The sequence below is a fragment of the Macaca thibetana genome, chromosome 5 (genome assembly GCF_024542745.1).
Source record: "Macaca thibetana thibetana isolate TM-01 chromosome 5, ASM2454274v1, whole genome shotgun sequence".
Classification (NCBI taxonomy): Eukaryota; Metazoa; Chordata; class Mammalia; order Primates; family Cercopithecidae; genus Macaca; species Macaca thibetana.
The window spans coordinates 154,612,129-154,684,217 of NC_065582.1; the positions used below are offsets into that span (position 1 = coordinate 154,612,129).

At 35.9% G+C, this 72,089-nt stretch overlaps 1 long non-coding RNA gene across 4 annotated transcripts; it reads right to left on the reverse strand.

Moving 5' to 3' along the window:
• Positions 1–5,639: 5,639 nt before the first annotated feature.
• Positions 5,640–48,953, reverse strand: LOC126955666 (uncharacterized). Of its 4 annotated transcripts, XR_007726030.1 has the most exons (5): positions 48,362–48,953; positions 43,354–43,495; positions 40,022–40,131; positions 20,857–20,918; positions 5,640–6,337 (listed from the first exon to the last, which is right to left on the reverse strand). It is a non-coding gene; the product is annotated as an uncharacterized LOC126955666 (long non-coding RNA). The 4 variants fall into 4 exon arrangements; XR_007726032.1 differs by lacking the exon at positions 20,857–20,918; XR_007726031.1 differs by lacking the exons at positions 5,640–6,337; positions 20,857–20,918 and adding an exon at positions 35,037–35,473 and having other exon boundaries at positions 48,801–48,953.
• Between the last annotated feature and the right edge of the window lie 23,136 nt (positions 48,954–72,089).

Sequence of the window (72,089 nt, forward strand, 5' to 3'; positions counted from 1 at the left end):
GGGTCTCCTGAATACAGCAGACTGATGGGTCTTGACTCTTTATCCAGTTTGCCAGTCTGTGTCTTTTAATTGGAGCATTTAGTCCATTTACATTTAAGGTTAATATTGTTATGTGTGAACTTGATCCTGCCATTATGATATTAACTGGCTATTTTGCTCGTTAGTTGATGCAGTTTCTTCCTAGCCTCAATGGTCTTTACATTTTGGCATGTTTTTGCAATGGCTGGTACCGGTTGTTCCTTTCCATGTTTAGTGCTTCCTTCAGGGTCTCTTGTAAGGCAGGCCTAGTGGTGACAAAATCTCTAAGCATTTGCTTATCTGTAAAGGATTTTATTTCTCCTTCACTTATGAAACTTAGTTTGGCTGGATATGAAATTCTGGGTTTAAAATTCTTTTCTTTAAGAATGTTGAATATTGGCCCCCACTCTCTTCTGGCTTGGAGAGTTTCTGCTGAGAGATCTGCTGTTAGTCTGATGGGCTTCCCTTTGTGGGTAACCCGACCTTTCTCTCTGGCTGCCCTTAAGATTTTTTCCTTCATTTCAACTTTGGTGAATCTGGCAATTATGTGTCTTGGAGTTGCTCTTCTCGAGGAGTATCTTTGTGGCGTTCTCTGTATTTTCTGGATTTGAATGTTGGCCTGCCCTACTAGGTTGGGGAAGTTCTCCTGGATGATATCCTGAAGAGTGTTTTCCAACTTGGTTCCATTTTCCCCCTCACTTTCAGGCACCCCAATCAGACGTAGATTTGGTCTTTTTACATAATCCCATACTTCTTGCAGGCTTTGTTCATTTCTTTTTCTTCTTTTTTCTTTTGGTTTCTCTTCTCGCTTCATTTCATTCATTTGATCCTCAATCGCTGATACTCTTTCTTCCAGTTGATCGAGTCAGTTACTGAAGCTTGTGCATTTGTCACGTATTTCTCGTGTCATGGTTTTCATCTCTTTCATTTCGTTTATGACCTTCTCTGCATTAATTACTCTAGCCATCAATTCTTCCACTTTTTTTTCAAGATTTTTAGTTTCTTTGCGCTGGGTACGTAATTCCTCCTTTAGCTCTGAGAAATTTGATGGACTGAAGCCTTCTTCTCTCATCTCGTCAAAGTCATTCTCCATCCAGCTTTGATCTGTTGCTGGCGATGAGCTGCGCTCCTTTGCCGGTGGAGATGCGCTCTTATTTTTTGAATTTCCAGCTTTTCTGCCCTGCTTTTTCCCCATCTTTGTGGTTTTATCTGCCTCTGGTCTTTGATGATGGTGATGTACTGATGGGGTTTTGGTGTAGGTGTCCTTCCTGTTTGATAGTTTTCCTTGTAACAGTCAGGACCCTCAGCTGTAGGTCTGTTGGAGATTGCTTGAGGTCCACTCCAGACCCTGTTTGCCTGGGTATCAGCAGCAGAGGCTGCAGAAGATAGAATATTTCTGAACAGCGAGTGTACCTGTCTGATTCTTGCTTTGGAAGCTTCCTCTCAGGGGTGTACTCCTCCCTGTGAGGTGTGGGGTGTCAGACTGCCCCTAGTGGGGGATGTCTCCCAGTTAGGCTACTCAGGGGTCAGGGACCCACTTGAGCAGGGAGTCTGTCCCTTCTCAGATCTCAACCTCCGTGTTGGGAGATCCACTGCTCTCTTCAAAGCTGTCAGACAGAGTCGTTTGCGTCTGCAGAGGTGTCTGCTGCGTTTGTTTAGTTTACTGTGCCCTGTCCCCAGAGGTGGAGTCTACAGAGACAGGCAGGTTTCCTTGAGCTGCTGTGAGTTCCACCCAGTTCGAGCTTCCCAGCAGCTTTGTTTACCTACTTAAGCCTCAGCAATGGCGGGCGCCCCTCCCCCAGCCTCGCTGCTGCCTTGCCGGTAGATCACAGACTGCTGCGCTAGCAATGAGGGAGGCTCCGTGGGTGTGGGACCCTCCCGGCCAGGTGTGGGATATGATCTCCTGGTGTGCCTGTTTGCTTAAAGCACAGTATTGGGGTGGGAGTTACCCGATTTTCCAGGTGTTGTGTGTCTCAGTTCCCCTGGCTAGGAAAAGGGACTCCCTTCCCCCTTGTGCTTCCCAGGTGAGGCAATGCCTCGCCCTGCTTCAGCTCTCGCTGGTCGGGCTGCAGCAGCTGACCAGCACCGATCGTCCAGCACTCCCCAGTGAGATGAACCCAGTACCTCAGTTGAAAATGCAGAAATCACCGGTCTTCTGTGTCGCTCACGCTGGGAGTTGGAGACTGGAGCTGCTCCTATTCGGCCATCTTGCTCCGCCCCCCAGATTACATTCTTAAGAAGAATCCAAGGAGCTTAAATTCTACTTAGAACATGAGAACTTAGGTAAGAGCCCATGAAAAATTTTAGTTCCTCATTTTTCCGTCCTGGGACTCTTCAGATGGTTCTGCATGTGATCCAAAAATCCTATAAAATCACAGACTCTTCATAGTGATATCTTGAAAATCAAGTAAAATATTAAAATAGATCCATCTTATTATTGTCCAAAAAGAGAATTGGAGAGGGGAACTCATAGACACCAAAGTTTTTGGTAGTGTAACTTTATGCCTTCTGATTCCACTAATCTTTAAAAGGATAATAAGATGACATATAAATACATTCCAGGCTGGAATGCAGTGGCGCAATCTCAGCTCACTGCAAGCTCTGCCTCCTGGGTTCAGGCCATTCTCCTGCCTCAGCCTCCCGAGTAGCTGGGACTACAGGCACCTGCCACCACACCTTAGCTAATGTTTTTGTATATTTAGTAGAGACGGGGTTTCACCATGTTAGCCAGGATGGTCTCGATCTCCTGACCTCGTGATCCTCGTGATCACGTGCCTTGGCCTCACGAGGTGGTATGAGCCACCTCGCCGGGCCAATATATTTGAATATTATTGGTATGAAAATTTAAAAGTATTTGTTTATTATTTCATAAACACTCTAACCTTCATTTGTTATTCGACATATTCTATAGAAAAGTCTCTCTATATATGGATAGGTAGATTTTATATATATATATATAAAATATATATGTGTGTGTAAACAGAAAGAAATTTCTTTACACAGCTATATCTCTATCTATCTATCTATCTGTCTGTCTGTCTATCTATCTATCTATCTATCTATCTATCTATCTATCTATCTTAGCCCAGGAGTCCAAGACCAGTCTGGGCAAAGTAGGGAGAGCCAAAAAAAAAAGAAAAAGAAAAAGAAAAGAAAAGAAGAGAAAAGAGAAGAGAAGAGAGAAAAGAAAAGAAAAGAAAAGAAAAGAGAAAAAAGAGAAGAGGCCAGGAGCGGTGGCTCACGCCTGTAATCCCAGCACTTTGGGAGGGCAAGGCGGGCGAATCACGAGGTCAGGAGAGCCAGAGCATGCTGGCTAACACAGTGAAACACCATCTCTACTAAAGATATATATAAAAAAAAAATACTAGCCAGGCATGGTGGCGGGCACCTGCAGTCCCAGCTACGTGGGAGGCTGAGGCAGGAGAATGGCGTGAACCCCGGAGGCAGAGCTTGCAGTGAGCCGAGATTGCGCCACTGCACTCCAGCCTGGGCGACAGAGCAAGACTCCAAGAAAGAGGGAAAGGAAAGGAGAGGAAAGGAGAGGGGAGGGGAGGGAAGGGGAAGGAGTGGGGGGAGGGGAAGGGAGGGGAAGGGAGGGGAAGGGAGGGGAAGGGAGGGGAAGGGAGGGGAAGGGAGGGGAAGGGAGGGGAAGGGAGGGGAAGGGAGGGGAAGGGAGGGGAAGGGAAGGGAAAGGCTATCTGTCTATAGGTATAGATACGTATTTTATATACATACACACACACATAATAAGCCATAGTAAGTTACTTACATACAGTTTAGAATATATAATAAAGCGATAATAATACAGTTTTCTAAAAGAGTTTGCTAGAAATAGAATGTAACTATTTTCCTGAAACTCTCTAAAAGAAAAACAATTTGTGCCCGCTTTTCTTACATAATTTTTTCTCAGAAAATTAGTTTTAATTTGTGAATATGTAGAATTATGACTGATTATCGGGGTTATTTTACAGGAGCAATTTCTTACTGTAAAAAGGAATCATAGTAATAATCTGAAAATCAAATTAAATATTTAAAAATGACACAGTGATAGTTTACAAGCCTGCTTTCTAAATTACAACATTTCTATCTTGATTTTATGCTCTCACAATCATTGAAATGAGCTTTGAAAATTGCATAACAAGATTCCAGTTTTGTGGAAATATCTGTGTTGAGCACAGGGAGTGATACATACTTTATTCTCATAAAAATTTCTTCAAACTCTGATTTGATTGGCTTATGATCCTTTTGGTTGCCTTGTTCCAAATGTGAATTAAAAATATTAATGTATTTTTTATTCATAATACATTGTATTCATCTATAACTCAGCTAACGTATCTATAACTTGTTATTCTGAAATTTATTTGTTTCAATATAGACTAAATAAATATCCTGGAATTCAATGCATTTTAGAATGATCTACTTATTAGTTTAGTACTTAAAACCCATTTATTGTCAGATCATACAATTCATGAACTTTAGAGCTAGATTTTACTTTGAAACCATCTGCTTGATCTAAACTCTTTTAGATGTTTGACTAATCATCTGAATGATTAGTCAATGATCATTAGTCATTAGAGCAAATGATCTGAATGACTAATTCAGATTAGATATTATATTAGTTTTAATTTACTGTGTGACAATTACCACAAACTTAGTAACTTAAAACAGCAGACATTTATTATCACCCAGTTTCCTTGGGTCCATAAATTGGACACCGTTTTGCTAGGGCTACAATCTCATCTAAGGCTCAAGGTTCTCTTACCAGTTCCCAAGGTTGCTGGAAATAGCTGAGAGGCTGCCCATAGTTCTCTATTGTGATCTTTAATTCTGTGTGTCAACTTGCTTGGCCAAGGTGCCCAGATATTTGGTCAAACATTATCCAGAATGTTTCTGTGAAAATATTTTTGGATGAAATTAACGTATCAGTGGTCTTTGAATAAAGCAGATTGCGCTCCATAATGTGATGGGCCTCATCCTTTTAGCTGAAGACCTAAATAGAACAAAATAATGACCTCTCCTGAGCAAGATAGAATTCTACCCTCCTGATGGCCTTTGGATTTCAGCAGAAGCATTAGTTCTTCACTGGGCCTCAAGCCTGCTGGCTTTCCATAAAGATTTTGGATTTGCCAGCCTCCACCATTGTGTGAGCCAATTATTTAAAATAATCTCTCTCTCTCTCTCTGTATTTGTTCTGTGTCTCTGGAGAAGCCTGACTGATATACCTGCCATGTAGCCCTTTCCACATCATTGCAATTTGTTTCTCCAAAGACAGCAGAAGAGTAAGCCTTACCCAGTGGGCTAAATTTGAGTTTTATACTGTTTGACATAGTCCTGGCAAATTCATCCCATTACCATTGTCATATTTGACTGGCTAGAAGCAAGTCATAGTTCTACTAATACTCAAGTGGAGAGGATCACCAGCTCTGAACTGATACTAATTCTCTAAAACTCAAAATATCACTGTGGTTCACCATTGAGTAGGGGCTTGCAGTGGTCATCCTCAGAATTGAAGACAGGCTCACATTCCATACCTAACTTGATTTTCCCATTAGTTAAGCAGAAAATCCGAAAGAATGAAAATTTATGGAACGCTGAATGAACTGTTTCTGCTTTAGTAGTGAGGCCTAACATGTGATGTGGGGAAAGTCTCTTCGGGCTCACTTAAGTTGGATTGCTAAATGGGCCATGTAACCCTAGGTATAGTCTCAGATTGCCCATCAGCTTGATGTGAAAACTAACATTCAAGACTATGAGGCTAGACCTCTTTTCTTGTGTCTTTATATTTAATAAATCCATACCACCAAAGGATAAGTACATAGCCAGGTTAAATTCAGCTTCTTGCCAATCAATTACATATTCCTCCTCATTTCTAGAGAATCAATTTAAGAGGCTGCAGTGAGACCGTAGAGTACAGGAAAAATTCACATTCCTTATGGATACACGAGGAGGCAGTACATTTTCTCTATCTCTAATCTTAAATAAAAATATTAAAAATAGTATATTCCTTTTTCTGTTTTTCATAGGTTACATCATTGTTTTCACATCTTTCTTCTTCTCTCTTCTTCGAAGTTTGGTGGACAAATAAAGTATGCATACATTTGTCTACTCAAGGCATTTACTATAACTGAGAATTTCTTCAGCTTCCTGGTGAACCCTTCAGATCAGCCTGCTCCAGTGCTTCAAACTGAGATCTTCAGTGTTGGTTTCACTGCGTATGATAGGTATTTGTTGATTTCTGAAGTTCTTCAGATAAAGAGGATACAAATCTAAGAAGAAAGTCTTTCAAACACAGAGCAGGCTTCTGGATAGTTTCACTATACTGAAGAGACAAAAATCATAGTTAAAGATCTGTTAATGAAGAGAAGTAAAATTAAACACCTGATGTTTTCAATTGAAATCCTGGGTAGATACATTCTAGTAGGAAGAATAAAAAAAAAGGTAAATAGAATCTTACAAAAACTGCAAAGCACAATCTAGGTAGCTCAATCCCTAACTAGATTGTAATGATCTTTCTGCCTTATATGCTTGTTGAACATACTCTGAAGGAAAATAATGTGATTCAAACCATCTACATTTTTTTTTCTGCAAAAATCTCTTACATCTTTATCAACAATTGCCAAGTATTTAAAGAAACAACATATAAATATAAAATATGGAAAATAAAAATAAATGAAAACATGCTTTAAAAATTAATGTAGCTCCACAGATAAATTCAATTTTGGAAGTATAAAACACAGAGTTTTAAATAATGGTGATTAATAGGTTCAAGAAAATACATGATCAGATAACAAATTAACAAATGTTATCAGAGTACCCGAATTGAAAAATAAAATAATTTTGAAAATTCTAGAACTAAACACCAACCAAAGACATGACTAACATGCCTGTGGTAGGGAGGAAATAAAAAAGATTCTTTTTGCTGCAGCAAAGGACAACATAATAAAAAAAGAAGTCTAAAGCTTCTCAATAGAAGAAGGTTCTTAGTTTATAGGATTTTTAGTTTTAGCAAGTATTAGGCAGAATTTATATACTAACAAATTTGTTGGTGAAGTCAGTGGACTTATCTTTAAAATAGTTGAGTGAATGCTGAATTACTGTTAATTCAAGTTTTCTGTAGTCTATTTTTACAAATATGGTTCTGAACAACGTGGTGTAAAAGGAGCTGGTACTCAGTCTATGATGTATGTCATAATTTGGTTTGGTATAGTTAATCTATTTTGAGACTCTTACTAAAGTCCATTTTGCCAATTATAATTTCTGGTTTAATTTCCAGTGTAGACCAAAAGTGAAAAAAATGCCAGAAGAGCAGGAAAAATAATTAAAATGAAATGATGATGTTATGAAATGATAACACTAAAGGTCTTCATGACTTACAGGTTTATGGCTCCACCACCAGGATAGCAAAGTCAAGAGTAAAATCAGAAAGATCACCATTAGTTTTTAGTATGCTAATTTGGATGTTATGAATTATATAATATTCAAGTGTTAATCTTAAGTAAGCATCGTATTCCTTTTATATAATGTAAAATTTGAAATACATAAAATATAAAAATTAATTAAATGTGAATTTCTTATTTTAGAGAACTGGCAGTTTTCTGTACTTAGTTTTTCAATAAATAATTTTTTGGCATATTATACAATGATTCTCAGTAGATCAATGTGAATTTGAATGCTTAAAAATTGATTTTCAACTTGTTTTATACCTACCTCTTTATCAATAAAACATGAAATAACAATGTTTATGTAAACACTGGCAAAAATAAAATGATCTAGATATGACAGATTTTTCAGTCTTCTTAGATGTTTTAAATAATTTCTAAATTTTGTTTACTCGATTATAAAGTGTCCTATGGGGTTTTGATAATGATGTAAATCTGTAAGACTAAGGGGCATGCTGAGTTATTAAATTAGCCTCTAAATTAAACTTTGAGTATATCTTAGTTTGACTTTGGCACAACATAAGTTTATTAAGCTCAGAAGTACCTTCAAGTACTTTAAAATGTTATAAAATGTATTTTAGAATAGCCAAAAACTTTCTACATAGAATGCTTACTGCCCACCCGCCCGCCATTTTTTAAGAAGGTGGAAATCAGTATCCACTTATGAAGTTAGCCTGACTTGTTATCTACATAAATAAGAAGCAGTTTCTCTATAATTTGTGTGATTAATAATTTTGCAGGGTTCATAATTCATGTATAATCCTATTTAACTAAGGCTATGAACAGTATACATGTCATGACTGTACAATCCACTCTCTTCTATATGATCTTCTTTACTGTTTTAAGTATCTATTCTTCTTTCACCTCTTGAATTTCTGCTTTATTTTCCTGCATCATTTATTACACATATTGAAAAACTTACTCTATTTTAATATCCTTTTAAGAGATAGTGAACTACTCTTTACCGATTGTGCAATATATGGAACCATGTGCAGGGGTCATGGATAGAAGATACGGGACAAGTTATTTGTTTTGAGGACCATGGGAAGTAGTTGTACATAAAGACTAGGGCTCTCAAGCTTTTGCCACATGCTCAGAAAGCAGAATACAAACAAGTGCAAATATACAAGGTGAAAACCACACTCATGATTGCCTGAAGCATCCAGAAGGAGTGTGTGAAGAGTTAGCAACATTTGATTTAAAAAAATATATATTGAAGAAATTTGAAGGGAAACTGGATTTTAAAAGAGACAGAAGAATATCAAGTGTGCAAAATTCACATGCACAATGGTGTCTAGCACTGTCTCACAAATGCCATCTGTTTGTTGAATTAGTTGCAGGTGGGAATGAGCAAGTGATACATAGTCAAAATCAGTCAAGTGAGTCTGCTGGGAGCAGGGAGTCTATAAGGGGAAGGACAAAAATTGAGAGATAAGGTTAAAATAATTTTGGAAAAATTCCAAAATGTTAGAGCTGCGTGCCTTCTGTGTTATAAAGAGTCGGATTTGGAATATGATGAAAAGAGTGTATGAAGTAGATGATTCAAAAGCAATAAACATTCCTGTGATGATCTGTATTGAAAATGTTGTCATTATGATGGAGAAATTCTATGAAACTAGATAGTTGCAACTTGATTTTATAGTTGCATTAAAAATATTTGCATAAGTAGTAGGTTGGCTTGAAGGAAAAAAGGGTTGTATTAAAAATATTTCCAATTGTAAGCTGTCATTATTAAGAATAAGCACAAAGTTATCTTTAAAACAAAGCATGACTACCAATAGTAATACGAATCCAACAATAGTAATATGTGTGCACCCACAATGTATATGGTAATACTAAAGATTCTAATATTATAGGAGGATAATATTTATGTAGCTTTACTAATGCTTCTGTATTGTATTTAAGTGCTAAAATAATTATACAAGGACTTCATGAACTGTAGTGATTAAACTCAGGCCCATACACAGGTTGTCCATTCATAGCTTGCTATGCCTGTGAAAGATAAAGGTTTGGAATAAAATGGTAGTTGTGGAAACAAATAGACAGAGTTCAGAGAACATAAATAGTTTTATTGGACAAAAACTAACACATGATAGGGTGCTGATGTAGGGTGGAGTATGTAATGAAACAATGAAGGGTGGGCGACCAGTTTATGTTTGGGATTCTGGATGGATTCTGGTGCAGTCACTGAGGTAGAATGTATATGCAGTTATGTTTGTAGAGGAAGTATTGAAAAGAATATTGAGTTTTGACTTTCCTTTGGGCTACTTTCTATCGTAAAGTAAGAAGCAATGTTGTTTTTATAGTACAGTTAACAATGATGAGACCTTGTGCACAAAGATCTAAATCAGGAAGAAGAATTGTGGGTTTGGGAAGTCACTGCAAATTGATTGTACACGAGATCATTCAAAGAGAGAACGCAGTGAGAGTAGATAAAATGACTCAACGACTAAAAATATAAATGTAGAGGTTTACAGATAAATCGAAGATTTAACGAGATATCTGACAGAAGGCATATCTAATGATTCTGCTGTTGTTTTCCAGCTTGCAGAATAATATCATACTATCTAATCAATATTTCACCATATTGACTCTTTGGATTTTAAGGTGAATGTGATACAGAATGCTTCATCCAGATTATAGTTTCATAAGCCAACCTTGACTTATTACATATTTATTGAACACCATTATATTTTTAGGACTTTTTCTGGGATTTGTGGATACATTGCTACATACAATAAATGCAGTTTTTGCTCTTATGGAGTTCAGTAAGTAAATAATAAACAAACATATAAAATAATGTTAGGGAGTGATAAGCACTCTAAAGGAAAATAAAGCAGGATGAGTAGGAGCAGAATAAGGGTGAAAAAGGTATTATTTCATGGTAATGATGTGAAAGGCACCTTTGAATGTGTGCTGTTTGAACAAAATCCTGAATATTTGGAGAGAGAAAATATGCCAGTATTGGAGAGAGAACTGTGTAGAAAACAGGAAGAGCATGTGAAAATTTCTTGAGATGGAAATGTGCTCAGCATGCTTGAGAAGCCGGAAAAATGGTGTTGTGTTTGGATTACCTTGTTCATTGGTGGAAAATGTAAGCTTTTACAGATGAAGAAGAGAATTTTAGATTCACATAAGAACTATGACGAAAACCAGTGGAGAAGCTGGGATAGGAGAATGACAGCGTTGGATTCGTATTTTTAAGGAAATATCCAGCCTACCAGATGGAAAAGTGCTTTCACTCCGTGGCAGTGCAAGAGCAAGGTGAACAGTGACTGTTACACAGGGAAATGATGGGGTCAAAGTTTAGTCTCAGAATGTATTATGAAGTTGAATGTATTAGTTTTCTATTATTGTCCTACAAATTACAAGTTTAGGGACTTAATGCAAATCTATAATATCACAGTATTTTTTTTTTAAATTTAAGTCAGAAGTTGGATATGAGTCTCACTGGACTACAGTCATAATGTCAGAAGAAGTGAGTTCTTGATTGGAGTCTCTAGGAAAGAATTCTCTTCCAGGCTCAAGCAGGTTATTGACAGAATTCGGTTCCATATGGTTGCAGAACTGAGGTCCTGGTTTTCTTGCTGTCTGTGTGCCAGGGGTTGTTCTCAGCTTCTCAAGTCCACCTGCATTCCTTGGCTTCTAGCCCCTTTGTTTGCAAAGCCAGCAAAGACAAATCAAGTCCTTCACATGACTTCTGGCTTATGCCTCTCTTTTGCCACCTCTCTTTCTCTGATGGTTTTGTCTTCTTCCTCTGAATTTAAGGGCCCACGTGTTTACATTGGACCTACATGGATAATCTGGGATAACCTCCCTATTTTAAGGTCAGCTGACTACCAACTTTAATCCTGTTTACCACACCTGTTTTGCTATATAAATGTTACATTTACAGTGGTAAAAAGAAAGGGCAAAATTCATAGGAACCAAAATATCCTGTCTGCTACATTTGATCAACTTGACAAGTGATTGCTGATATTTCAATACTTTTACATATGTAAAACATTTGTTTATATTAATAAGAAAAAAATAGAATCATAGCTCACATATGTAAAATTCCTTCATAAACATTTAACAGCCATATGAAATTTGTTTTCCCTCATAAATACTTTTTGTCTGTATGGAAGAAATACAAAGTTTTCTCATTCAAAGTGTATCTATTTTTTTCCAAATAGCATATGTAATATTCTCTCAATTCTTCCCTGACCAACATAAAATAAACTTCCCTCCCACCTGCTGCATCACTTATCTCCTCAGAAAATTTACATATTTACTAACATTTTGCTTCTCTATCCATAAATAAGCATCTTACTGCCAAGTAATTGATGAGTCACTTTCTGTATTTCTCAGCCCCTTGCATATGGATGGGTCATGTGATGAGTTATTACCAATGAGATGTGAGATGTGTGAAATGGGACACGTTAATGTTAAGGCATTTAAGATGTGAATGTGTTTTCATCTTATTCTCTTTTCTCCTTCTCTGAAAATTGCATGACATTGGTAAAAGTGCCAGCAAATGTAAGCATTCTGATTCCCCAAATCATCTTATGGAGGAAAAGTAACCACTGGCTAGAAATATTAGAAATAAATAAAATTCCACCGATATTTTCTTTATTGTAGTTGCTAGTGCTACACTAACCAATATATAAATTTTTAATTTGAAAAAAATTATATGAATAAAAGTAATATCTAAATCAATTGGCAGTGGCTAGGTAATTAGCTGGGTAGTAGGCAACAGGGAAATAACTGGTCCAGGCTGGGAAGATGTAAACCTTTTGACTCCATTACTTTGGAAGGCAAAACCCATCCTTACTGAGTCTATATTTCTAAGGAAAGTGATTGGAAAGAACCAGCATGTTACTGTGCATTGTTAGCTCTTCACTATGTCTAGCAAGTTATTACATGGAATAGATTGACTCAGACAACAATGTTCCACTTTGCTAGATAAAACTGAAAGGAAATAGAGTGCAGATTTTGAGGTCTCAGGTGGACCACTTTGTATAAAATTGCAGGAAATAATACTGGAATCGTTTTAAGTCATAAGATCCAATAAAATGTACCACTTAAGAAAAGAAATCCAGTAGTGAGGCAAAGATCACATTAAGGTGTAATCTTTCTATGTGAAGCCCTACTGTTTAATACACCTGCCGTTTGAGAAAGAGAGGATTATGAAGAAAAGAAGGTAAATAAGTAAGTATATAAATTAATAAGATGTGAATATTTTGTCTGGGAAAGAATTACAGGTAGTTGCTGACACATGAAATAGACTTTCTCTTTTGCCAGTCTTTTGTCATGATTTTTGAATACAGTGTTTTGTAAGATTTATGCAAATCATGAAAGCATCTTTTATAGTAAATTCCTCTAGAATTAAAGTATAGTTTCCTACTTAAATATCACATGCTGGCTGGTGCTGTGGCTCATGCCTATAATCCCAGCACTTTGAGAGGCCAAGGTGGGTGGATCACCTGAAGTCAGGAGTTCGAGACCAGTCTGACCAACATGGAGAAACTCCGTCTCTAATAAAAATGCAAAATTAGTCAGACATGGTGGCGCATGCCTGTAATCCCAGCCTGAACAACATGGCAAAACCTTGTCTGTACTTAGAAAAATACAAAAATTAGCCAGATGTGGTGGTGGACACCTGTCATATCAGCTACTCAGGAGGTTGAGGCAGGAGAATTGCTTGAATCTGGGAGGCGGAGGTTGCAGTGAGCCAAGATCACGCCATTGCACTCCAGCCTGGGCAACAAGAGCGAAACTCCATTTCAAAAAAAAAAAAAAAAAAAAATTCACATGCTATGACAAAAATATAAAATTATTTCCATTTTATTCACAGTCACTTCCCAATCAACTGAAAATTATTTGCCTTTTAGGAGCTCTTGACTGAGAGGCCCTGAAAACTTCCCACTACGTTTTGACGAAATTCTAAGAACTACAGTATTTGGAGTGTTTAATATTATTATCAGTAGGATGGAATGACAAATTCAGTAATCTGTCCTCTTATAGCTGACCCAATTTTATTGTACTCTATGACAATACTTAAAACAAGTCTACCAAAAGGTAACTTGTGTGATACAAAAATGAATTGAAGAAATACGTTTATAAAACCTAACAATAACTTACTGAAAATAGCATGCATAAATTTGTAACACCTCAAATACACACATTAGACAATTTTGTGTCATTTTGAACTATGTGACAGAACTTCTAATCATAAGAAAATCGTGTACCAAAAAGGGCAGTATTCTTTTCTATTTTATTTTACCTGCCCCCAAACTCAGATTCATGGTTAAAATTAATGTGAAACTGAAACTGTCACTGGGAAAAGCACTCTCAGTAATATAATCAGCAGAAAATGATGAAAACACAATCACAAAATATATAGCCAGAGGAAAAAGATGCGACGAAGCTGACAAGCTAATGGAATCCAACATAACTCTTCTCTGTGAGCTGCTTACTTCCAGACAGATAAAAACCACGGAGCAACAATGTTACCACCTCCCTTGAGCAATATCATTGTCTTGTGAGTAACAAGAATGACAGACATTGACTATGTTTCTAGATATGTGAGGCTGTAAAGTCCTTTATGTATTTTGAAAGACACAGAGGTAAAACTGACAGTATAAGAGACCTATATATTTCAAGTGTAGGGCAAAGGTAGACAAGCTTGAGAATATATTTGCCCACACACTTTCAAGGATAAAAGTGAGTAAAATCAAATGAAACAAATAACATGATAAATTACTGGAGAATAAATTATTTAAAAATCTCTTTTTCCTTGGCTTTGTGCTCAAGCTTCCAGGATCATAAACATGATCTAAAACATAGACAATGCTAGATGATTAAAGAATAATTTGCCTGTGGTGACATAAGGATATATAATTAATTGTACTTATGAAGAATTAGTAAACCACATTCCATATATTCACTATTTTCTCGAGTAAAATTGCTATTTTAATGTGCTAATACAGGACAACTACAAAAATAGAGGTACCAAGAATCAGAATATAAATTTTAAAAACTAGAAAACGATAAATATTTCTTGAATTTTATACTTATGTTTCACTAGAAATAAAATTCAAAAACATGTTTGAATGTTTTGTAAAAGCTTTTAAAATTAGATTTAATTGCAACTACTTATCGATAAATTTGCATCACCATCTTAAAAATAATAAAATTTATTTTATAAAATAAAAGCTTACAGTAACAATATCAGGGGGTTGTGTGCTTGTGTGTGTGTTATTTTAATCAGGATGAACCTACATGTAACATTATGAAGTGTATTGACATATTAAAAAATTAATTGAACTGTTGATTTTATAGTTGAATTAATTAAAGGTGTTTTCATTATGTATAAAAGAGATTAAGATTCATCTGCCAAGGAAGGTAGGATTTTATCTCCTTGGCCTTCACCTCATGTTACATATGTGAATATGTTACCTGCCATGCAAAAAAGACTTTGAAGATGGAATTAAGTATGCTACTGTACTTCTTGCCTATAAAACTGTAAAATTATAAAGGTATGTTTTTGAAAACCTTTAAATTTGTAGTAGTTTTTTATAGCAGCAATATAAAACTAAAACATCCATACTCATATGCATGCATATGTGTATACATACATATGATCCTATAAATATGATCTTAATTCAGGAACATAGTAAATGGTGTCTTGGAGGACTAAAGGAGATAATTCCTCTTCAGTCATTTCTCTCAGGGAGTACACTGCATATTAGTACGTGATTTAATTTAAATATTTTAGCGTACCTGCAGTTTCATTGTTCCTTAGAGGTAACTGTCTTCAAATCTTTTGATGCTCATTTTGCTCTGGAGATGGTATCTCTGCATTATTCATGTCTGCCTGCATCTATTTGCCCTATGAGAATTTCAAAAGCTCTAATTTTATGTGTGTGTTTGAGTGTGTGTATTTTAATTCTTTTTTTTTAACTCTGGAGATTTTTTTCGTAACAAAATGAATTAAACCATTTTATAGGCCTTTCCACTTAGAGTGACTACCAACTAAATTTATGAAGTATGAATTCAAGTTGAATTGTAAGTGTGTTCTTAGTAACATTGAGAATGTTCACTGACATCATATTATACACATAGAAGTAGTGAAGCAATGGTCAGAATAAGAAAATGACAATTTTAAAATAAGGGGTCATGGCTGAACTACCAAAATACTCGGCAGCTATAGCAAATGGGGACTGCTTAGCAGAGGATTCACATAGGTAGAGTTTCAGAAAGTTTGCCAAAATATAATTATTAGTAAAATTTTAAAAATATTATTTGAAAATATTAGGTTGGTGCAGAAGTAATTATAGCTTTAGCCATTACCTTTAATGGCAAAAGTTAATAAGTGGCTTTATTAACTCCATAATACATTTGAAAGTGCTATTATAGTTTCTTTTTCTCTGTTTTTGAGTGCATATATGAGGAGAATAACGTAAGTGTATTGATGAATTGTATTGAGAAGTTATATGATTTAATACTTTGAATGAATTATATTATTTAATTTTACAACATTTTGTGAGGTGTTTCCCCTATCCCCTATTTTCCACATAAGACTTGAGAAACAGGGATATTAACAATTCACTCAATCCTAGCTAAAAGGCTGAGAAGTAACGATGTTAAGAACTCAAAATGAAATAGTTAATAATTGACAGATTCAAGTTCTGAATTCAGCGCTTATAAATGTCAAACAAGTTGTTAAAAACAGCATACAATGTAAGACTTTTTGAAAAAAGAGGGTCAAGTTTGTGGAGTATGATGTTTTTAACATAATTATGCAACATTACTAAAGTGAAAAATATACCATATCTCAGGATGAATATGACAGAAATATATAAGTACAAGTAGTCTCCAAATAATCTTTCATAAACTATAAATATGATAAATTCACAATTTAGAAAAAAGTATGAAGACAATTAAAAATTATAATGAAATTATATGAGCAATAATATAAAAATGTATATTCAATATATTTAAATATATTTTCTGAATGATTACTATGTACCAGATATTTTACTAAGAATTTACACAAACTCATTGAATTTTAATAGGTTCATTCCAGGTGTATCAAACAGCTTTTCTTTCTCCAGAGAACTAAGGGATGGGGAAAACGAAACAGACAGGTTGATACAGAGAGAATATTCAATAAAGGCAATGCTGCCGTGACAATGGAAGTCACATAATAATCAATTCATATGAAGCCAGTTATAATCATTTTATATATATATATTTCATATATATCATATATATAATATAATATATATATATTTCATATATATCATATATATGTCATATATATAACATATATCATATACATCTAGTGTAATTCTTATTTAAAATAACTTTCCTACTCATACAGTTTTGGCTTCTTTTGGTAACTGTGATTTCCAGCATCACTAAAAAATGTTTGGTTTCCCAGAGAAGTTCTCTCATTTTAAATTTGTGCTAACATATGATCCAAAGCTTGAGTCTTTACTCTCTCTTAATTTAATACTTTATATTCTCCTATGTAGGCAGTCAGGTGTAGTGGTGGCTCACTCTTCCTTTTTTTCCTTTTTATTTGTATATGTGTGTTTGGGATGGGTTGAGATAAGAGGAATACAGGGATACATTTGGATACAATATGAAAAACTTGTAAAATTGCTGACATCTTAAAGAAAATTTAAATTGTGCTACTGTAGATTGCTGAGACAGCTCAGTCGGAGAGACATTAACCCAGTGGTGCTAGAGGAATTAAAGACACACATACAAAAATATTGAGTGTGGAGTAGGAAATCAGGGGACTCATAGCCTTGAGAGCTAAGAGCCCCCAAAAGAGATTTACCTACATATTTATTGACAGCAAGCCAGTGTTAAGCATTGTTTCTATAGATTATAGATTAACTCAAAGTATTCCTTATGGGAAACAAAGGGATGGGCTGAAACAAAGGGATGGGCTCTGACTAGTTTTCCGCAGCAGGAGCATGTCCTTAAGGCACAGATTGTTCATGTTATTGTTTGTGGTTCAGAAACTCCTTTAAGTGATTTTCCGCCCTGGGTGCACCAGGTGTTCCTTGCCCTCATTCCAGTAAACCCACAACCTTCAGCCTGGGCATCATGGCCATCACAAACATATCACACTGCTGCAGAGATTTTGTTTATGGCCAGTTTTAGGGTCAGTTTATAGCAAGATTTGGAGGCCTGTTCCCAACAGTAGGTGGTGCATTATAAATACTTCATTGGTATGTGGACGGTTCTGGGTTGAAAATTCTTTTCTTTAAGAATGTTGAATATTGGCCCCCACTCTCTTCTGACTTGGAGAGTTTCTGCCCAGAGATCTGCTGTTAGTCTGATGGGCTTCCCTTTGTGTGTAACCCAACCTTTCTCTCTGGCTGCCCTTAACATTTTTTCCTTTATTTCAACTTTGGCGAATCTGACAATTATGTGTCTTGGAGTTGCTCTTCTCGAGGAGTATCTTTGTGGCGTTCTCTGTATTTCCTGAATTTGAAAGTTGGCCTGCCTTACTAGGTTGGGGAAGTTCTCCTGGATGATATCCTGCAGAGTGTTTTCAAACTTGGTTCCATTTTCCCTGACACTTTCAGGCACACCAATCAGATGTAGATTTGGTCTTTTCATATAATCCCATATTTCTTGGAGGCTTTGTTCATTTCTTTTTACTCTTTTTTCTCTACACTTCTCACTTCATTTCATTCATTTGATCTTCAATCACTGATACTCTGTCTTCCAGTTGATCGAGTCAGTTACTGAAATTTGTGCATTTGTCACATAGTTCTCGTGTTATGGTTTTAATCTCTATCAGTTCTTTTAAGGTCTTTTCTGCATTGATTATTCTAGTTATCCATTCATCCATTCTTTTTTCAAGGATTTTAGTTTCTTTGTACCGGTTACGTAGTTCCTCCTTTAGCTCTGAGAAGTTTGATAGACTGAAGCATTCTTCTGTCAGCTCGTCAAAGTCATTCTCCATCCAGCTTTGTTCTGTTGCTGGCGATGAGCTGCGTTCCTTTGGAGGAGGAGATGCGCTCTGATTTTTTGAATTTCCAGCTTTTCTGTATTGCTTTTTCCCCATGTTTGTGGTTTTATCTGCCTTTGGTCTTTGATGATGCTGACGTATTGATGGAGTTTTGGTGCGGGTGTCCTTTCTGTTTGTTAGTTTTCCTTCTAACAGTCAGGACCCTCAGCTGTAGGTCTGTTGGAGTTTGCTTGAGGTCCACTCCAGACCCTGTTTGCCTGGGTATCAGCAGCGGAGGCTGCAGAAGATAGAATATTGCTGAACAGTGAGTGTTGTTGTCTGATTCTTGCTCTGGAAGCTTCAGCTCAGGTGTGTACCCCACAGTGTGAAGTGTGAGGTGTCAGTCTGCACTTAGTGGGGGATGTTTCCCAGTTAGGCTACTCAGGGGTCAGGAACCCACTTGAGCAGGCAGTCTGTCCATTCTTAGATCTCAACCTCAGTGCTGGGAGATCCACTGCTCTCTTCAAAGCTGTCAGACAGGGGCATTTATCTCTACCGAGGTTTCTACTGCTTTTTGTTTAGCTATGCCCTGTCCCCAGAGGAGTAGTCTACAGAGGCAGGCCAGCCTCCTTGAACTGTGGTGGGCTCCACCCAATTTGAGCTTCCTGGCAGCTTTATCTACTTAAGCCTCAGCAATGGTGGGCGCCCCTCCCCCAGCCTCACTGCCACCTTGCATATTTTCAAACATTATCTTTCTGGTCAAGAGTTCCCTAAAATAGGAAAGTCACACAAAAAAGACCACGGAATAGAAAATTCTTGATAGTGGAGATTACTAATGATAAAATGATCAAATAATGTAAACAGTAAGGGATGTGTGTGTGTATGTGTACTTTTGATTCTCAATGTGAATAGCTAATTCCAAATTTCAAATTAACTTGTCACTGCAATTCAGTTTAAGCCAAATAAAATTAAAATGAAATAATTTAGGATAATAATTTTAAAAATTGATTTGGAAGCTAAAAATCTTTTTATGCTAATGCATATGTATAAGCTCAGAAAAGTCAGAATTTATTGCACTTTAAACTGATATCTTACAATTTTGTGACTAATTCTAGGAAACTTATCTACAGTGTTTCCCACTAAAGTTAGAAAAGATAAGAACTGCTTAAAATGCTGAAAGGATTACTTTTCCAAGTATATACCAATCTTTTAACAGCAGACTAGTGAACATTGAAAAGATATCCCTCACAGATTCCAAGACATACATGTATATGCTGGAATACACACACACACACACACACACACACACACACACACACACACACACACACGTATATATAAAAATATCACAGACACATGTATTTATTCCAAAAAGAGTAGTAAACCAGAAGAAATATGCTTACAATTAATGTTGCCTAGAAAATACAACTCTGAATACAAAATGTTATGTCCGTTATCTTGGCTCTGTTATTTTGTTTTTTTCTTAACTCATCTCCTTTGCCACTACTGTGATAGAGTATGTTCATACTCAGAACTAGAGCTTTTCACATTTTGCTGTTCAGAGGCTATTTAATTTTAATTGCTCCCTGAGCATAGGCCAATTCAGGATGGCAAGAGCTGAGCAAGAATCCGTCACAGATTCTTTGAAGTTCGGAGAGCTGCTATTCACATTGCCTCAGGCTTCCATTCCCACATTTGTGTGAAAATGTAAGCAGAGGAGCACCTCTGTCTACATGCCCAATGTTACTATAGCTGAAAATATCTTGTGCAGATTGAAGATTTTCGTGTCTCTCTCCATAAAGTTTCAAAGAAGGATATTAAACAAATGCTGTTTTGCTATATGCATTTAAAATTGCCTTAAAATACATGATCGTGATTGACTATCAGTGCTTGAATTAATTAAGCTAAAACAAAGACACACATTTAATCTTTTATATTAATGTTTGAGTTTGAGAGGTGGGGCTTTGTAGAACAATAAGTCATTACCATACTGGAGAATGAAATCATTAACTCTACTTTGTAATTTAACACATTTAGTATATGCAAAATATACTGAATAGCACTGATCTTTATAAAAGGCATAATAATTTCTTAAAGCATTTAATTTCTTGTTTTCTTGTCTAAATCAACGAGAAAATCATAAGTACATTTTCCACTTGCTTAAATGTATATATGTCTACTGTTTTTATCATGTATTTGTGGAAGATGGAAGTTGAAAATAAATAAATCCCACCTAGTCCAAATTAGCATTATAAATAATAACAAAAAATTATTTTCAAAATTAATTTTTAAATAATTCAAAAGGCCAGGAGACATGTAAAAGGAAAATTATTTGAGAGACACTGTTCATTGAGTATTTAATTTTAAGTGATCATTATCAGATGAGAGAAGCACATTCAAAATTTGAAAACAAATATTCTTAAAGGATGACAAGAAGCTTACCAGAGTTTCACTGGAGACTTGCCTTTCTAACATCAAAATGGATTCTGTGCATTCATTTCCATCTAAAAGAAAAACTGGTAAAAATAAACCACTAATATGTATATAAATTAATAAAAAAGTATGGTTCACTGAAATTGGAAGTTCATTTTATTTCTAAATTTATATATTTGAAAAATTTTGTTTGACCCTATATTAGTATCTTCCAAGAGCCCTATTTATTACATTTTAGCAGAAGGGCATCAGTGCGTTATTATTTTTTTTTTTTTATCATTTTTCTTAAGTAGCATTTTCCCAGGTTATTGTTGAAATATTTTATTTAGGTCCATCTAGGACATGTTATTCCTCTTCCAGATTGTATTTCAATTGGGTATTCCATTCAGCTGCTATTTTTAATAAATCAACAGAGAATCTACTTGTACAATGTACCTTGTAATGGTTTGTGTTTATCTTCCTGGTTACTCATCTCTGTTCCTAGGTACATCATTGAAATGAACCACCTCAGTTCACATCCTTGCATCGTGGTGTTTTTGGGCACATGTGAACTAAGAAAGAAGAATCTTCCTCTCTAAACTGAGCAATTCAATTTTAAAAATGCTATGTTTATCTGTTTTGATTTTGAAGGTGTTTGGGGTTTTGATTTTTGTAATGTGTTGTTGTAAGTTATGGCATAACTAGAAATAAAATCACAATTTGTCTGATTCTACCTGGTAGCTTTCTGATAATATAGGAAAGATTTCTTCTTTCCATATTCTTTTCTTATCTGCTGATGGTGTTTATATTCAATCCTTGATTATGTGACCCATCTCTTACACCACTAAATTGAAGAAAGAGTATTGTCACTCTTCCCTTATTACTCATTCTTTACTTTGTTTGTCTATTAAAAGCAGCAGCGGATTCAACATAGATATAAGAGAAACAATAAAATTGCTAGGTAACATATAGAAGAAAAAAAAAGGCCCTAAAGAAACAACCAGACTCCATCTCTGCATACAGTAATGGGAGAATCATGTTTCATTGGTTTTATTTCTGAGAGGTGGACAGGCATGTAAAATAAGTTAAAAGAAAGAATTGTATATTCAAACAACATTATGGTGTGACAGAATGAATTAGGCTTTGAAGCATACTTTTGCTCCCTTTTCTTTCCTTCTAATCAATCTTCCGTCTCTGACTTCTGGTAGTCATGCATGAGAAGAAGGGGTAGCCCAAGATTGCATTAATAAGAGGGAGTCTTTTTTTTTTTTTTAAGAAAACAAAGGAGGTGGAGGACAATGTTGATCAGAGAATAAAATGATAATAGACATACCAAAAAGATAATAGAAGCACAACTTGTCTATATAAGAGGTAACTATCAGAATGGATATAGCCTGGTACCCAAGCCAAGCAGTCACAAATGAAATTGTAGAAAGAAAATAGAATAATATCCATGATGTAGTTTTAGCAAGACATTTGACAGTGATACTCAGCTGATATCTAGGTTAAAATTGGTAACATTGTCCAAGATTATTTATATTCTGGTACTATTCCAAACTGCATTTCAGATTAAATCCATACCGTGTACCAAGACAGATTTGGGTCCAGACAAATACCTTATTTACAAATCAAATAAGGTACAATTCAAGGGACTAGACTGTTTCTACCATGAGCAGGTCAGTTCTGTCTTTGGGATATTACCACAAAGGTAATATCAAAGGTAATAGTTCTGGGATACCAAACTTAAGGTTCTGGGATACGTGTGCAGAACGTGCAGGTTTGTTTCATAGGTATATATGCACCATGGTGGTTTGCCGCACCTATCAACCCATCATTTAGGTTTTAAGTCCTACATACATTAGGTATTTGTCCTAATGCTCTCCTTCCCCTTTCCCCCTACCCACTGACAGTCCCTGGGGTGTGATATTCCCTTCCCTGTGTCCATATGTTCCCATTGTTCAACTCCCCACTCACAAGTGAGAACATGCATTGTTTTTTTTGTTGTTGTTGTGGTTCCTGTGTTAGTTTGCTGAAATTATGACTTTCAGCTGTATCCATGTTCCTGCAAAGCACATGAACTCATTCCTTTTTATGGCTGCATAGTATTCCATGGTATATATGTGCCACATTTTCTTTATCCATTCTATCATTGATGGTCATAAAAGAATATTTGGATACATTATGAGACATCACATGTAATACATGGAAATACTATTTTCAAAGTTTAATGAAATTCTATTCAGAATCACAATAAATTGTCAAGGAATATTAAAATTTAAATGGAAGAATGAATGCAAAAACTAGTCATGACACTTTTGAAAAATAAATGGAAAAGAATAATTTTTTTACTGGTATCAAAATGTACAGGATTATGGAGTTACAATAATGCAAGCACTGGATGTGAGCTAATGTAACACTTTTGGAAAGTATTAGCATTGTCTTGTGAAACTGAAGATACGTAGATTCTGGAAATTTCATTCCTGGGTATATTATCTACAAAACTGTTGTGAATTTTGCCGAAGAGACATGCATGCCATTAATTGAATAGTTTTTTAATAAATAGTTTTAGTTTTAAAAACAGTTTTAAAACAATTTTGAATAGTTTTAACATAGTTTTGAATTGTTTTAAAAAAGAGACACAAATCAATTGTTAATCGAGTGGAGAGGGAGTAAATAAATTGTGACCTGTTTACACAGTGAAGTTTTATTGAGTCTCATAAAAAGGTGAATACAAAGACATACATGAATCTGGGAAACAAAAAGCTGAATGAAAAATAATTTTAGCAGACTACATACGTTTGACACTATTTTTTAAAAGTCTTAGACAATATATTTAAAATCGTACACATAGAAGGTAATCCAGTTAAAAAAATTCAAAGGGATAAATAACTTAAAATTCAAAGTATATATAGAGGGATATAAAGTTTGGAAAAGGATCCAGGTAAATTTCACAATGTTTGATTACGTTTTTGCTCATTTTATTATTGTGATTCATGGCTTATTTCCGTGTAATATATATTATTTTATATGTATCAAATGTTATAATGAAAAAATGCAATTGTAAATAAGGCTGCATTGCAAAAAAAGCAAATCTAAATATGCGCAAATTAAAAATATCAAAGTCTCCTCACAGGAGGAAATGATGATGAACAAAGCCAATGAGCATGTTGTGTGCTAAAAATCTGCTCTATGGTATTACTAAAAGAGGGATACAAAAGTCCAAACAGATGCGGTGAGAAAAAGGTTATGACAAAGAGAATAGACAAGATTTCTTGCAATCATCTAAAGAAAAATTCAGAAGAAGAGGAAGAGAAAATGGTGAAATCTATTGAAATAAAAGTAACAATAAAGATAACCATTTATTAGATTATTAGAATGTTTTAAACATTATTATATTATATAATAATATCTCTCAGACTGTTTAGGAATAGTGATAAAATTTTAGAAACAAAATTTTACAACACAAGTCAAAAATCTGTGAATTTATTAAAAAGAAAAATAAGATATGACCCAGCCATCCCATTACTGGGTATATACCCAAAGGATTATAAATTATGCTGCTATAAAGACACATGCACACGTATGTTTATTGCAGCACTATTCACAATAGCAAAGACTTGGAATCAACCCAAATGTCCATCAGTGACAGATTGGATTAAGAAAATGTGGCACATATACACCATGGAATACTATGCAGCCATCAAAAAGGATGAGTTTGCGTCCTTTGTAGGGACATGGATGCAGCTGGAAACCATCATTCTTAGCAAACTATCACAAGAACAGAAAACCAAACACCGCATGTTCTCACTCATAGGTGGGAACTGAACAATAAGATCACTTGGACTCAGGAAGGGGAACATCACACACAGGGGCCTATCATGGGGAGGGGGGAGGGGAGAGGGATTGCATTGGGAGTTATACCTGATGTAAATGATGAGTTGATGGGTGCAGCACACCAACATGGCACATGTATACATATGTAACAAACCTGCACGTTATGCACATGTACCCTACAACTTCAAGTATAATAATAATAAATAAATTAAAAAAAAAAAAAAAAAAAAATAAGGTTGTCTAAAATGTATGGATAATTAGATTAGCACCAGATTTGTGTGTGTGCATTAATCACTAGTGGTAAGAGATAAGTCAAGTTCCTGGAAACACTCTTTTTTAAAGTGAATTGTAACTGAAGTGTGAAATAAGTCATACATTCAATTCAAAAGGCAAAATACATTTTCTTCCAGGCAAAAATTCAGAAGTTTACGATGGTCTCTGAAAGAATTCATAGCTGTGGTGTAACAAATTAAAAAAATTTATCCAAGAAAGGGAAATGTGTGGAATATTTTGTAATAATGTTTTTACACCAGAACATGCTTTTGTTTATATATAATACTGAATTTTGATTATTATACAACATGCATTATAACTATTTATGTTTTCCAGGTGACCTCAAAATATTATATTAGATATAAAATTCATTTCTTAAATTAATTCTTTTTTTTTTTTTTCTCGGACGGAGTTTCACTCTTGTTGCCCTGGCTGGAGTACAATGGCACAATCTCAGCTCATTGCAACCTCCGCCTCCTGAGTTCAAGCAGTTCTGTCTCAGCCTCCCGAGTAGCTGAGATAACGGGCACATGCCACCATGCCCGGATAATTTTTGTGTTTTTAGTAGAAACAGGGTTTCATTATATTGGTCAGGCTTAATAAGTAAAGTATCAAAAGAAATTTCTATTTTCTGATGAATGGTATCTACTAGAAACCTGGAGAAAATATTTAGTTAAGGAAAAAGGGTAGAAATATCTCCGCTAAATGCAATAAAAAGTCAAAGTCTTAGCCAAGGGAAAAAAAAAAATCATGTAATTTTTTTCAGTGTTTTCATCATTTTCATGATGTCAGTTTTGAAGATGATATAATTATTTACCTTAAATATCTTAGCAATGATATGTAAAAGATACATTTTGGTAGAAAATAGAAGAGGATTGGTACAGCTTGGATATGTTTCCCCCACACTCATGTTGGAATATAATCTCCAATGTGGGAAATGGGAACTGGTTAAAGGCGATTGATTTATGGGGGTGAATTTATCATAGATGGCTTAGTCCTATCCCCTTGGTGCTATCCTCACAATAGTGAGTGAGTTGTCAAGAGAGCTAGTTTTTTCAATAGTGAGTGAGTTGTCAAGAGAGCTAGTTTTTTCAAAGTGTGCGATTCCCCTTCTCCCTCTCTCTCTTGCTCCCACTCCCACCATTTGAGGCTCCTGCTCCCCCTTCACCTTCTGCCATGATTGCAAGCTTTCTTAGGCCCTCACAAGACACACTGCTTTCTGTACAGTCTGCAAAATGGTGAGTCATTTAAATGTCCTCTTTTTCTATAAATTACCCAGTCTTATGGATTTCTTTACAGCAACACAAGAATGGCCTAACACAAGGATATTTCTATAATGTTAAGATGATAACTTTTATCTAGATCAGTGTGGCATAAGAAAACTCTCTATGATCATGGAAATGTATTCCATGAAAATCCTTTGGCAAATTTCTCACCATCTTCATGTAAAATCTATGGACCAACTTCTATCTAAATATATACCCTCTGTTTTCAGCCTTGTCAATACAGATTCATGCCCTGCTCCTATAAGAGGGATTTATTTTGCCCGATCTCTGGGTCCCTTCGATTTTATGCCATCAAATTATTCTCTCATTCATGTGTGATTTCTCCCCATCCATTCCAAATTTCCTTCAGCATATAAATACCCTAGCACTTCAAATTAAGTTAAAGATCTATCATTTGGTTTCATGTTCCTCTTTGGCTATGACCCTGTTTTTTTTCACTCATTTTTCCCAACAAAAATTGTTTAAATAGCTGTTCATATTCAGCATCCTCACTATCCCACATTGTATTTTGTTTTTGCCTTCTTCCTTTTTTTTTTTTTTTAATTTAAGCTCTAGAGTACATGTGCACAATGTGCAGGTTTGTTACATATGTACACATGTGCCATGTTGTTGTGCTGCACGCATTAACTTGTCATTTACATTGGGTATATCTCCTAATGCTATCCCTCCTACCTCCCGCCACCCCATGACAGGCCCTGGTGTGTGATGTTCCCCTCCTGTGTCCAAGTGTTCTCATTGTTCAATTCCCACCTGTGAGTGAAAACATGGGTGTTTGGTTTTTTGTCCTTGTGAGAGTTTGCTGAGAATGATGGTTTCCAGCTTCATCCATGTCCCTACAAATGACATGAACTCATCCTTTTTTACAGCTACATAGTATTCCATGGTGTATATGTGCTACATTTTCTTAATCCAGTCTATCATTGATAGACCCTTGGGTTGGTTCCCAGTCTTTGCTATTGTGAATAGCACCACAATAAACATAAGTGTGCATGTGTCTTTATAGCAACATGATTTATAATCCTTTGGGTATATATCCAGTAATGGGATGGCTGGGTCAAATGGCATTTCTAGTTCTAGATCCCTGAGGAATCGCCACACTGTCTTCCGTAATGGTTGAAGTAGTTTACAGTCCCAGCAACAGTGTAAGTGTTCCTATTTCTCCACATTCTCTCCAGCACCTGTTGTTTCCTGATTTTTTAATGATCACCATTGTAATTGGTGCGAGATGGTATCATTGTGGTTTTGATTTGCATTTCTCTGATGGCCAGTGATGATGAGCATTTTTTCATGCATCTGTTGGCTGCATAAATGTCTTCTTTGAGAAGTGTCTGTTCATATCCTTTGCTTGCTTTTTGATGGGTTTGTTTGTTTTTTTTCTTATAAGTTTGTTTAAGTTCTTTGTAGATTCTGGATATTAGCCCATTGTCAGATGAGTAGATTGCAAAAATATTCTCCCATTCTGTAGGTTGCCTGTTTGTGCTGATGATACTTTCTTTGCTGTTCAGAATCTCTTTAGTTTTTTGAGATCCCATTTGTCAGTTTTGGCTTTGGTTGCCATTGCTTTTGGTGTTTTAGACATGAAGTCCTTGCCCATGCCCATGTCCTGAATGGTATTGCCTAGGTTTTCTTCTAGGGTTTTTATGGTTTTAGGTCTAACATTTAAGTCTTTAATCCTACTTCAATTAATTTTTGTATAAGGTGTAAGGAAGGGATCCAGTTTCAGCTTTCTACACATGGCTAGCCAGTTTTCCAAGCACCATTTATTAAATAGGGAATCCTTTCCCAATTTCTTGTTTCTGTCAGGTTTGTCAAAGATCAGATGGTTGTAGAGTTGTGGTATTATTTCTGAGGGCTCTGTTCTGTTCCATTGGTCTATAGCTCTGTTTTGGTACCAGTACCATGCTGTTTTGGTTACTGTATTCTTGTAGTATAGTTTGAAGTCAGGTAGCATGATGCCTCCAGCTTTCTTCTTTTGGCTTAGGATTGACTTGGCAATGCAGGCTCTTTTTTGGTTCCATATGAACTTTAAAGTAGCTCCTCACCAGCAACAGAACAAAGCTGGACAGAGATTGACTTTGACGAGTTGAGAGAAGAAGAGTTCAGACAATCAAACTTCTCCAGGCTAAAGGAGGAAGTTCAAACCCATCACAAAGAAGCTATAAACCTTGAAATAAGATTAGACGAATGGCTAACTAGAATAACCAGTGTAGAGAAGTCCTTAAATGACCTGATGGATCGGAAAACCATGGCACAAGAACTACATGATGAATGCACAATCTTGAGTAGCCGATTCAATCAACTGGAAGAAAGGGTATCAGTGATTGAAGATCAAATGAATGAAATGAAGTGAGAAGAGAAGTGTAGAGAAAAAAGAGTAAAAATAAATGAACAAAGCCTCCAAGAAATATGGGATTATGTGAAAATACCAAACCTACATCTGATTGGTGTACCTGAAAGTGACGGGGAGAATGGAACCAAGTTGGAAAAAACTCTGCAGGATATCATCCAGGAGAACTTCCCCAATCTAGAAAGTCAGGCCAACATTCAAATTTGGGAAATATGAAGAACACCACAAAGATACTCCTCGAGAAGAGCAACTCCAAGACACATAATTGGCAGATTCACCAAAGTCGAAATGAAGGAAAAAATGTTAAGGGCAGCCAGAGAGAAAGGTCGGGTTACCCACAAAGGGAAGCTCATCAGATCAACAGTGGATCTCTCGGCAGAAACCGTCCAAATCAGAAGAGAGTGGGGGTCAATATTCAACATTCTTAAAGAAAAGAATTTTCAACCCAGAATTTCATATCCAGCCAAACTAAGCTTCATAAGTGAAGGAGAAATAAAATCCTTTGCACACAAGCAAATGCTTAGAGATTTTGTCACCACCAGGCCTGCCCTACAAGAGATCCTGAAGGAAGCACTAAACATGGAAAGGAACAACAGGTACCAGCCACTATAAAAACATGCCAAATTGTAAAGGCCATCAATGCTAGGAAGAAACTGCATCAACTAATGAGCAAAATAACCAGCTAACAGCATAATGACAGGATCGAATTCATGCATAACAATATTAACCTTAAATGTAAATGGGCTAAATGCTCCAGTTAAAAGACACAGACTGGCAAATTGAATAAAGAGTCAAGACCCATCAGTGTCCTGTATTCAGGAGACCCGTCTCACATGCTGAGACACACATAGGCTCCAAATAAAGGGATGGAAGAATATCTACCAAGCATATGGAAAACAAAAAAAGGCAGCGGTTGCAATCCTTCTCTGATAAAACAGACTTTAAACCAACAAAGATCGAAAGAGACAAAGAAGGCCATTACATAATGGTAAAGGGATCAATTCAACAAGAAGAGCTAACTATCCTAAATATATATGCACCCAATACAGGAGCACCCAGATTCATAAAGCAAGTCCTTAGAGACCTACAAAGAGACTTAGACTCCCACAAAATAATAATGGGAGATTTTAACACCCTACTGTTAACATTAGACAGAACAAGACAGAAAGTTAACAAGGATATCAAGGAATTGAACTCAGCTCTGCAGCAAGCAGACCTAATAGACATCTACAGAATTTTCCACCCCAAATCAACAGAATATACATTCTTCTCAGCACCACATCACACTTATTCCAAAATTGACCACATAATTGGAAGTAAAGCACTCCTCAGCAAATGTAAAAGAACAGAAATTATAACAAACTGTCTCTCAGACCACAGTTCAATCAAACTAGAACTCAGGATTAAGAAACTCACTCAAAACTGCTCAACTACATGGAAACTGAACAACCTGCTCCTGTTTTTGCCTTATTCTAAATAGTGTTTCACTCACAGTACTCCATTCAAACTACGAAGAGAGTAGACTCCACCTTCACCTTTAAATGTTTTTTTCTTTTGTCTTCTTAATTCCATACTCTTCCATTTTTCTTCCTCTTTCACCAGACACCACTACTATCTACTCACCTTCATCTACTCAACTTCTAAATCTTACCACCAATACTCGTGCATCTCCTATAAACTCCCATCTATACAAATAAGCTGCTTAATGTCCATTTCTCCCTCTCTACCAGTGATTTATCTATTATTCAACATTTAACCACTTAAAAAACAGTTTAATCTGACAGTTTTTGTGAGTCAGAAACTAAGTGTAGCTTTACTGGGTGTCTCTTGCTCAAAGTTTCCAGAGATATTGTAACCCAATTGCAAGAGGGCTTTAGTTATCCCAAAGCTGGACTTAGTAAGGGTCAGCTTCCAAGTTCACTCTGCCTTCTGGGCTCTTGGTTCTGCTCACAAAGCCATTTACTCTTTATTATGAAAGTCAGCATGCATTAGCAGCTAAGTAGTTTTCACAACCTGTTTTCTAAATGTAGACGTTTTGGGATCCAAATATCTCTTTTTCAGTTCAATCTGGTGACGTTTTTGCATATATAAGTGTTTAAAAGACTGTGGGTCTTTCATAAATCCTTTTGGGGTTCATTCCACCAGAAAAAAGACATGCCATATCTCCTATAAAGCGTACCTATACCTTTGTCTCCTATTGAGAAGGATGAGAGGAATCCCTCACAATTCTCATAGATCCTTTGGTTAGATTGAAAGGATTTGTGTAAAACATCCTTATCTCCTTCAAAGGTCTTCTATTTGACTGAAGAGCACTCTATGACATCACCTGTATTAGTTGGGGTCCTCCAAAGAAATAGAACCAGTAGGATATGTTTAAATGTAGAAAGAGACTTCTTATAAGGAATTTGCTTATGCAATTATGGAGGATGGGAAGTCTAAAATCTACATGTGGGCTGGCAGACTGGAGATCCAAGAGAACTGATGGTACAGATGAAGTCTGAAGGCAGCCTGCTGGAGAACTGCCTCTTGCTTTGGGAGGATAATTTTTGTTCTACTTAGACTTTCAACTGATTGGATGAGGTCCAACCACATTATGGAGGGTACTCTACGTACTCAAAGTTCATTGATTACGTGTTAATTTTAACAAAAAACACCCTCCAAGTTGACCCATAAAATGAATGATCACACCAGTTTTGATCTTTCAGAAGTATTAAGAAGAGCTTTAACAGTCACACTTTCAGTTTTAGCCTCATACCATATTTTTCTGGTAGTTCCTGGATTTGATCTTTTGAAGCTGTTTCTTAATTTAGCACCTAATTTTAGCATTTTTTTAAACACAGCATCAAGTTCTAGTTTCTTTTTTTACTAGTAAGTAGGTCACACAGACCATTAAGTACACTTTCCTCTTTCCACATAAACACAGATGATAATGTTTATTAAAGTTCTTCAACCACATAACAACAATGGCCTTTGTTTCAGTTTCAATGTTTTCCTCACTCATCCATAAGCTCCTCAAAGCCATAAAGTCTATGAATAGTGCACTCGATGCACTTTAAGCTTTCTTAATCACTCTCCTCAATGGCCACTACCTGGTTCAAACACCACTTCTGCATTTGACTTAGGGAAACACTCTAACTCTAGGCACCAAAATCTTTATTAGTTATCTATTACTAAATAAAATATACCCTAATCTTACTGTTTTAAAACACACACACACACACACACACACACACACACACACACACACACACACACACACACACAGTACCTCACAATTTCTACATTTGATCTTAGCCAAAAGGCTAAGAAGCGATGCCTCCTCAGTTTCTATGGGCAAGAGTCTAGGTGCAGCTTAGCTGGATGGTTCTATCTCTAGTCTCTCAATCATCACAATTTAGCTAATCATCTCAAATCTCCACTGGAGTAGATTCTACTTCCAAGCTCCACCACTGAACTGTTGGCAGACTTCAGGTCATTGCTAGATATTTTTTGTACTTTTGACGTCTGAATAGGGCAGCTTACAAAATGGCAGGTGGATTGCTGGAAAGTGAATGAGCAAGAGAGCAGAAGAGGATGCTGAAAATCAAAGCCACCATTTCTTTGTGATCTATCCTCAAAATTGTCATCCCATCTTTTCCGCCAAATTCTCTTCAGGAAAAGCCAGTCAATAAGGCCAGCCTACACACACATGGAGTGTGCAATACAAGGGTGGGAAACTCTGGGAAGCATTTTACAGCCTGTCTGGTACACATAACCACACGCTTACTGCTCACTTTTAAGCCACAAATGGGGTTTTCAAAAAGTCAATCTGTATTTTCTATCTCCACTTCCATGCCTACCATGTCACGAATTGCATGACATGACTCTAATTTCAGTTGTCTTTTAGATGCTGTGTCTTCTAGCCTCCTTTATTGCTCCATCTTCTAACTTCTATTTGCATGTTGATGCCCCCAGGATCCATTTCCTTTCTCTATGTGTTTTCCTCAAGAAAAACTTATTTTCTTCTGTGACTATCTCTTCTGAAATTTCTTAAATTTATATTTCCCTTCTGTGATCTTCATTGACATTCATATTTATATTCCTAATTTCTACACCAATCTTGTGATGTGTCTACTCAATTGTGATATGAGCATCTCAAATTTAATACGTTCAAAATCATACACATGCACTCAGGCTTCTTAGGGATTGTGTTAAAATACAGATTTTAATCTAATAGAACATAGGGGTGTCTGAAAGTACACACTTCTAAAAATCCACCAGGTGATGCCAAGACTTCTGGTCATCAGAATGCTATCTGATAAGCAAGATTCTAAATTACACTCCTCAATGTGTGGTTCACCTTTTATACTGGATCATTTAGAGACATGACCATTTGCCTGTATATGCAAATTAATATATACGATATCACACCAGAGTTGTTTTTTTCTCTTATTCCTTCTGTACCTTGTTGCAAAATTATGCACGTCTAAATTCTACATAGTAGTCTAAAATGGTCTCTGATTTTCATCCATAGCTATCAAAACTTTATCTTGTTTATTACTGAAGAGTTGTAATCAATCTACTTGCCTTCCTCAAATACATTCTCCATATTACTGCAAGAGTAATTTCCCTATATAATATAAAGCTTGCTATGTGACTCTTCTTTGTTTTCAATATAAATTTTAAAGTCAAGCTTTTTATATAAGATATTTCATGACCTCACTTTGCCTACCTCTGAAGTCCCTGTTTCCAGAATGTATTTTCTATAATTATTCTTAATTTTTAGGATTTTTTTCCCCCAGTGGTTCACTTAGTAGAGAGAAATCTCCTGCAAAGTGACTGTCAATTCTACAAGGTCAAGTGTTTTAATAATATTAGTCTTTTAATCACATGTTCATCTTTCCCATGCACACACAAAAATATTTATTTAATGAATACCTGTGAAATTAAACTGTTAGGATAAGGCATAATATATTTACTATTTATAATCAAATATTAAGTCTTTGGCATATATTAATTACGGAAATATATATTTTATTCGCTTTCTAATGCTTTTGCTTTTGTTGTATCACGAGTGTCTTCACTTTTTTTTTACTTTAGGGATATATTATGTTATGGTGTCTAATTGTTTGGCCATCTGCTGCAAAGGTGGCTCACATTATAAAGATATTTGGTCATTAGTCCATATAGTTATTTCACGCATGAGAATTATCATTTTTAATTTGGCACCAGTGAACTAACACCCAGCATGTGTTCAAAACTACCACCTCCAAAGAGCAATAAAGAGAGTTGAGTAAGTTGATTAAGACAATAAAACTATTAAAACGGCTTCAGGGCTAACAAAAATGCTTACATCGACTCATACTGTTTATAATTGCTAGTATTTTTTTTTTCCTATTTTTTCTTAATGACAATAATACAAGCTACTAATTCAGGTTGTAAATTTAAATCTACATAAAATAATAATGTAGTTCATAAATTTAAAAAATCACCCATTGAAACTTTAATTATCAAAATATTTCAATGTAAAATGCACCATGATAAGATACTGAGCTAAATATATTCAAGTTACAGGCATTCAGTCTTCATATAAGAATACCAAGAGTATTCGGAAGGAAAATGTAAATGAAATGAAAATGTAATTGGAGAAAAAAAATAGATGTGTTATAAAGGGACAATTTTGCCTCTTTGCTTCAACTTCAGTTATCTAAAACTACACTGTCTTTTGATAGCACTCAGGTATAAAGTGGAATAGGAGTTTTGTGGTAAACAAAATAATTCAAGCTATATAAACAGGTAAACTATTTATTGCAAGAGGAAAATGGCGTTTCTTATTAACATTGTGCATAAAAGTTAATAAAGTTTCCACTGACTATTGTTTATTAGTTACATTTGCAAATTTCACTTCTTATGCTTGTTATTTTTATATTTGATAAAGGAAATATTAATATAGCAGAGTTTTTAAGCTTAAATAATCAACTATAAAAATTATATGAAATGTTTGTTCCATATTTAACCCAAATCAATAAAACAATAACAAAACAGAAATTAAAAGACGCAACTAATATATGTTTTATGGAGATCTTTCTGTCAAAAAACAAAGCATGATAATTTTATTAGATAAATAAACGACAGTTTGCAAAGGAATGACCACTGGAATAATTTGCTTTGCTTTATTTGGTGTTCATCCGAGAGCATGGTTCTCAGCAGTGACTATAAATTAGAATTACCTTGGAAGTACTTTATATCCATGAACACCAATCAAATAAGAACTGATGATGGTGAGAAACAGACATCCATAGTTTTAAACAATACTCAGATGATTATATGAGCAGCCACCAAGGATAATTTCCTATATAGGCTCTTTACCTTGCCATGCTCCTATGATGCCTATATAAACAAATTATATACAAGCTTATTTCTATGCAAAAATAAGGTGAAATACATAATTTTAAATGACAATTTTTTAAATTTTTTTGTTTTCCAATTTGTCAAAATTTATTTTGGTAGTTTTTTTAAAGAATGGGAAATCACATGTATTCCGTGGTTCAGCCCCACTTCATATCATTTGAACATTTTGCTGTTTTCAGCAGTAGAACAGTCCCAGGATGATTACATAAATGATATGACCAATTCTTAGTAAAACTAGACATCCTGACGTTCACATTAACAATTTTCAGACGTTCCTCAAGTTGTGAGAGGTCTTTGAAGTGTCTGAGGCGCTGAGTGATAGGCCTGTCAACTCGCAGAAATGTCAGCTTAACAGGAGAAAAACGGCTTCCATGCACGCAGGTGAGTTGAAGATTTTGTTTCTTTTAGTTATTTAAAGTGCCAGTTTCTCCTGGGTTACTGAGAGCGAATCTAGCTGAGCCTTGGTGAATTCAAAGGCCACACTCAGAAGAGGCCCCAGTTTCTGCCGGAATTAAAACTAAAAAGATAAAGTACAGCAATGTAAAGCTTTCGTTTTGAGAACAGGATGGTGGGAAATATTTCTACTTTATAAAATGTAGCATGGTTTGGAAGCAGGCGCGCAGTATGTAGAATATTCCTTGTTCAGATTTTTTTTTATTGTTTTTAGTTATGTACAATGCTCAATTTCTGCAATTAAGGATTACTTCAAATAGGGATTTAGATTTATTGTGAACATTTTATTATTTCCACAAATATAATAGTTTATGTTTGCCTAAGCATGTTTCATAATTGAGATGAAAAGCTTTTTTAAATCTCATAACTAGAATCAATAAGCAAACATAGCTGAAATATAAAACAGACGATTTAAAAAGAGAATAAGGAAATGAATTCATCTCTTAAAAGATAGAAAGCATGCCCTATGTTGTAGTAAGTTATGGTTCCCTAATGGAATAAATAAAAAGCAGTCATTGTCCTAAACATTTTTATAGTTTACTTGGAAAAGAAAGATAAATAAGTACATCTAGGACATAACATACTAACAGATGGTAGAGAATTAGAGTATGTATTGCTATTCAGAGGCTTTTTTTTGTAAGTTTTAAATATACGTGTAGTCATCTTACATGATTAGTTGCAATAAGTTTTTGTGTACATATTTGCAATTATTTGTCCATCAAAGGACTGGCAATAAAGTAAAGAATGACACAGCCATGATGATGCTTTTTAAAAATTTGTGGTAGTTAATATGTATGTTCTCAGTGCTGAAAATAGAATAGATTGTATTAGGCTCTAGTCTTTAACAGAGCAGATTGTAGTAGGTTATAAAAATAAGTGCAAGTACTATAGAGCGATCTTAGAAAATGAGTAAAATAAGTCAAGTAGTTCATAGCATGATTGTTGATGCTATGATGGAAATATAAATTTTATTCAGGTAAAGTATCTCACATTTCATTAGTAATCTAAAATATTTGAACAGATTTGTTTTTAGTGTTTTAACTTACCAACCCGACATTGTTACCTGTCCCATCTCCTAGACAAAAGCAAACAAGCCAAAAATATGCAGTTGGCTTATTTTTGAATAAATAAATACTAAATGTGTTAATTTGGCTCCATAATTCTCTTTTCTAACAAGTTAGTATGATCCATGAAATTGCTATAATGAAGTCAAAAGTTCAGGTTTTTTTGTTCTGTTTTGTTTTGTTTTGTTTTTACCATATGATGAAAGTCCTTTGGGTTGAAGATGGTATGTTTAACTTTATTTTAAGGCCACAATAGCGTCTTCATTGAGTGGGTCTTCATATTTGACAATTCAAGCAGAGTCATTCTCAAGTTTTGGTTGTGTACGCGTGGCTGAAGAAACCCAATTATATCCAGCCACTGGAGTGAGAAAAGCATTAGATGCATGAACCTGAAGAGCAGAGCAAGTTTTTCCCCAACACTCGTATTTATGTTTCTAGCTATAAAAATTAAGTCTCTCAAAGACAAAATTATTATTCCTAGTTATGGACATGTTGCTAAAAGCTTCCAGGCGGATGGTGGGGAAAAATGAAGGTGAGGAATCACACATTTGGAGGATAATAAACATTACAATTTGCAGTCTAGTTTGTCTCATTACACATTCAAATGTCTATTTGACCTTTGAAAATCTCTGCCTGCAAACATATTGACATAAATATCCTCAATTTATGTAAATACTGGCCTACTAATTTTGCACAGCTTTATTATTGGTCTTGGCTCTATTCTTGAGATCGGTGCAGCACAATCTTTCTTCACTACCACCACCCCTCAATCATTTGAAGACTTTGTATGTATTATCAAGCTCTGTGAAATTATAAGCAAATCCAAGTTTAATGTTATAAAAAAACACAAATTTTTTTATTTTTAAGAGTACATTATTCACAATTTTGAGACTGACCGAAAGGTTTTTATAAAGCTGTTAGTTTACATCTTCTAATTTGGAAACAAACAATATATTTTAAATAATTGTACGTAGATTTGTTCACTCAATCAAAAATATTTATTGAGAAAGTATTATATGACACTGTCTTTAGGACTAAAGATACAAATCCCTAGTGTAATAGGTGTCGCGAAGCAAACACATTATTATTCTAGAGAAATATATCATCAAAAACTCTCCATGGACCATCTGCTTCAGAATCTTCTGATAAGATAATTTTAAAATAATGTTTTCTGAGTCCCACTTGAGATCAAACAAATGCAATTATCTGTCTATGAATCCTGATAATATGCATTTTAGCAAATTCCTGAGGTACTGTATTGAAAAAAGAACAAAAATGTTGTTTTGGTTCTAAATCTGTGTGGTTTTGGACATTAGGATTTTATTATCCTAGTTCTATAGTAAAATTTGAGGTGCTGAAGCAATAGAAGAAATACAGTAACCAATTTCTTCAATCGATCTGTAAATGGTATTTAGATGATCTAATTTAGATGGTCTAATGGTCAGTCCCTGGCTGTGTTTAAAGGTTCATTTATATACTTCTATCTCAGTCTCCACCGACAAAATACCAACCCCAGCATTTGATCGTATTTTCTTCCTTGGGTATTATTTCCAACAGAAGGAATCTAGACTTCACTCAGGTTTCTTCTGCGATTATTAATGGAGGTACATTTTGCAGATGAGTGAATTTACTCCTAGCAATCAAGCTTAGATTGATCCATTTATAGTTAATTATAAAACCCTAGGTAGAATAATGGTTTTTTCATTGTGTTTTATTTATATAACTCTAACAATCAAAAAATTGGAAGCTATTAGATATTTGCTAAAAGTTAATATTAATCGAAACAAGTTAATTAATTAAAATTAATATTAATCCAAACAAGTTATTTTTCTATAGTTGTAGGATAAATTGAAAGTTATATGGGTTTTTATGTTCCTCAATGAGGTGAAATGACATTTTAATGGACAGGGGTAAAAATATCCCAATATAATGTTCTTAGCATAGAGTTAGACAAAATGAACAATGTGTGCTCTAAATATTTACCAGACAATTAGCATTTTCTAAGCAATTTTCCTGCTTGAAGAAAACTATTTTTGGCCGGGCGCGGTGGCTCACGCCTGTAATCCCAGCACTTTGGGAGGCCGAGGCGGGCGGATCACAAGGTCAGGAGATCGAGACCACGGTGAAACCCCGTCTCTACTAAAAATACAAAAAATTAGCCGGGCGCGGTTGTGGGCGCCTGTAGTCCCAGCTACTCGGGAGGCTGAGGCAGGAGAATGGCGTGAACCCGGGAGGCGGAGCTTGCAGTGAGCCGAGATCGCGCCACTGCACTCCAGCCTGGGCGACAGAGCGAGACTCCGTCTCTCAAAAAAAAAAAAAAAAAAAAAAAAAAGAAAACTATTTTTAATTAAAATTGTGGCTCATGAGAAAAGTGTAGTCAGGGAATAAAGTGTGTGTGCATGTGTGTAGATGTGTGTGTGTGTATGTGTGTGTATGGAGAGAGAAAGAATACGCTTTTTGAAAACTGTAAACAATTTAACACAGCAATGTATTGTGTTAGACACTAAAGGCCAATAAATGCTATTAGAATATATTTTGAGGCATATTTCTTTAGAGGTAAGGAGTTCAGAATCAAGACAAATACACATTTATTTTTACTGAAAATTAAATTTGTTTTAAACTTGTTGAGTAATGTAATTGAAGTCATTCAATTCAATGACTTAAAGGCTTCACTGATACACCATGAAAGATGAGAAGAGGAAAGCAACTCATAAAGATCACCTAAATATCATTTACAGATTGATTGTAATCAATTACCAGTGCCTTCAGAGACTTCATGCTCATATACATATGGACTCGGCTGGCATATGGCTGCTAAATGGTACAGTAACACAAATACAACATTTATGTGCTTTGTAACATATCCCGTCAACTGCCAACATCCATAACTAACCTGACTAATATCTAGGTATTTATTAATTTCAGGTTCTTCTTTATTTTTCTGTTTTATTATTCTATCTCTATGCCTATGGATATATTCAAACAAGTCATTGTGTAGCAGGCAAAACTGTTAAAGCAATTTCTTTCCTAAACAATTATCTTTTCCTAAATGAATTCAGTCCAAAAAATAATTTCTTGACAAAGCATTTTCTTCTTCATCTGGAGAAGAGTTAAGGAAAATAAAGAACAGATCAAAAGAAAATTATATTAATACTCTTTGAATATTTATTGACATTATTGGTTTGATAATTGTATATAATTATTTCCTACTTTACAATTTCTATACTTCGAAGCCACACCAATTAAGCATTTTACAGGTTCATGCCTTAAAAACATTATTGTGTAGAAAAGTTAATTTCCCAAGGTAAAGGAATGAATGCAAAGAAAAGTAAACTTTCTCAGACAATTTTGCAAAGCTCACAGCTTTATGAGCCTGACATATATAAATAATTATAATAATAATTGCAATGGTAATAAAGGTAGCTAACACTTATTCATCTGTTTCAGATATATAAATTTCATATTTAAAAACTAAATCTCAAGATAGATACTATTATCATACCTTTTACATAACATAAACTAAGGCACAGAGAAGTGACGGTACTTACACAAAGTCACACAGCCAGTAATTTGTAAGATTATAATTCAAAACCAAGCTGTCTGGCTCCTTCATAAGGTTTCAAATGTTGGATCAATTGCAAGTTGTCAGAACAGAGCTCTGGGAAAAAATGAAATAAAATACAGTAAAATTAAACTTAAAAGTTCTAAGGCTTAGTTAGTTCTTGGTAAACAGCAAAAACTTGGAATTTCTTTGAGGTTTAGGGCAAAAACGGCACAGTGATTCATCATGAACGATCATTTTATGATTTATCAGCTGGCAAATTGATTAAGTTCTCTTTTAATTTAAATAAAAAATGTAAACATCTGAGTTACTAAAGGATTTATTACTCAGTAATGAGGCTCTTTGACTTCCTGAGATCAATACCAATATTTAGAACCCTCCATTTGATTGGTACCGTGAAGTGCTGTTTTGCTTAGAAACGATGACCCTAGGAATGGTGGCAGAAAAACAGTCATAAAAGAAGTGGGAAAGAAGCAGCCAATGGCATGAGTGTATTTGGGAAGATAAAAATGGAAGAAAGAGTATTCGAGGAAGTTAAGGATCTGGAAATTGATGTTATTAAAGCTATTCCTGTTTCCATATTTATCCTTTGGAAAGTCTTCATAAAACCCTTTCCAGGTAGAGAGAGTACAAACAAGTAGTCCAATATGAAAGATATTCAACGAAAGTTCCATTTTCATGTGACTTCTCTGTATATGCTAGAAGTCTGTAATCCTGGTAGCCAGAAAAGATCCATGTGTACTTGCATCTTTGTTGTGATTTTCCCCATATTTACCATGCATATGTATTTTTGGTTTATAGCTTTCCTAATGTTATGATATAGAAATATTCTACAGCCTCTGCTACCCTTTCTTGCTAACCACGCCAAAGTCATGACAGCAGTGAATTTTTTGCAAGTATTTATGTTCACAAGATCATTTTTTTTTTCCCATTTTATAAGGCTTTGTAACAAGCGCAATATACAGTAAAAGGATATATGTACTCTTACATGGGCTTCTCAGCTCTGGAGTTAGACGGCCTCAATTTTTTTTTTTTGTTTTTTTTTGTTTTGTTTTGTTTTTTGAGAAGGAGTCTCACTCTGTCACCCAGGCTGGAGTGCAGTGGCGCGATCTCGGCTCACTGCAAGCTCCGCCTCCCGGGTTCACACCATTCTCCTGCCTCAGCCTCCTGAGTAGCTAGGACTACAGACGCCAACCACCACGCCCGGCTAATTTTTTGTATTTTTTAGTAGAGACAGGGTTCCACCGTGTTAGCCAGGATGGTCTCGGTCTCCTGACCTCGTGATCCGCCCGCTTCGGCCTCCCAAAGTGCTGGGATTACAGGCCTGAGCCACCAAACCCGGCCGTCGACCTCAATTTTTACCCAGTCTTCACCGCTTACTAAGATGTGGTATCTTGTCATCCCTCTGTGCCAAGGTTTACTCATATGAATAATGGAAACAAACAGAAGTATTCGTCTTTTACGGCTGTTGTGATCATAAAATAAATTATCATGTGTAGAGCAACTGGCATGGTGCCAGGCACATAGTAAGTGATCAGTAAAATGTTAAGAAGCATTGTTGTAATTTAGCTACATGTTATAGCTGTTCAGCTAATTTTCTTCTTCAATTTACAATATCTTATTAAGGATACCATTTATAGAGTACAAATTAACTTGCAGCCACTTGGCCGAGTTTTACATACACCATTTTATTTTAACATCTTAAAAATGTTCTAAAGTATACATTATAATAATTTATTTTTACATAAGAGGCTAAGGAAAATTAAATCATTTGGCTAAATGTACACCTCTGGAAATATGATTAAAATTCAACCCTGTCTGTCCACATTTTAAATACTTAAATAATTCTTATTTCTTTTAACAGACCCTCTACAGAAGAATGGCATTAAAAGCAAAACCAATAAAAAGCCATCTATCTTTGCATGGAACAACTCTAGTGCTTTCACCTAGTATCATAGATTTACTGTGCAGATTCCTCCTCAGGGCTGAGGCCCTCATTTCTCCACTGACTACAAAATGTGACTGTTGATAATCCACAGCTGAATCTCACTTCAATAATTTACCTCAGCACAGAGAAAATGCTTTAGTCGTGGTTCAGGTCTTCAGTCCTCATTCAAATGCCTGGTCAATGAAGAGATACAAAATCTGGCTCTCCTTATTCCAATTTGGGATATCACTGAAGGACGAGCCCAGGTACAGTATTATCATGTGATCTGCTGGGTGCTTGTTGTAACCAAATTGCAGCTCAATTTCTTGTTCTTTCCAATTCTGCTTCCCTCAATCTTTACAGTTACAATATCTCTAACTCTCCCTCATAAACTACCTGCCCTCGAATATATGTCTCAGTGTCTGTTTTTTGAAGAGCCCAAGTTCTAACAGATCTCCTGCTGTTTCTTGGCATTATATGTAAAAACCTATAAAAGAAAATATATGTTGCAGAAATTTCCAATAATCTAATTCTGTGATGATTTATCAGAAACATGCTAGTTGTTTTTAAAGATATTTCTACTTCAAGTAAGTTTTAATAATTCTGAATTCAATAATAATTAGATATTATAGATAGGATTTTAAAAAACATTTTTCCTCTGTAAAATCAGTTGATTAATATCTATTAATAGCTTTGGAAAAATGAAAAAAAAAAAAAAAGCACATCTCTTCCTAAAGTTTTTACTGTATTTCCATGCTCATTTTACAAGTATGAAAAAATTAGAGCTAAAATAGCCTGCTTAAAAAATGTACTCTGGCATAACTTTAGTAAAGGTAGTATTGATTGCTGTTGAAATGAAAAAGACTGTATAAAAATTGATATTTCTCTAATATTTTAGAAAACAGTATTGTGTCATCACATAATTTAGCCTTTTGAAATAATTTGATACAAACTCTGCATTTTATAGATTAAAAAATGAAGCTTAGTTCAAACAACAATTTCATGACAATGTATAAACATATTTCTATTAATTTTTAAAAATCAGTGATAAATTTTGCTCTTTTATAAATACTTTTTATCATGTGTAGAGAGAAAAATCTAATAGTTTAGGTTATGTAAAAGGGAAACCATGCCCAAAATATCTAAGAAATTTTTATAAATCCAGAAAAAGTCTACAAAAATCGAATATGAACAGAAGAAAGAATCTAAATGTCCATTAAATATTTTAATTCCAGGCCAGCTGCAGTGGTTCACACCTGTAGTTCCAGCACTTTGGGAGGTCAAGGCAGGCAGATCACTTGAGGTCAGGAGTTCGTTACCAGCCTGGCCAAAATGATGAAACCCCATCTCTACTAAAAATACAAAAATTAGTTGGGCATCATGTCACTTACCTGTAACCCCAGCTACTCAGGAGGCTGAGATGAGAGGGTCGCTTGAACCCAGGAGGTGGAGGTTGCAGTAAGCCAAGATCATACCACTACACTCCAGCCTGGATGACAGAGTGAAACTCTTCCTCCAAAACAAAATTAATTCCTTTTGATAATCAGAGAAAACATATTAAAATAATTATATGGTGCTATCACATTAGCATGTATTAAAATTAAATTCAATTGAAGTAAAAAATATTAGAACATGCTACCTTAAAACATGTCACCTTAATACATAAATTATTTTGAGCTGAAGGTAACTGAGAATCAAAAGATACAGGAAACAAACAAACAAACAAACAAAAAACAAAACTCTGGGACCTTCCTTGTCTTACTAAAAGCAGAAACTTCTGGGAAATGAGGACTACCATAAATCCTGTCTCCAAGGAGGTGCGTGGCCATGAGAAGACAGGAAGCTAGCACTGGAATTAGTCTGCACAAAGGAAGTTTATTAAAATAATCCTCATATTTAATTGTTTTCCACATATATTGGCCTTCCCACAATTTACTAACCCCAGAAGTTAAAACTTCCTTTTCTTTTGTCTAGTCAATTCTCCACAGTTAATCACCTTTGTTAAAATGGTATATATGTTTCTGAGTCAAATACTTCTGTAGGTTTTTTCTTCTTTTAGTGATACTCTCATATATATATAAATGTTAATAAAATAAGACTTTTTTTTTGAGATGGAGTCTTGCTCTGTCACGTGGCTGGAGTGTAGTGGCATGATCTTGGCTCATTGCAACCTCCATCCCCTGGATTCAAGCGATTCTCCTGCCTCAGCCTCCCAAGTAGCTGGGACTACAGGCGCGCACCACCACACCCAGCTAATTTTTGTATTTTAGTAGAGACTGGGTTTCACCATGTTGTCCAGGATGGCCTTGATCTCTTGACTTTATGATCCACCCACCTCAGCCTCCCAAAGTGCTGGGATGACAGGTGTGAGCCACATAAGACTTTTATGCTATTAATTTACCTTTTATTAATTTATCTTACAAGCCCAGCAACTGAACCTCAGAGTGTAGTAAAGAAAAGACATTTTTTTTTTCTCCTCTACACTCCTATTGTGTCTGACATGGTTCTAAGAGCTTTATCCTCATTGTTTATTTTTCTGAAAATGTACAGCAAACTAAGGAATGAATATCTTTGTCACAAACATGAGCAAGCTAAAACTCAGGGCAGTTAAGAAATGTAAAAGAAAAACAAAGGTAAAATTTTAAACAAGATTCAATATTATTGAACTTCAAAGTCTATAAATCTTCATTAGGACATATACACAGTTGACTTTTGAAAATCACAAAATTGGATTGCATGGGTCCATTTATACGTGTTGTTTTAATAAATATTTTGAAAATTGTTTTAGAGTTTTGCAACAATTTAAAAAACTCACAAACCACGTAGTCTAAAGATACTGAAAAAACTCAGAAAACAGTATGATAGGAATGTATAAAATATATGTAGATACTAGTGTTTTTGTATCATTACCATAAAACATACACACACACATTATAAAAAGTTAAAATTTATCAAAACTTACACACACAAATACTTACAAACTGTCTATCAGGCCATTCACATTTGAAAGAAATGTAAGCAAATATAAAGATGCAGTATTACATCATAACTGCATCAAATTAGCTGTAGTACATACTGTACTACTCTAATAACTTTGTAGCCACCTCCTGTTGCTATTACAATGAGCTCAAACGTTGAGAGTATCTGCTTAAAACATCTTGTGGTACTCATCATCTCTGCATGACCATTTTATCACTCCAGTAATTTGCCTGCCATAGTAAGAAGTAATTTCTCTTGGTTATTGTGTATTTTTAGCCATGTATAGGGTAAACTTATAAACCTTGAATAAGGTCATGAGGCCCATACAAAGTGTTACTAGTAATGTGGACGCAAAGTCACGACACAACAAAAAAAGTTGAATTGCTTGAGGTGTATCATAGATTGATATCTGCAGCTGGGATAGCATACCATTTCAAGATAAAAGAATCCAGCATGAAGAGTATTATAAAGGAAAAAAAAAAAAAATTCTGAAGCCGTCACTGCAGGTATACCCCAGGCACAAAAACCTTGCACTTTAATATAACACCTTTTTATCTCATATTGGAAATGGAGCTTTTATATGGGTGCAATATTGCTACAAAAAGGACATATCTATAGACTCTAATATGAATTTTTTAAAAGTTGAAGTCATTATAAAATAAAACAAAAGGAATATGAAAAATCTAAGAGTGAAGAATTGAATGTCAGCAAAGGATAGTTTAATACTTTTACAAAGGTGTTTGGTTTTTAAAAAATGTCAAGATAACAGAAGAATCAGCTTCTGCTGACCAAAAAGCAACAGATGGATTTCCAGATGCCACTAAGGAAATCATTGAAGAGAAAGAATATCTGCTTGAACAGGTTTTTAATGAAGTAAGTGATCTATTCTAGGAAAAAAAAAATGCCACAAAGATTATTTATCTGTAAGGAAGAGAAGTGAGCACCAGGATTTAAAGCAGAAAGGAATAGGCTAAGTATACTGTTTTGTGCAAATGTTGGTGAGTTTATGATTAGGGCAGTTCTTATTTCTAGAACTGATAATCCCCAAGCCTTTAAGGAAAATGATAAACGCAAATTGCCAATCTTTTGTTTGTTTATGTTTCTTGGACAATGAGAATACACTTTCCAGAGTGGTTCCACTGATGCTTTCTTACAGAATTCAGAAGGTACCTTGTCAGCAAAGAACTGCCTTTTAAAATGCTTCTAATATTGGACAACAATCCTGGTCACACACAACTTCATGAGTTCAAAACTGAAGACATCAAAGTGATCTTGCCACCAAACACAATGTCTATAATTCAGCCTCTAAATTGGGGTGTCATAAGGACTTTTAAGGATTACTCTGTGAAAGGGATTGTCAATGATACGAAAGAGAACTCCAATAGACAGAACATGATAAAAATCTGGAGGGATTACACCATCAAAGATGTCATTATTGTTTTAGAAAAAGCCATGTTGTTCACTGGCCAGCTGTATTTGTATGTGTTGGTTGAATTGAAAGATACGACTTTGTGAAAAAGAAAACTTTGGGCCTATGTCTTGTTAATTCACTAGACTGAGACTATGCAATAATTATCTTTATAACTCTAGTACCTTCCATAGCAAAAACAACAAAGCTAAAAATTCAATAACATCCATTACTAAAAGGGGCTGATGTCATATTTTTATACATACAATTTGTAATATTTTGAGAACACATTCTAAATTGTGAAATATTTTTATGTCTAAATTTTGTAATATTTTGAGAACGCTTTCGAAATCACTACCTGGTTCACTATGAATGGCTCAACCTGGTAAAATGTTTGGCTTGCAGAACACATACATAGAAACTGGAATATTGTTCTCCATGATAGTAATTATGAAAATGTATATCACAACTATTAATATATCAATGTAAAAGGCACATTTCTTCACAATATATTTTGACATATCACTATTTTTACCCCAAATAGTTATAAAACAGAGCAAATCAATATTCTATGGTAGTCCTGATACAAGATGGACACAGATCTATCTTTCAAGGAAGCCTCCATCTTAGCCTTGGTGAAAAGTGCTACATGAAAACCAGAGGCATAGAAAGGAGCATTCAGATGAGAAGAAACCAAATCAGCAAAATACCAGGAAACACTCCAGGTAAACATTCTTCGTGCCAGAAGCTAATTATATATAGTGAAGAAAAAAATTTTCTGTAATATCTATCCCCAAATTTGAAAAAATAAATAAATTGAATCTTAGCTGTCAAAAAAAAAATACTGAATACTAGGTTAATATCTGGAGCAACACCTAGGTCAAAGGATATAATCAATTTTCAACAATCCCAAAGACATCTATATAAATTAATAATTATAATAACGATAAGGAGGCCAGGTGTGGTGGCTCACGCCTCTAATCCCAGCACTTTGGGGGGCCAAGGCGGGTGGATCACAATGTCAAGCATTAGAGACGAGCCTGGCCTACACAGCGAAACCCCGTCTCTACTAAAAATACAAAAATTAGCCAGGCATGGTGGTGGGCACCTGTAGTTAGTCCCAGCTACTTGGGAGGCTGAGGCAGGAGAATCACTTGAACCTGGGAGGTGGAGGTTGCAGTGAGCCGAGATTGTGCCACTGCACTCCAGCCTGGGCAACACAGCAAGACTCCATCAGAATGCCTTCTCACTTTTTTGTGTGCCTAACACTTGCTGGTAATGATAGTTTTATTATGATAAGTTCATTGAGTCAAGGGTCTTTAAGGAAACTGATTTCATAGAGTAATTAGTTTAAGGAGATTTTAGTAAAATAATTTTTTTAATGTGGGCAAGATTTAAGAAAACCAACAGGGAATTGTCCAGTATAGCAGGGTTAGCAAAAGAGAAGCTGTTACCAAACATGGGAAAGGCAAAAGCAAAGGAGCTATTGGAGAGAGACATAGCCCACAGCAACCCAGGAGAGATGAAATATACATTTCTGAAAACTGCTTTGGGTAAAGAACCAAAATAATACAAACCACGGCTGGTAAGGATACTACTTTCATCCTGGCAAACAGGGCAGGCCACTTTTTGGAAAGCTTGGGGGAAGATTCACAGTGTACATCAGCTGCCATGTTGTAAGATCTTTTCTCAAAAAGACCCGGTTTGCCCAAGGTCAGGTCAATCCAAAGTTGTGAATTGGTTAATGCCCAGAAACTTACTATGAGGCCATTTATCCTCATAACAGTGAGTTTAGTTAGGTGTCTGCCTACTTAATGTGGATCTCGTTTTGCTGTTATATGTCAAGCAACATATTAGTAACTGATGGTCTGTTTTGTTTCTAGCAATATTGTGATAAATTACCCAAAGCCACAGATACTTGTGTGCACAAAATCTGACCCCCATTTTCTGTGTATGGCTTATTGTAATAATTCCTTCTACCTTATCTCTGGTAGTTAAGATCTGTCACTCACCTCTACTACTTTATTATCCTCATGCCTAGTGAGATCAGAAAATTCAACCTTATTATAGCATCTCCACAGTAATCTCTGGCTCACAGAAGACGGCCGTCATTGAACGTTTCAAGGATGTTTACAAACCCTCTCATCAAAGCATTTCTTAGTATAATGGCTTCCAGCTGTTATCATTTGACTCCTTCAGTTGGTATGAAAAGGCAATGCCTTAACAGATTTTACATGACAAATTTCTGGCATTTTTGACTCATAGACTATAGGCTATTACATTTTCCAGGCTTTAATTAGTCAATTGAACAGATCACTGATGCCACACCCAAGTTCACAAGGTAGTACATTCAATCTTAAATTTGAGGATTATGAAACCATGTCAATTGATTTTACCCAATTCAGCACTATAGTTTATTCTCCTTGACTTTATGCCCTGGAACATACTCACATAGATGCTTCTGCAGCCTGAGTGATAGAAATTAGGAATCTTTTACAATTTGTTGGCCTATGTCCTCAAAGAGTAGTCCACATAATTGTAAACTGCATGCCATGAATTATCAGTATTTTCTGGCAAGGAAGCTATGAACACATTCCTCAAACATGAGCAATCCAATCCCAGAATTCCATGTTGAAGGTCTGTTTCCTAGGGTCACTCCTGGGTACCAATTGTTGTATCACTTGCTTTCTTAGCAGGAGACAGTTAGACTGGGTATTTCTAGATAAGTTTAATAAAAAAAAATTGTGAAGTAATAATCAGAGTTTATGAAAATCAAAAGGAAAAGTACAGTATTCCAGTACTAATATGGTGATTTTCATATGAAACAGATAGTCATCCCTAATCCCTGCAGTTCTAGGTGAACCTATCACTCCTTTCATTGAGAGGTCATGTATTTTTCCTCCTCTTCATTTCCAGCTGCCTTATGACTTGTTTTGACCAGGAAGAAAATGCCGTTAAAGTGAAGCTGTGTAATTTTTGAGACCAGCTCTAAAGAGACCTGACTCCTTCTGCTTTCACTCCCTTGGGTCCCCGAGCCAATATGTAAAAAGCCTGGCTACCCTCCTTGAGGCAGAGAACCATTCAGGTCTCAGTATTTTCTGACACCCAAGCTAAAACTTCCAGCTGCATCCTGTTGTAAGTGCTATCCTAGCCAATACAATGTGGAAAAATCGCCCCTCTAAATCCCTGATACAATTAAAGAATCACGAAAAAGTGAATATTTGTTGTTGTGTTAAGTTATACAATTTAACTTCGGGGCTATTTGCTATGTAGATAGCTGAAGTAGCTAGTAACAGTGAGTCACTGTATCACTCTCAGATCTGAAGGATATGCATTGTAAATACCTTTCTAGGATGAGCACAAATTCCAGTTTCCCTCTGAAATTCCATGCGGAAGTAATCTATAACACCTGTGGATTCCAGTCAAGCATAGTGGCTCATGCCTACAATCCCAGCATTTTGGGAGGCTGAGGTGGGTGGATGATTTGAGGTCAGGAGTTTGAGACCAACCTGGCCAACATGGCAAAACACCATCTCTACTAAAAATACAAAAATTAGCTGGGAGTGGTGGCACACGCCTGTAATCCCAGCTACTTGCGTGACTGAGGCAGAAAAATCGCTTGAACCCAGGAGATAGAGGATGCAGTGAATTGAGATTTAAAAAAAAAAAAAAAAAAGAAACCTCTGGATTTCTAAATCACTTATTGACATAAACCCTGTATCCTTTATAACCAACATCTTAATTATAATTATTTTAATTATTTTTTCTCCCCAGTTATGTTGCTGATCTATGGTATGGGAAATCATTTTTATTTGACTGTCAATATCGCCTTGAAAATGTTTCCATGAATTGCAATAAAAATCAACACAGAAAAGACTTTGTGTAAAAATACATGATAAAGATATTCATCAACAGTGGTCAAAATACTGAATTAGACATGAGATTAAATTTTCTTAATAGAATAGTAATTTTTTAAATTCATTACTTTTATATATTCACTGGCCATTAACAAAGAGTAACTACTACATTCATAAAAATCAATAATTTTTATTTCTACTGTTTAATAATTGCTGTATTTTATTCCTAAAGACTAATATGCTTGTGATATATATTTTATATATATATATATATATATATATATATATTTCAGTACCAGAATTTGCACCTAAAACACTTACACATAATTTATAGGTTTTTCCAAATCATTATTGGCCATCAATAATATGTGTCACATTGTAATGAATACAGTTATCAGACATAGTGATTTTCATCATTAGTATGATAGTATCTTTAATATATGATGAATGAATATCTTGTTAGGAAGCAAAGTAGTAATTGGTAAAATTTGAAAAGTACTTCCTATATACCCTGTGCTTTCCTAAGAGATTTTCCACATTAACTCATTTAACCCTTACAGCAATCTTATGAGTAATATTATTATGACCTCTATTTTACTAGTGAGGACACTAAGGCATGAAGAGATTATGTGAAATTTCTACGTATGTTAATCGGCTACAAAACTAATAGGATGGAGTATTATTTTTTATAAATTTCCAGCAGCTATGTGGACACAACTTGGTATGTGAGGATTATCATTCCATTTTCTTTAAACTATTATCTTTTGGAGTTACTGTAAAGGTAAGCTATCAAAGACGCTCAGTGATTTTTCTCCCTCCTTTTATTTTTGGGTTTTCTGTATAATTTCTTCTGTTCTATCTGAGAACATGCTATCTACTTACATAGTGTGTAGAAATACATAGCTCAGTCCTCTTAAAATTTTTCACAGATAGCTTAGTCAACTTGCATTTGATATGCGCTATTTGTTTGTAACACTGGAAAGAATATTAAACCAGTTCACGCCTCTTTGTTATGACTGAGATAGTAATGATGGGAGTGATGGCTCGTCTGGAGTGGCCACTGCCACGACACCAGGTGCAGTGTGGGAGGCATGGCAAGGGCCACACACTCCACAGAGCTGGTGGGAACTGGGAACAGGCAGAAGCCCCACCCCCTTCCAAGTTGGAGGGGTAGGAGCCCCACCTTCCTAGGCACAGCTGTAGTTGCCCAGCAGTGGCAGTGGACCAGGGCATCTCTGTACTCTTGGGGTCCCAGGAAGCACCCCTGCCCCCTCAGGCTCAAAAGTGCCTACTCCCATTGCCTGGCCTCTCCCCGCTTCTGGCGACCCCACTGATTTTGGAGCAAAGTTGTGGCTGAGCCCAGACGCTGTCACGACCTGGCTTGGTGTGCATGCATTCGAGGCAGTGCTGACAAGCCAGTGCCCTGCCACCTCAGGCCCCTCTGGACATTGAGCCCTGATGAGCACAGGAGGGAGGCTGAAGGGGGCTACGAATGGCTTGGTGTGAGCCTGCAGGCACCCCTTGGCACAAACAGCCTGGGTGCCATGAACACCATGGATGGCAGGTTAATGGTGGCAGGAGGCAGACAGGCTCCTGGGAAGAAAGAGGTTGGTCCTCAGTGAAACCCTACCTTCAGGCCAGGGACAGCCTGAGGCCTGGGGGCTGGGCTGCCAGTTCCATGGACTGGAGTGAGAAACTACGTTGTTCTTTCTAGGCCCACCCATGGCTGCTCATGGACCAATCAGCATATACTTTCTCCCCTCTTAAGTCCATTTAAACATCATACTCAGCCAAACTCAGCCAAATGAAGGGATGAACTGCTTACAGAGACAAAATATGTACTGTGGGTCTCCTCTCCACTGAGAGCTGGACACTTGGGGATGACCTACCTGTGGAGAGGAGTGATCCACTGTGGGTCTCCTCTGAGCTGTTCTTTTGCTCAATATAACGCACCTCTTTGCCTTGCTCACCCTCCTCTTGTTCAGGTACCTAATTTCTCCTGGATGCAGGACAAGAACTCTAGGCCTGCTGAATGGCAGGACTGAATGAGCAGTAACACAAACAGGGCTGAGATACACCCCTTGCTTGCCACATTATTGGCCATGAGAAGGAGAGAAGAGTGAAGGAGAGAAGAGCTGCAGCTCTTCTGGGAGCCCAGACCTAGGAACTCCCCAAGCCGAGGCTGTGACACACTCTTTGGGGCTCTGTGTTTCCTGGGGTCTCCAAGCTTTCAGGTGCCACTGCATTTCCCAATGGCAGCTATGGAAGCTGCTTGCAGTGTGCCTGGTCCAGCCACAGCGTTTCAGAGAGCCAGAACCTGTGCCGGCACTTGTAGCTGCCAGTCCCATCGCCACCTGCGTGCTTTGCTGTATGACGTGGCTGTACCCCATGCTCACTCACTCATACACCCCTTGCCACTTTGCACCTGGCTTATCCTTGGCAAGCATGGGATCTAGGCTGGTAGGGCAAACCAAGTGCAGCCTGTTTAGCTGCATGAGCAGAATGAGCCCAGCAAGTCTGAGCAAAACTCAGGCAAAGGTGCCACTCACCACAGAGGTTTCCAGCCAGAAAAACAACACCCCAAGATCCTGTGACAGTAAGTTAGGCTAAAGAGAATCATGATTCATAAATACCAAAGTCTTCAAGCAGAGTTATAAACTAAAAAGCTATGTGTTTATAGAAAGAAATTGTGGAGGTGAGCCGTGCTTCCACTTAAAATCTATAGACCATATATGGCTGTCCCTACTCTCATTAAGGAGCAATACATTGAGCTATTTATAAATTAATTTTTCTATGCATTGTGAATTAAAATAACATTTCATGTAAAATATTCCAGTAACATTAAATAAATTTAAAATGTTCTATTTATCTTTGGGAAATAAATGTTACTTTTATACTGTGAATGTGTTCATGGAATCACGGAGCAGGTATTTTTTTTTTTTTTTTTTTTTTTTTTTTTGAGACGGAGTCTCGCTCTGTCACCCAGGCTGGAGTGCAGTGGCCGGATTTCAGCTCACTGCAAGCTCCACCTCCCGGGTTCACGCCATTCTCCTGCCTCAGCCTCCGGAGTAGCTGGGACTACAGGCGCCCGCCACCTCGCCCGGCTAGTTTTTTGTATTTTTTTAGTAGAGACGGGGTTTCACCGGGTTAGCCAGGACGGAGCAGGTATTGCTTTGTATTATCTGTAATTCTGATAGGTAGCATTTGTTACTTCCTCACAAAGATACAAAGAGAAAACTGATTTGAGTGCAGTAAAAATACTGTGCTCCAGGTAAATCAATTTCGTACACATTAAATAAATATAATGATGTTTTTGCCAGATAGGTAATTGTCACCCAGTAGAGTTAACACACTTCATTCAAATGAATGGAGCAGATAAGTCTAACTGTGATAGACTGAAATAATATCCATTTAGAGGCAAGGTTGTCAATGAATAGTAACAAATATTTTTTGTCCTTGAATATATTGAAAAACCTTTTAAAACTGTGTCCAAATTTGTTATATATTTTTATATACACATGGAATGCTTTTCACGAACTCTTGATTGGCTCTTGTTCCCAAATCACTCTGACACTCCCAGTGTGGGCTCACGGAATGGTGCCTATAGGACTCATTCGAAGGAGCAATTTCAGGCATATTTTGTCCTCAGGGAGCTAGGCAATCCAATCCAACATCAAATTGATTGTTCTTCAAATTCAGTTCCATTGAACAAACCACAAATCTGCCTGGCCTCCCAATTTCCTTATGACTCAAATCCTCACTGTGCATTTGAATAAAGTAACAGACTTTATTCAAATATCCATTGAATGAATTCCCACCCATGGCTAGGTGGTATGCTAGAGAAAACACACTACTGATATGACTGCAAAAATCAGTATAAAAAGCCTACATTAATTCTTATGTAATAGATCTTACCTTTCACTCAAATGAATGTATAAAAAATTCTCTAACTCATAACAGCACTTTGGCCAGAAAAAACTTAAGCAATGAAATTAGGCAACAGAACCAACTGCTGAGAAAGTGATTAGGACTTAAATACAGCAAACATAAAATATGTAAAGAAAATGAATCTGCATGCATTAGCGTAACAAATGAAAATAGTGTAGAAATGTAACAAGGTGGATAAACCATAGATAACCTTCTTATTGGTTGTGTGTCTTTGTGCTAGTCGACTATGCTCTCTAAAAATTGTTTTTCCTTTCTCCAAAATGTGAGAAATAAAGTTTACAGGATCTTGTATAATTATAGACATAATAGTCATCTTTAAGTAAGTCTATATCAAATCTTACATAGGGTAAGCATTCAATAAATTATTAATAGTCATTAAAGTAATTAATACTAATAAGACTGTTTGCTATTTCAGATACCTTTAGCAATATTTGATTTAAAAAGCCCTATCCTTTAGTTAATTCATTTTATAGATATTTACTAAATATCTACAGTATGATAGGCAACATTTTAAGTCTTGAGTTACCCAGTAGACTTGGTCTCAATGTCATGAAGCTTTATATATTCGTAAAGGTAAGCATGATTAATTAGTAATAACATAAATAAATAAAAGGTAAATAAATAGAAAATATTAGAAACCAATAAGAGTGACAGCAGCTACTTGTGTGTTAGGAAAAGCCTTCACAGGAAGTGGAAATGTGAGTTAAGTTTTGCGTGATGAAAAAGATCAGCTTAAGAAAATCTCCTGACACTGGGAATATAATTCACCCAAGACATTATCCAACATTTTCCAACTTACGTAAATATTTTGAATACATAATGGACTTAGAGTTATTGAATATTAGCAGTGATATGTAGTGCATGGACCCTTATTAATGATATGGCTTACTTGTAATACATAATTCATTACTTCATTCCTACTTCATGCTTCAATATATATGAAGCAGTTATTGAACATTTAATTTACATGTTGAATGTGTTGGCTGTCGTCAAGGCAAGCAGCATGGTGGCTAGGAATTTCACGGCTATATCTGACTTCCTAGTTCTCTTTCACAAACAGCCCTGTAACTTGTACAAATTATTTTATGTTTAAACATTTATACTGTCATTAAAATTCTAATAATAGTATACATGTTGTAGAATTTGTAACACTATATGAAATGATGTTCATAACCTAACCTCAGCATCTGTCATATGCCAATGATTTGGTTTTAAACAATATAATTTAACAGGATAAGAGAAAGGAGCTAGACTATTTTTTTTGTTGTTTTGTTTTGTTTTTTTCAGTATGAGAGACACATGTGATAAAAGCACATGTCCAGGGTGAGTTGAAAACACATAGAAAAACCCTTACCTTTTGTTGAAAGGGGGTCAAAGAACAACTATCAGAGAAGATTTTACATGTCAATGAATGAGTGTTCTCTAAATCACTTACATTTATGGTTTTCAGAAGTTTGTGGCAGATCTGATGCCACTTGGGAGAGTAAACTGTAAGGTTTGTCCAAGGACCTTTTCTGCCCAGATTGGCCATGTATCTCCTGTTTGAATCTATTTGACTTCACAAGTTGGAGATGAATAATAAAATATAAACTCTATGTGTGGTTATCTCTAATGTTTCCTTCCGGTTTTTTTGTTTTGTTTTGTTCATTTGTTTGTTTTGAGACAGAGTTTCACTCTTGACTGCAGTGGTGTGATCTTGGCTTACTGTGACCTCTGCCTCCCGGGTTCAAGTGATTCTCCTGCCTCAGCCTTCCGAGTAGCTGGGATTACAGGCACGTGCCACCACACCCAGCTAATTTTTTCTTTTTCTTTTTTTTTTTTTTTTTTCGTAATAGAGATGGGGTTTAACCATGTTGGCCAGGCTGGTCTCAAACTCCTGACCTCAGGTGATCTGCCCTCCTCGGCCTCCCAAAGTGCTGGGATTACAGGCATCAGCCACTGTGCCTGGCCTCCTGGTTTTAGAAGAAAAAAGAAAAACAAATCTTAATTCCTATCATTTCTAAATAAAAGTTCAAGCCACACATTGAAAGACTAAATCTTTAAGAAGAGGGAATTTAAAAATACATCTGTATTTAGTACTTTGAACAACAATGTTAACTTGTGCCTTGGAATGAATAATCAAAATCCAGATGAAAGCCTACCGAGTATCTTCTTGAATCAAATGAGGCATCTAGAGAAGGCACACAGTGTGCCCATCTTGTAGAGACAAAATTAGAGAAATGAAGTCTTATTTAGATAAGACATGATGTGCCATTTTTAGATTTAGTTAAAATAGTTTATATCAAGTAAATCATCATTCTACTTCTAGAACTAATCCTCAATTAATGGGAATATCTCTAATTATTAAATGTGTGTGTCCTCACAGCTTTAAATTTTGATACCAGTTCTCAGCCTCAGCAATGACATTCCAGTGCACTTGCTAAGACAGTCTCCAAGTTCATCGATTCTTCTAATTTTGTACCCCAGTTGCTGTATGCCTGCCTTATAGGATAGTTTGAATGCATTAGGTTCTTATTAGGTAACCTACCTCCTTTGTTGCATGAATAACTTATCCGGGAGCCTGAATGTGAACAAATCTGTGCTGTCAAACTAAATAGCAGTAATGGCTGCTTCACAAATCACTTCTTCTTGAATGAAATTCTGGATCTTATGCTTAACTTGGACCATTGTCTAGTGGTTCTACACACTGGAACACCATGTCTTCCCTATCTTTTTTCTGACTGGACTCACAGTTCATTCTTCAAACTACATTGAATCTCAAAGTAATTATCTCATCATTGGAATAACTGTCCCAGGGTTTATTTTTAGAGAACTCAATAATCTCTTTGAGTTGGGGAAACATACACAAACCACCCACAATGAAGGGTCATAATTACAAAGCATGTTATTTGATTTATACCACAATAATCGGATTTCAACACACATTTTCATATGAAGGGAAATTTTAAGTCTATGTTTCACATTCTCCAAGTGCCGTTCTGGTTCATTTTAATTTCAGCCACTGAGTTGATAGGGCTCAAAGGAAAATGAAATGGATTTATCTACCACTGAACACAATTAATTGTATATTGGCCTCTTTAGGAATGAAGTTAGATAAAATGACTTAATCACAATTTTTCAGAGGGAAATTATAAATAATTAACCACCCTGACTATGACTCCTATAAAAGAAAGTGAAATTCAGCACATCTAAGCAAATGACAATCAGATAAGGAAATTACTTACGAAGAATATTCCATTATTGTAACTGCTTCTGCCCCATACAGCAATACCTCCTGGCTAAGGCTACTACTTTTTAAAAATAAAACTAGCTATACCAAGAGTGGAAGTCAAATGTGTCCATATAGCTGCACAAATAACTAAATAGTTTACAAATATCTCCATATTTTACCAATAATTCCACTTTTCATTAATTCACCTCTAAGAAAAATTAAAAATGAATGTGAAGCTGTGCATTTTATCAAATCACTAAAACTGAAATAGTTTTTATGTCTGAATCCACTACAGAATATGTTTTGGGCATAACCATGTAGAATTAATCCACGGGGAATTAAGGATTTGTCAAATATAGCTATTTATTTGATACAGTTTTCTCAATCTGCAGGTTTAGAGACATGCCCTGAAAAGATGCATATTTGTTGATAATACATAAGAAAGATATAAATAATTTCTTGTCACACGAATGATTGCTTGTCAGATGAAGCAAATATCAAGTCCTTTTGTTTTTGGCATGTGCAAAACTTTGATGGTGTCATATGCAGTAAAACATTCAACCAGAACAAACCATATTAGTTTTCTAGGGTTTCCAGAACAAAATACCACAGGCTGGGTGTCTTAAGAAGCACATGTCTATTTTTTCTAGCTATGGGGGTTGGGAGTCCAGGAGGCTTGGCTTGCTTTGAGGCTTGGTTTCTCTCCTTGGCTTGCAGTTGTTTACCCTCCTGAAGTCTTTTTCTCTTCTTATAAGAGACAAATAAAAGTGGATTAGGGCCCCACCCTAGTGGCCTCATTTTAATTTAATCACCTCTTTAAATACCTTACCTCCAAGTATGTCTATATTCTGAGGTACTGAAGATCAGGATGTCAACATATTAATTTGGAGAAATAAATTCAGCCCATAACACCAACAAAATATAGCAAAATCTTGCACCTCAAATCCTTCAATTTGCTCTGAAATTTATTTAATCTCATCTACAAAATACTTTCCAAAATCCTTTGTAGTTAAGTTTCTAAATATTAAAAACATGCTGCAGCTGAGATGCAGCAGGTTTTGCCTGAATGTTGACAGCTGATGAATGATCAGGATAATGGTTGCTGAGAGTTAGAATGGCTACGACAATTTCTTAATATAAGACAATGATGGACTCTTCACAAAGGATTCAAAAGAACTTTTGCACAACAAAGGAAACTATGAATAAACAGACAGCTTACAGAAGCGGATAAAATTTTTGCAAACTATGCATCTGACAAAAGTCTAATATCCAGCATTTATAAGGAAATTAAACAAATTTACAAGAAAAACACCAACAACCCCATTAAAAAGTGGGCAAAAGACATGAACAGACATTTTCAAAGACGACATACATGTGTCTTTGAAAATAAAGCTCAAAGTCATGAAATAAAGCTCAATGTCACTGATCATTAGAGAAATGCAAATCAAAACCACAATAAGACATTATCTCATACCAGTCAGAATGGCTATTATTAAAAAGTCAAAAAATAACAGATGCTGTTGAGATTGTAGAGAAAAAGGCACACTTATACACTATTGATGGGAGTGTAAATTAGTTAAACCATTGTGGAAGACAGTGTGGCAATTCCTCAAAGACCTAAAAACAGAAATACCATTTGACCAAGCAATTCCATTAGTGGGTATATACCCAAAGGAATAGAAGTCATTCTATCATAAAGATACATGCGTGTGTGTGTTCACTGCAGCACTATTCACGATAGCAAAGATAGGGAATCTAACTAAATGCCCATCAATGATAGACTGGATGAAGAAAATGCAATACATATACACGATGGAATACTATATCACCATAAAAAAGGACATAATGTCCTTTGTGGGGACATGGATGGAATTTGAGGCCATTATTCTTAGCAAACTAATGCAGGGATAGGAAACCAAATTCCACATGTTCTCACTTATAAATGGGGGGAGCCAAATGAAGAGACACATACACATGGACACATAGAGGGGAACAATACACACTGGGGCCTATTGGCAGGCAGAGGGTGGGAAGAAGGAGAGGATCAGGAAAAATAACTAATGGTACTAGGCTTGATACCTGGATGATGAAATAATCTGTAACACAAACCCTCATCACACAAATTTACCTATATAACAAATCTGCACATACATCTAAACTTAAAAGTAAAAAATAAATAAATAAATAAACTTTCAATAAATACATAAATAAAATTAAAATATTTTTAAAAAGAAAAGTATAAATCACTGCAAGTTCTACAATGGAGCATATATTTATATGATTTATTAGAAACGTTGAAAGGAGAGGAATGAAAGGAAGAAGAAGGTGGTCTCTAGGGGAGCAAAATGAAAGAGTTGTTACCCAAAGATTAGGAAGCTGCCTAACAACTCTAGGCTGAAGCCTACAGTCCACAATCAATGGAGTCGCTGAAGGCTGTGCTGCTACAATTGATACTGGAATTGAGCAAGACACTGAGAGTCCACCTCTTGCTCATGCATGTGACACAACTGGCAATTTCTTTCAGTATACCTACCATTGCATAGATGTCACTGTTACAGGACATGTGGAAGAGAAAAGAAAATATTAGCTACTTTCTTCTTTCTAGTCTCCATCTAGTGCTTCTCACTGGTAGAGCTTCATAGAAAGCCAGTGGGGCCCGGCGCAGTGGCTCATACCTGTAATCTCAGCACTTTGGGAGGCCGAGGCAGGTGAATCATAAGGTCAAGAGATCAAGACCATCCTAGCCAACATGGTGAAATGTTGTGTCTACTAAAAATACAAAAATTAGCTGGGCCCACGCCCAGGTTGTGCACACCTGTAGTCCCAGCTACTTGGGAGGCTGAGGCAGGAGAACTGCTTGAACCTGGGAGGTGATGGAGGTTGCAGTGAGCCAAGATCATGCCACTGCACTCCAACCTGGTGACAGAGAGAGACTCTGTCCCCCCACTTCAAAAAAAAGAAAGAGAGAGAGAAAGGAAGAAAGGAAAGAAAGAAAGAAAGAAAGAAAGAAAGAAAGAAAGAAAGAAAGAAAGAAAGAAAGAAAGAAAGAAAGAAAGGAAGGAAGGAAGGAAGGAAGGAAGGAAGGAAGGAAGGAAGGAAGGAAGGAAAGGAAGGAAGGAAGGAAGGAAGAAAGAAAGAAAGAAAGAAAAGAAGGAAGAAGGAAGGAAGGAAGGAAGGAAGGAAGGAAGGAAGGAAGGAAGGAAAGAAGAAAGAAAGAAAGAAAGAAAGAAAGAAAAAAAGAAAGAAAGAAAAAGAAAGAAAGAAAGAAAGAAGGAAGGAAGGAAGGAAGGAAGGAAGGAAGGAAGGAAGGAAGGAAGGAAGGAAGGAAGGAAGGAAGGAAGGAAGGAAGAAAGAAAGAAAGAAAGAAAAAGAAAGAAAGAAAGAAAGAAAGAAAGAAGGAAGGAAGGAAGGAAGGAAGGAAGGAAGGAAGGAAAGAAAGAAAGAAAGAAAGAAAGAAAGAAGAAAAAAGAAAGAAAGCCAATAGATAAGGGAGTCATTTCTGCCTAATAATTACGACTTTATAATAAATCTTAATATTTGCTAAACCAATAAAAATTATTTGTAGCATGTGATGCTGTTTGATAACATTTTACCCACAGATCTTCTTTCATAATTACAATGAACTCTCTCAAACCCTGCTGCTACTTTGTCAACTAAGTTTATTGACTCTTCTAAATCCTTTGTCATTTCAACAATGGTCCCAGCATCTTCACCAGAAATACGTTACACCTTAAGCAACTATGTTCTTTGTTCACCCATAAGAAATGACCCCTCATCCATTAAAGTTTTATCATGAAATTACAGCAATTCAGCCACATCTTCAGGCTCAATTTCTAATTCTAATTCTCCTACTGTTCTCACCACAACTGTCATTAACTTCCTGCATTGAAGTCTTGAAGCGTTTAAAGTGATCCATAAGAGTTGGAATCAACTTCTTCCAAACTCCTGTTGATGTTGACATGTTGACCTCCTTCCATGAATCATGTGTGCTCTTAGTGGTATTTAGAATAGTAAATCATTTCCAGAGGTTTTCAATTTAAGTTACCCATATCCATCAAGGAAATCACTATGTATAGCCTTACAAAATGTATTCATTAAATGATAAGACTTGAAAGTCAACATTACTCCTTGATCCTTCAGTTGCAGAGTGGATGTTTTATTCATAGGCGTGAAAACAACATTAATCTCCTTGTCCATCCATATCACAGCTCTTGGGTAATTAGGTACACTTTTAATGAACAGTAATATTTAGAAATAAATCTTTCTTTTTTCTAAGCACTAGGTCTCAACAATGGGCTTAAAATATTCAATAAACCATGTTTTAAATAGATGTACTCTCATCCAAAATTTGTTGTTATATTCATGAAGCATAAGCAGCAGAGTAGATATGGCATGATTACTAAGGGCCCTAGGATTTTTAGAATGCTAATGAGCATCAGCTTCAGCTTATGGAACTAATTGAATTATTTCTTAATAAGAGAGTATTATAGTTTGGTGCATGTCCTTACCCAAATCTCATCTTGAAATATATCTCCCATAATCTCCATGTGTCACAGGAGGGACACAGCGGGAGGTAATTGAATTATGGATATGGGTTTATCCCATGCTTTTCTCATGATAGTGGATAAGTCTCAAGAAATCTGATGGTTTTACAAAGGGTGGTTCCCTTGCACACGCTCTCTTGCCTGCTGCCATGTGAAATGAGCCTTTACTCCTCCTTCACCTTCCAGTGTGACTGTGAGGCCTTCCCAGCCATGTGGAACTATGAATCCATTAAACCGCTTTTTCTTTATAAATTACCCAATCTCAGGTATGTCTTTATTAGCAGTATGAAAATGGACTAATACAGAGAGTCAGACTTCCCTTTGAAGCTTTGAAGACAGGCATTGAGTTCCTCTCTCTAGCTATGAAAGTTTTACCTGGCATCTTCTTTCAACATAAGGTTGTTTCATCTATATTGCACATCTGTTGTTTGGTGTAGCTATCTTCATCAATTATCTTAGCTAGATCTTCTGGGTAACTTGCTACAGTTTTTACATCAGCACTTGCTGCTTCACTTTGTATTTTTAAGATATAATGATGGATTCTTTCCTTAAACCTCTTCAAACAATTTCTATTGCTTCAATTTTTTCTTCTGCAGTTTCTTCACCACTCTCAGACATTATAGAATTTAATAGAGTTAAGACCTTACTCTGGATTAGGCTTTGGTTTAAGGAAATGCTGTGACTGGCTTAGTTTAATCTTCTATCTAGATCACTACAACTTTCTCTATATCTAAAATAATATTATTTTACTTTATTTGTGTGTTCTCTGGAGTAATACTTTTAATCTTCTTCAAGAACTGATTAGCTGAACATGGTGGTTCACACCTATAATCCTAGAATTTTGGGAATCTGAGGTGAGAGGATCTCTTGAGACCAGGATTTTGAGACCAGTCTAGGCAACATAGCAAGACCCCATCTCTACAAAATAAAAAAAATTAGCTGGGCATGGAGACATGCACATGTAGTCTCAGTTACTAAAGAGGCTGAGGCAGGAGGATTACTTGAGCCCAGGAACCCAAGGTATACAGTGAGCTAAGATGGTGCCACTGCATTCAAGCCTGAGTGACAGAGCAAGACTTTCTTTCTTAAATAAATAAATAAATAAATAACTTTTTATTTGTGTTCATAAGTTGGCTAGATATTTGGTACAAGAGAGGACAAGCCAATGGACTATTTTAGCTTTCGACATGCATTTTTACTAAACTTAATCATTCCTCACTTTAGGTTTAAAGTGAGAGTTGTGACTCTTCGCTTCATTTGAATACTTAGAGGCCATTGTAGGATTATTAAATAGTCTAATGTCAATATTGCTGTGTCTCAAGGAATATGTAGGAGCAAGGAGAGGAAGAAAAACGGAGAAAAGCCAGTCAGTGGAGTGAGTACTTAGAACATACACGTTTATCAATTAAGCTTGCTGTCTTAATTGAGTATGGTTTGTGGCCCTTCAAAACAATTACAATAGTATCATCAAAGATCACTTATCACAGATTACCATAACAGGAATAATTATAATGAAAAAGTCTGAAACATTGCAAGAATTACCAAAATGTGACTCAGTGACATGAAGTCAACACATACTGTTGAAGAAATGATGCCAACAGACTTGGTCAACATTGGATTGCCACAAACTTTCAATTATGAAAAATGGCAATATCTGTGAAACATGAATGAGATGAGGTATGCTTATATTATGGACACACTTCTTTACATACTCAGCTCAGTCATTCAACAACTATTTACAGACATCCATTCTCCCCCAATAAATACTTTTTAGTTATCTTCATGTCAGAGGCCACTCTTTGATCATCTCCGTTATTCAAACGTTAAAAGTTGTCCTTTCCATAGAGAAACGTCTATAATTCTAGTCATGTTTCTTTTCCTGTTGTTTGTTTATTTGTTTTTGCTTTTTCTAGAACGTATCTGTGTGTTGGTATGTACTACACATTTATTGATAAATCTCATCTTTCCTTTAAACTCCATGGCTACCTATTTATCTCTATAAAATATTTATGTCCATAAGAGTTTTATCTGACAAGCACCTCAGTGTAGTATATTCTAGAATGAATTCTTGCTTTAAATTATTGAAAACTATTTGTCTGCTTTTTCTTTCATGCTATTAAATCACATAACCGTCTATTAAAGACAAAACCTTATCTAAATTCAACCCTGTCCCTAAATGCAGAAATTTAATCCTACAGCAAGTTCTATCAAATTTGCCCTTAATGTATGTATGGATTTTACCAAATTTTCTTCAACTCAACTTTTACCACAAATGTCTCTCTCTGGAATAATGGCACTCTTTTCCTAACAGGAATCCCTACATTTTATTTTTGTTTGCTTTAATTTAGTCTCCAGGAGTCATGCTTAGAACTTTTGAAAATATGTCAGAACATATTATTCCCCAGTTAAAATTTGGAGTCAGGACTTCCAGGATGCAGGTATAAGATGCTTGGAGAAACATTCATTATGCTGGTGAAATTTAAGCAAAACCAATCATTCAGTTTACCTGGAGGTTGATGAAAGGACTTACAGCAGATTGAGAAACATTTATTTAAGAAAATCTATGAAATCTTGGTATGACTATTGGGAAGCTATGACTTTCTAATAGGTATTCCTTCCATCTCCTCATGGCTTTACTTCGTAGAAGAAATGTTTCAGCAGGCTCAGGGCCATGTGGAAGTCTGCTTTGCTCTCACTTCACTAGGATGAAAGAGCTATTCTGGATAATTTCAGAAGACAGAAGCTATCAGAACATCCAATTTTCCACAGTTTCATTCTGTGGAAGGACTACATCAAATCAGTAGTGGCAACCAGACAACATCCTAACCCTACCACAAACTCCCATGATGTAGGCAGGAGCCAGGCAAGACAGCTGGTAAACAGCATAGTACCTCTTTTCTGCACAGCCCTATGTAGCAGAAAAGCGGAAAGAGTGGGCTTGGCAGCTGCATGGTAGTTCATATATTCCCTTACTTCCTTGAACAGAAAATCTATTCCAGGTAGATGCAGCAGCCAGTGAACACCAGTAGATCCCACCATCTGGCTGAAAAATATTCATACTGGCATTTTAGTCCGTTGTCTGCTGCTATGACAGAATTCCCAGACTAAGTAATTTATAATGAAGATAAATTTATTTCTCACAATTCTGGAGGCTGGGAAGTCCAAAGGTATGGTGCCGACATCTGGTGAGAGTCATCCCATGATGGAAACAAGAGACAAAAGCCAGCATGCAAAAAGGAAGATAAATGGGGCCAAGCTTATCCTTTTACCAGAAGTCCAGTCAAGCAATAACTAACCCGCTCCCACAATAATGGCATTAATGCATTCATGAGCACAGACCCCTCATGATGTCATCACCTCTGAAAGGTCCAAACTCTTAATGTCATTACAATGGCAATTACATTTCAACATGAGTTTTGATGTGGACATTCAAACCATAGCACAAACCATGTTTAAGTAGCCAGGTGTGGTGCTAGTTTTGAGCTCAGCTGTGCCCCTTCTCTCACATGTGCATATGCACAGCTCCTCCTCACAGTAGGGTAGCACATAGAGAACGAGCTACTCATCTCCTTCCCTCCCTCCCAATTGCTACTGTTCCATGAACAGAAGTTCTCCCCATGGCCTGGCCAAATTTCAAATACTGGTCTTCGCCAAAGGGCCTAACTACAATCAATTAGAATCAAGAGCAATACATTTTTCAGGGATTGTAAAAAAGTAACATAGAGTGGAGGCATCATTTAGAAATTAGGAAAGGCTAGGCCATCAAGAAGCTTAATGGGGAACTCAAGGAAAATGATATTCAAAGACAGCATGGCTTTACACAGTCACCCTTGAAGAGCAGAAGACTGTGTACATGCTCATGTCCTTGGACTCTGAAGAATATCAGAAGTATTACACTGTTTACTGAAATAGTCTAGCCAAGTCACTAAACAAATAAACAAGAAAACAACAACAAATTCTAAAGGTGGGGAGCTCAGTCTCCAGAGTTGCTATATAGTGTTTTGTAAAGTGCATAGTTTTCAATGAAAAAATAAGAGACAAGCAAAGAAATGGGAAAGTGTGATATATCAAACAGAAAAAAAAATACAGATAATTGAAATTGACTTTGAGGTGGGTCAGATATTGAATATTTACACTAAGATGTCAAAACAGCTGTTATAACATCCTTTGGACATTAAAGACCTAAAGGAAACTAGTTTAGTTTTAAAAAAATTAATATTAATATAATTAACATAATTAATAGAGATAAACTATGTTTAGAACTTAAAAATAATATAATGACAATGTCTTATTGAATAGAGGATGTTAATAAAGAGAAAATTATAAAATGTAAGGTATAAATGAAAATTCTAGAGTTGAAAAGTAGAAAGGACAAATAGGAAAAACTTCATTAAAGGAGCTATAGTTTTGAGCTGGTAAAACAAAGTACCAGCAATATTGAAGACAGATCAATGACTATTATGCAATATAAAGAGTAGAGAGACAACAGAATGGGGAAAAGCAAATAGATACTCCCTATCAAAATTCCAGCTGCTTTTTTGGAAAGTAATTGACAAACTGTTTCTAAAATTCCTCTGGAAAGCAAGAGAACCAGAATAACCATTATAACCTTGAAAAGGAAGAAAGAAGAAAAACATACATTTCATCATGTCAAGACTTTCAAAAGCAACAGTAATCAAAACAAACGGTCATTGACATTTGGAGGTTTGTCTGTGTGTGCGTACATGTGTGTGTGTGTGTGTGTGTGTGTGTAAAATTAAATTTACTGTTCAAAAATAAATCCTTAAGTATATGATCAGTTGATTTTCACCAAGGATGCCAAGAGAATTAAGTGGGGGGGGAAACAGTCTTTAAATAAATGATGCTGAGACAACTGAATACACACATGCTTTTTAATAAAGTTGAAGCTCATAGCACACACAAAATCAACTCAAGATGACTCATAGACCTCAATGTAAAAGCTAAAACTATAAAATCTTAGGAGAAAACATAGGATAAATCTTTATGACCTTATGTTAGGCAGTGATTTCTTAGATAGAATACTAAAAGCCCAAGTGACAGAAGAAAGAAGAGATAATTTGCTTCAAAGAACACCATCAATAAAGTAAAAAGAATCTACTAAATGAGAGAAAACATGTGAAATTAGCTATTTATCAAGAATGTGACTGGGCACAGTGGCTCATGCCTGTAATCCCAGCACTTTGGGAGGCTGAGGCAGGCGGATCACCTGAAGTCAGGAGTTTGAGACCAGCCTGACCAACATGGTGAAATCCTGTCTCTACCAAAAATACAAAAATTAGCCAGATGTGTTGACGCCCACCTGTAATCCCAGATACTCAGGAGGCTGAGGCAGGAGAGTTGCTTGAACTCGGGAGGCAGAGGTTGCAGTGAGCCAAGATAGCACCACTCCAGCCTGGGTGACAGAGTGAGACTCCATCTCCCACCCCTCCTCCAAAAAAAAAACAAGAACCTGTATCCGGAATATATACAGAAAGAATTCTTGAAACAAAATAATACAAGATAAATAACAAAATTTAAAAATAGACAAAGGAGTCATTTCTCCATTGAAGCTATGCAAATGACCAATAAACATGTGAAAAGATGCTCAATGTTATTACTCATTAGGAAAATAAAAACCAAACCACAGTGAGATAATATAATATGATATATATTTATTAAGATGGCTATACTTAAAAGCACAGAAAAGTGCTTACAAAGATGCAGCATTACTCATAATAGTGCAAAAGTAGACAACTACAAAGTCCATCAACTAATGAATAAAAAAATATGGTATAGTCATGAAATGACATATTATTCAGCAATAAGAAGGAATAAAGTACATGATATAAGCTATACCAAGGAAACCTTGGAAAGCATTATGCAGAGTGAAAGAAGCCAGTCACAACAGACTGCATATTGTATGATTCAATTTAAGCAAAATATCTAAGATAAAAAATCTATAGACACAAAAAGTAGATTAGTATATTCTTGGTGGTCTAGGCCTGGTCAGAAGGGAAGAGGTTGACGGGAATGGAGAGTGCTTGCTAGTAGGTACAGGGTTTCTTTTGCGGTAATGAAAATATTTTTTAAATTAGATCATTTTAATACTCTATAAATGTGATCTAAAACCATTGATTTGTACTGTTCAAATGAGTGTATTGTACTTTGAATCAATTCTCTCTCAGTAAAGTTGTTTTTTGAAATAAGAATAAATATATAAAAAGAAAAAATTTAATATCAAGACATTAAAATAAATTAAAAATATTACTTCCTTCTACATCCATATAAGATCCTTTCGTATCTATTTCTGCTTATTTCTTCTTTCTCATTTCTAGCTACCTATCTATCACTCATTTTCTCTAGCCACACTGGTCTCTGTTCATTTCTGAAAATCTGCCAACATTTGTGTGTTTTTCCATATTAATACCATTGCAAAGTTTGTGTCATCTGCTCTCAACTACCCCAACTCTATACTAATGTTTCTTCAGCATTATTAAAGTTCCAGAAGTAATTTAGCAATTCCAACAGGTTTTCTCTGACCATGCTTTTATAATCAGTATATTCTGACCTTCCCTGCCATAACACTGTCTTCATGATACTTCAGAGGACTGTTTACATTTTTAACCTTTTAATTGGCAGTTTCCTTTCACTAGGATTTAATCTTAATGAACATAATTGTACGATTTTCATTCACCTCAGTATATCCAGTATCTAGTATAACACTTGACACAAAATAGGCTTAGAATTGTTTGTTAATTGTTATTAGTTGTTAAATTAATAAAAAGAACATAAAGCGACATCTGCATTAGCTGTGCCTATCTAGCACCTACTATCTAATAATGAACAAAATATTAGGCTAAATGTCAGAATGAATAGTAATTCCACTGTCAGCAGTGAGTGGATGAACAACTTTGGAAAAGTTTGTTAAAATGCAAAATTCTCATTTTTCTCCACTCCAAAATGATGTCTCTGATACCTGATCTTACAAGTCTTACAAAGACCGGGAGTGGTGGCACATGCCTTTAATCCCAGCTACTCGGGAGGCTGAGGCAGGAGAATTGCTTGAGCCCGGGAGGCGGAGGTTGCAGTGAGCTGAGATGGTGCCACTGCACTCCAGCCTGGCCGACAGAGCGAGACTCTGTCCCAAACAAACAAACAAACAAACAAACAAACAGTTCTCAAAAATAAAACTGCTCTGACAGCTGTCAAAATAAAATTGTACCAAAGATCTCAAAAAAGAGACGTGAAAAACTATCTTGCAATTGTACCAACGACGAGTTTTGCAGAAGTTAAAGAAAATAGCAAACTGAGAAAACCCCAGATCACATAGCCTTCTCTTCTCTAACCCTACAAAACTGCAAAGTTGCTTAGTCCTATGAGTTACCTAGATTTATAATGTTCTCTGCTGTGAATCAGCTGATTAAAGCCTTCAACGTCTATTCGAGTCATTTTTACTGTTTGTTTTTCTACTTCGACACTTTGTAAGGACAGAAAAAAAATATTTTTGCATTTTGCTCACACTCCCTCAGACCTAATCAAACTCCCTTGCTCATAGTGGGCTCACAATAAGGTCATATGGTTTTATAATCATTTCATAATGCAATAAAGCCAAGTTTTAAGTTTCTAGACCTTGTGAATTTTCCACATATATTTCCAATCTAGATAAAATGAGTTTTTACTCTCCATGCTCAATATAGTTTCCATATTTTTTTCTAATTAATTAATATGTTTGTAGCATCTGTGTGGCCTTCTGTGCCCTTATTTTTATTTATTTATTTATTTATTTTGAGACAGTCTCACTCTATCTCCAGGCTGGAGTGCAGTGGTACGATCTCGGCTCACTGCAACCTCCGCCTCCCGGGTTCCAGTGATTCTCCTGCTTCAGCCTCCCGAGTAGCTGGGACTATAGCCTGCACCACCACACCCGGCTAATTTTTATATTATTTAGTAGAGATGGGATTTCACCATGCTGGCCAGGAAGATCTCCATCTCTTGGCCTCGTTATCTGCCCTCCTCGGCCTCCCAAAGTGCTGGGATTACAGGCGTGAGCCACCACCCCTGTCTGTGTCCTTCTTTTACAATTGCCTCTCCCTATTTAAGAATTTAAGACGACCTAATTCACATCTCAAAATCATTTACTAATATAAGAGTTTCCTTGAATATTTCTGAGGTTAGTATATTAAAGATTCAACCTCTTCATATAAAACATTACTATTATGGTCAAATTACACAATTTATGTAAAAATCCCTAGTTACCTCTTTAAAACTGCAGGTTGTATAGATCACACAGAATGTGATTTGGAATTATTTTAAAAAGCTTCATAAAATAAGTATGGGAACTTGAGGTCAATAGATTATGAGAAATAAATATGCAAAGAGAGAAAAGGACCTGAACCAAATGAATATTCATGCTGTTAATCCTGGTTTTGTGTAGTAAAATTTAGGAGTATTTGCCAAGAATGAAAACTGAACCCTGCAAATATTCTAGTACTTATGATTTATAGACCAGCACAAAATATAGTCATTTGAAGAATATGGTTGATACAATAGCTCCCATAACCATATTGGAAGCCTTTTTATATTTAATTATAAGTATATCTTAAGAATATAGAAAGGATCTATATTGGAAGGCTAACCAAGTTTGCAATAGAAAATAAACCACAATGAGATACCATCTCACACCAGTTAGAATGGCAACCATTAAAAAGTCAGGAAACAACAGGTGCTGGAGAGGATGTGGAGAAATAGGAACACTTTTACACTGTTGGTGGGACTGAAAACTAGTTCAACCACTGCGGAAGACAGTGTGGAGATTCCTCAAGGATCTAGAACTAGAAATACCATTTGACCCAGCCATCCCATTACTGGTTATATACCCAAAGGATTATAAATCATACTGCTATAAAGACACACGCACACGTATGTTTATTGCAGCACTATTCACAATAGCAAAGACTTGGAATCAACCCAAATGTCCATCAATGACAGACTGGATTAAGAAAATGTGGCACATATACACCATGGAATACTATGCAGCCATAAAAAAAGGATGAGTTCGTGTCTTTTGTAGGGACATGGATGTAGCTGGAAACTGTCATTCTCAGCAAACTATTGCAAGAACAGAAAACCAAACACCACATGTTCTCACTCATAGGTGGGAATTGAACAATGAGATCACTTGGACACAGGAAGGGGAACATTACACACCAGGGCCTATTGTGGGGTAGGCAGAGCGGGGAGGGATAGCATTAGGAGATATACCTAATATAAATGATGAGTTAATGGGTGCAACACACCAATATGGCACATGTATACATATGTAATGAGCCTGCATGTTGTGCACATGTACCCTAGAACATAAAGTATAATTAAAAAAAATAAGAAAAGAAAATAATCCTTCAAAGACGCCAGATTCCTGATTGTAAAATATACTAGAAAATTAAACATATAGTTTCATAATAATGACTGATGCTTGAAACTCCCTCTGCACTCATTAAAATTGAGCAAGCTGTCTGATATCTATAGATAACTCTTTCTATTCAATTGAATCTAGGTAACATTCTTCTGTACTACGAATATACAGAAAATACTCATTTGATAGAAAAGATTATTTTCAATACAAAAATGTTTTCTAAAGGAAAATCTTTACAAACAAGTTATAAAAGTGTATATACACACTTGTAAGACTGACATGTTTAGGTATATTTTTGAAATTCAGTTCAATAACAAAAAAAGGTTAAACATACAACTTACTATATTTATAAGCATAGTTGATAAAGTAAACATTATTTGAAACACACCAGCAGTTTTAATGCCCACACGAAACTAGCATCAGTATGAACAAGCTATGATGGTGATGTGATGAAAACACACGTTATTTATTATGTTGCGTCTGGCAGCTATGTGAGCTTGGGCAATTCACTTTGGCTGTGGAAGTTTCAGCTTCTTCATTGCTAAAAATAATACTTCTATTAATGATAATAAAAAGATTTGTTCTTTTAATACACATTATCTGGTGCTCACTGTGTAGGGCTGTGCTCTATGTACTTTACAAATACTATTTCACACAAAGCTCCATAATTTAGTGATGTGAGAATATTAATACCTCCATGTTTTCAGATAAGAAAATAACTTAGAATGGCTAAATAAGTTATCCAGATCAAACAGATAGCAAGGTTTG